This window comes from Chionomys nivalis, chromosome 17 (assembly GCF_950005125.1).
Source record: "Chionomys nivalis chromosome 17, mChiNiv1.1, whole genome shotgun sequence".
Lineage (NCBI taxonomy): Eukaryota > Metazoa > Chordata > Mammalia > Rodentia > Cricetidae > Chionomys > Chionomys nivalis.
Window position 1 is genome coordinate 54,496,918 of NC_080102.1, and position 51,703 is coordinate 54,548,620.

Sequence of the window (51,703 nt, forward strand, 5' to 3'; positions counted from 1 at the left end):
GATGTTTTTGAACTACTAGGCCTTCTCTTTCTACTTCCCAAATGTTAAGGGTTACAGGCATGCACCACCATATGTGGCTATAACAGCAAACGTTTGATATGCATACCTGTTTCATATAGCTATATCACATAGGCATAGGATCTCGGACATAAAGGAGTCCCAAGCAGAGGGAGGAGGGATTGTAAGAATCTCAAAAGGACAAAGCCAACTGGAGTAAACACCGAGCTTCGCGGCGTGGGCGGTTTGCTGTGCCTGGACACCTATTCTCCTTTAGCTGTAACATCAGGTTTTGGGAACTGGGGAGAGACAGTCACCCATCCTGTTCTTGTGATTAAACCCAACAAAATGTCTCTCCTGAGCATTTTCTTTTCCGCTTTCAGGAGAGTGGGCTGAGCTGAACCCAAATTAAAAAGGCAGCCACTGGACTGGAAAAAGAAGCAATCTGCAGCAGCCGCCACCACCGCAGCAGCAGCCGCAGCAGCCGCAGCAGCTGCCACCACCGCAGCAGCAAGAGAGCAGGTAAGCTGCAGAAGTGGTGGGCAGAAGGGAATCATGGGAAATGTGCAGCCCTTGAGACAGGCACTAGCTCCCGGAGGATCGTGATTCCTTTCACTGGACCATTAACACAGGATTACCTTTCCTGTGGAGCCGAAGAGCCATGCATAAGGTATGGGAACTTCTCGCTGCCTAGCCAGCCCTGCCATGTGCTCAGAATTACCAGTCTTAATAAAAAATGACCTCAGTTCTAAGTTAGTTCCCACCCTAAGTCTCATAGAACGTCACCAATAGGGCAACACGGCAGCCTGGCAGTATCCTTGATCCTTGGAACCCCTCCCACTTTCTATTTCCTTTCTCGCTTTTCCTTAATAAATCCACATTAATTTAATTTAATAGGTCCACATTAATTTACGGTGCTGGCTCCTTCTCGGCCTTTCCTTACTCTTCTTACATTTGAAACAATGAACTAAACAAGGAGTCTGTTAAAAAGCGGTTTTTCAAGGTCTGGAGAGATGGCTCAACAGTGAAGAGCAATCGCACTTCCAGGTGGCTCTCAACTGCCATGACTCCAGCTCCAGGGGACCCTTCTTCAGGCCTCCCTAGCTACAAGCACACACACACATGCATGCACACATGTGCACATGCACACAAATAAAAATAAATATTTAAAAATGATTTGTCAAGAAGTATTCCTTTAACTGAGCCTGGTCATAAGGGTCTGTAATCCTAGCTACTTAGCAGACTGAAGTAGGAGGATCACAAGTTCAAGGTCAACTTGTGCTATGTAGTGAGTTCAAAGCTTACCTTGGACACTTCTTATCTCAGAATAAAAAGTAGAAACTGAGCTGAGAATACAATCCAGTGGGTGGGTACCTGCCTTATCTGAGACCTGTGATTCGATTCTAGTACAGAGGGAGAAATGCCTTTAAATCTGTATCAGTAAAGAAACAAATGACCCTTTGGGGATGGGTCATTTGTGGTGGGAATTTCTTTCTGCCAACAGTTTTTGGGTCCCAGCCTCAGTGGCTTCTATGTGTGGACATGATCTCTTATGAGGGAGAGGAAAGATCTCACTCTCTTGTGTGGTGATCAGATATCCGACTGCAGCTCCCAGCTGCCCCTGAGCGCAGGGGACCACAGTGGCTCCAGTGCTCTCTACCTTGTTGTTATTTGTGAATGCCCCCCAATAAATAGTTCATATCCCTTTATTTCGGACTCTCATGGACTCACCCACGCTTACAGGCATGCCTTTGTTTTTTGTTTTGTTTTGTTGCTATGTTGAGACAGGTTCTCATTATGTAGCCCTGGCTGTCCTGGAACTCACTATGTACACCAAGCTGGCCTCCAACTCACAGAGATCCACCTGCCTCTGTCTCCTAGAGTGCTAGGAATAAAAGTGTGCACCACCATGTCCCACATGGGAAGCATAGTCTAAAGCAGTGGTTGCTCGGTTCACTCCCTGGAGAAGAGTGGTCTGTGCCTTGACAGCCACAGAGGCCGAACAGTCTTCCTCATGCCATGTAGGTTGTGAGTGCTGCCTACCACTTAAGCGTGTGCTTTCCAGTGGGACTGATAGTGAACAATATAGTATATACTAAAGTGTTGTTTTATTGCTTAAACTTTCAAGACTCTGTTTTTGGGGGTTTTGTTTATTTGGTTTTTTTAAAAGATTTATTTACTTATTATGTATATGATGTTCTGCCTGCATGTATGCCTGCAGGCCAGAAGAGGGCACTGGATCTCATATAGATGGTTATGAGGCACCATGTGATTACTGGGAATTGAACTCAGGACCTCTGGAAGAGCAGCTGATGCTCAACCTCTGAGTCGTCTCTCCAGCCTCCCCCACCCCAAGATATTGTTAATCCTGATTGTTCCCTCAGATCTTCCAGGTGCCCTACTTTTATTTAGGAACTTCCTAGAAAACCCGAGACTAGTGATGAGCCGACCTCTGACCCTCATCCCTGCCCTCCACACTCTGCTCCTTTCCAGCCTTGCTCTGGACTTCTGGACACTAGCCCAGACTTGCACACAGGCTGATCTGCCATGTGTCTCAGCCCTTCATCCCACACGCTGCCTCACCAGTGCACAGATGTCCATAGTCGTCACAGCAATCATCATGTTGGGGACACTGACGATCACACTGGCAGTCTGCATCCCGGTTAAATTTCTCGTTACAGCGAGACGCACATGACTCCAGGTTTCCTACGACAGTCAAGATCACCAGTTCAGTGCTTCAGGGATCCTATGCTTTCCCTAAATTGTCTCTGCAGGAGGGCTCAGGGAGGAACAAGGAAGGCCATCACTGCCTACAGGACAGGCATGTATACAGCCTCCTAGCTCGGTATAGGACTTTCCCACTCTTTTTTTTTTTTTTTTTTTTTTTGGTTTTTTGAGACAGGGTTTCTCTGTGGTTTTTTTTGGAGTCTGTCCTGGAACTAGCTCTTGTAGACCAGGCTGGTCTCGAACTCACAGAGATCCGCCTGTCTCTGCCTCCCGAGTGCTGGGATTAAAGGCGTGCGCCACCACCGCCCGGCAGGACTTTCCCACTCTTAACTGCCCGGCATGACCTAGGCTCAGAGTACCAAGCAGGGGCTCAGACTCAGGAGCCTGTTGGAGGGACCAGTGACAGAAACAAGCAAAGAAGCAGTGTGTGAGATGTAAGATTGTCACAGACTCAACAGGGAGAGCCTGACTAGAGTCCACAGTCACTTTCCAGCCTCAGGAGACGTAGTCGGAGCCTCCAGATTGCCCAAAGAACGCTTCGTTCAGGAGTGAAAATTTCTCAGATTTTAAACTTCCAGCAGGCTGAAGAGAGAGGTCAGCGGCCAAGACAAGCTCCGTGGGCCTGTCCCGTGGCTGAGGGAGAGTCGCCACTGCTACAGTGGTGCCTCCTGCCACTCCTGAGCCACCCCTCACTCTGCTCCTGCCCTCTTTCTATTCTTTGTTCTTCCCTCCTTCAGCCTCTCTTCTGCACCCTGTTTCCCCATGTCACTTTTTGCTTCTTCCAGCCTCTGGAATGCATTCAGTGCTTGGGTGGGGAATGAGGCCAATGTGGGTGAGAACTGGGCTTTGGGACAGGATTCTGTTATGCAACCACAGACCACATCCCTTGCTCCAGACAAACCGTTTACAGAAGCAAGCTTTTGGTCGCAAGGGGCATATGACCAGAACTTTTGTTTTGTTTTCTGAGGCAGGATTTCTCTGTGTAGCTCTGGCTGTCCTGGAACTTGCTCTGTAGACCAGGCTGATCTTCAAACTCAGAGATCCTGCCTCTGCCTCCCAAGTGCTGGAATTAAAGGAGTGTGCCACCACGCCTGGCAATGACCAGAACTTTTGCAAAGAACAATACAAACACACTGCTACTATAAAAGAGAAACCAGGTCCCACCATGCCCACGACAGCTAAGAGTGCAGGGTAGAGGGTAGGAGAGGCGTCTTCTCACACTTGACTTAGGGGTATTTTTATGGGGGCTTCTAAGGCCTGGGTGTCAGGAACACTAGGTTTCGGAGTCAGGCTGAGGACTACACAGAAGTCAGGGCCAGAGTCAGAAGCCAGGCACGTTTGTAATGCCAAGATTTGTGAGGTAGAAGCAGGAGGATCAGGTGTTCAAGGCCAGCTTTGGTAGAAAAACAAGTTCAAAGTCTAATTTTGTCTCAAACATGCAAAAACAAAACAGCCACAAGAAGCCAGGCAGTGGTGGCACATGCCTGTAATTCCAGCACTGGGGAGGTAGAGACAAGCAGATCTGTGAGTTCGAGGCCAGCTTGGTCTACAGAATGAGTTCCAGGAAAGCTAGGGGTGTTACACAGAGAAACCCTGTCTCGAAAAAACAAACAGCCACAAGAGTCAGAGTTGCCATGAGCATCTGGATAGGGCCAGTGAACTTAGAGCTACATTGAGGAGGAGCTTGCACTAAGTTGATCGATAAACAGTTTTATATTGCTATTGGGTAGGGAATGGAGTAAGATTAAACTTGATTTAGGGCTGAGCATGTACCAGCTCTAGAACAGGAGAAATAATCTGAGTTTTGCCTCAGGTTAGACTTGGGGTTGGGATTACGTCACACCTAATGCGGGGTACATAGCAGAGCGATGCTGGACTTCTGGTACCCAGCCGCCTGAGTTGGAATCTTAGCCATGATGCTTCCCAGCTGTGTGATCTTGGGCAAGTTATTTCACTTTCTATGCCTCTGTTTGCTTATCTATAAAACTAAGAAAAAATCAGAGTCTATCTCATAGAATGTGCATAAGAAGTAAATGAGATGAGCTTGGCAAAGCGCTTCCTGTGGTGTATGACACAGAGTAGAACCACTTCAGTCTTTGTTATATAAATAAACAATGGCCACATTCCATGTCCATACCGGAGACCGCAAATATCCAGACTGGTTTCAGCAATCATCCCTGGTTAGGGAACCTGCCCACAAATGACTTGCCTGACTCCTTCCCCCAGTTCAGCTGGGCCATGCTGTGAGGAGCTGGGCTATTAGCAGGTGTGCGTTCTGGGATGTTTTACCAGCTGATGTCATTGTCACTAGGAGTCTATTTGCAGCAGAGAGGTGTCAGGTCAAGGTTAAACCAGGTCCTGAGGCCATTGCTTATTGTGTGCAGGGCCTCTAACACATCCAAGAAGGCAGGGTATTAGTCCAGTAGATTGTCCTAAAGAAGGCCAAGCCCAAGGCCACTTTTCCATCCGAGCACACAGGGAACCCTTCATGAATCTTAAGTCATCTCACTTGGCACCTAAATGCTAAGGTCTTGAGAAAAAGTGTTTAGCTCAGGAGGAAGCTGCTTGCTCCACCAGCCTGGCAGAACACCCAGAGTCCAGAGGGAGAGAAAGTAAGTGAGTGGGGGCCTTGCTCTTAATGGGGCCACTGAGACAGAGTCCAAGGATGGAAATCACCGTTTAAGGCTGGCAGGAGCTGAGAGAGAGGGTGAATAGTTGGCTGTGGAGCTCAGGAGAGCACTCCCCCTGGCCCCTGCTGTGTGGATTTGTCATCTGCTTCAGAGCTTTGTCCCCAGTAAGAACTCGATGCCACCAGGTCTCACATTCCTCTGTGAGTGTCTTTTGCTTCAGGGTAACCTTGGGACATGGGGGTGGCTGGCATGGAGTTTTTCCTACAGGAACCTCACTGTGCTGTCCTGGGGACACTAGATGACTCCTCGTTCTGACTCCAGGTCCCCACCCTTTGACAAAAAGTCTTTGTATAAGTCTCACTCACCAGGCTAGGGCCCGTATCACTACTCCAGCAGCCTCTGCCCCTTGCTTCTCTGCCCAATCTCTCCTTCTTCTCTGCCTTTTTCATTTTACCTTGTCTCTCAGCCTCAGATTTTCCTACCACTCCTCATTTGGAATTCTGATTCCTTCCCCTGTAAAAAGCTAGGTTTCTCTGCATCTTCAAAGACTGTAAGCCTGATACAACCTTCATACTCTTTCCCCACTGACCATTAAAAAGCTGAGCACCAAGCCTGGATGGATGCAGGATCCCTGTAAATCAGCCCTCATTCCCTTTGACAACTGAAACATCCTCACACATTTTCTCTCAGGGAAGCCCAGATGTTATCTCCATGGAAACCTAGTGAGCCAAAAACCTTCATCTCCAAGACCAGCTTCCTGCCTCTGTTCACTTGAAACAGCCAAGGCCTTGGAAGGCACCTGGCTGATAGGCCATGACCTGTGCCCCCATCATTCCTGGTGTGCCTCATACTTGGGTATGCAAGTCTGAAAATGCTGGATGCTAGGACAGAACTAACAGGAGTGTTGTTTTAAACAAAATTTCAATCATCCGATTTTTATCAATAAAGACTCAGCAGTCAGATGTTGAGGTGAAAGCCTGCTAGCTTGTAGAAACAGATAAAGCACCCAGCTGACCTTCCTCCTCCACCAACATGCCAGAAGCCTTCCCTTTTCTTCTGTTCCATCTCAAACAAGACTTCTTACACTGAACTGGCTCCCAGGTCTTTATTGATAAAAGCAAACGATTGAGATTTTGGTTAGCACGCCTTTAATCCCAGCACTTGGGAGGCAGAGGCAGGCGGATCTCTGTGAGTTCGAGACCAGCCTGGTCTACAAGAGCTAGTTCCAGGACAGGCTCCAAAACCACAGAGAAACCCTGTCTCGAAAAACCAAAAAAAAAAAAAAAAAAAAGAGAGATTTTGGTTAAAACAACACAGGAGCAGAGACTCACTCCTGCTTTCTGGTGTCTCTCTCCCCTTCACCCTCTCTTTCCATCCGTCTACAGCAGAGGCTAACTATTGTTTTCAACCAAGGCAGTCCAGAGCTGCCTGCACCTCTGAAACCGCTAAAGCTGTGCCCTCAGGGACCTCCTGCAAGGACCAGAAGTCTCCTGTGCCATCTTCTCCTGGGGTTGGCGTATCCCAACCCTCTGATCACCCTTCCACACTGGTGAGTCCCACATGCCCTCCTTCATCCCTACAATCATCAGACCTGAGGGAAGGTCCCGTGCCTACCTACCCTTCCCTCTCCTTCTCTCCCTCTCCAGCCCCAGGACCCAGGCAGTGCAGAGTCCTCAAAGAGGAGCCTGCAGTGTCATGGGAACAGCTTTTCTCATCCATGGCCTTTCTGTTTAGGAATCACATTTAAGGTCCCCTTCTACACACCCGGATGGGGTATGACACCAAAAGTCAGCTCCTCCTGGAAATATTCATGCTAAAACCCTGACAAGTTCCAAGGGGCTGAGCCCTTGCTCGCTTGCTCCGTCCTCCTGCTCTGATCCTGTAGATAGTCTGAGGCAGGAACACCCTGGGAGGGTGGAGCTGAGGAACTCTGACTCTCCTGGGGCAGAGGAGGATGCTGCCCACACCCCTCAGCTCAGCCCCCTCCCTTGGCCCTCCTCCCTACCACCCACTAATCACTAATTAACACAGCAGCAACAGCTCTTTGCACAGTTACGAACAGGAAAGCGCTCCTTTCCTTTTCCAGCGCCCACCTCCTTTTCCGCACTACCTGCGCGTGCAGGGCACATCCCTTCTCTTTACTATTTAGCTCTCCTAACTGGGGTGTGGGGGGGGACCCTATTCCTCTGATTTGTGTAGTCCCAAGTGGGACAGGCCCCACCTCTGAGTCAGGGACTTAAGTTTTCACCCATCTTCTAAGGCTCACCTATCACCAGGCAGCAGAGGAGGGAGTGACCCTAGACAACCAGGCAACCCCAACTCAGCAACCTCCTTCCCTTTTACACCATGCAGTGGCCGCAGGAAAATAAAACGTGGGCCAAGTATGGAGTCTGGTTATTCCAGTGATGATAGAGGTGGTCCCCGAAGGCTTCAGCTCTGCAGTTCCTCCACATCACCAGCCGACTTCAGAGACACAGATCCCAGAACCTTAACCAAGGACAGGTCAAAGTGGCCCAACGAGTTAGGACAGCATTTAACCTCTGTCAAGTGCCCAGGTGCTCTATCCATCTGACTCCCATGCCCACCAGAGCATGACTTACCAGCCCAGGCCAAACCACAGAGTATGGCCACTATCAGGGAGACGCAGGCCTTCATGATGCCAGCTGCGGCAGACTGACCGCTGGACTTCCCACTACAATCAAGGTGAATGTCACAGTCCTCAGATGAGCCTTAGTCCCCAGGCAGATCCTTTTAAAGACACCAGGACTTGTGGATCTGGTGTGTCTAGATCCTTCCAGGAAGGAAAAGGGGAGGGAATGGATCACAGATGGACGGGAGGTGGAAAGGAGGTGGGGCCCCACAGCTGTTTGAAGCCAGAGAGAAGGTGACTAAGCAGACTGGTCACGTCAGATGTTAGAACAGGTAATGCTGGCTATCTGTAGCTAGAAAATAGGCCACACTAGCAGACGCAGCAAGATGAACCTAGTTTGGCAGGTTCTTTACTCAAGTTAGGGACACCAATGTGCTCATCTTCAGGTGACCTACACCCACCTACCCGTAGTCACAGACCTGGCCCGCCTGGAACTTCAAGTCTAGACCCAAGTTGGGATTCAAGGGACTACTGCGGCCACATACATGTAGAAAACCTTTCCATGATGCCAAGTGCTTGTTGAACTTACACTTGAATGCCTTCACCACTGGCAAGGTTGGGGCACATCCTCTTTGGACAGCTCACCTCCTCTCACAGATCTCATTCCCAACCCTTAGGACTTTTATAACCTAAGACGTGCTGGTAGAGATAAAATCGATAAGGAATATTGGGGGTGGGATATCAAGTCCCTAAGGAAGCATTCATCAACCCATTCACTACTAGTGGAGGAACTTCGATTTGGTGCTGGCTAGTTTTTATGTCCACTTGACACAAGCTGAGGTCACCTGGGAAGAAGGAATCTTAATTAAGAAAATGTCAATATGTTTTTCTTTGGGTTCACCTTCTTATTTAGCTTCTCTAGGATCACGAATTATAGGCTCAATGTCCTTTATTTATGGCTAGAAACCAAATATGAGTGAGTACATCCCATGTTCTTCTTTTTGGGTCTGGCTTACCTCACTCAGGATAGTATTTTCTATTTCTGTCCATTTGCATGCAAAATCCAAGAAGTCATTGTTTTTTACTGCTGAGTAGTACTCTAAAATGTATATATTCCATACTTTCTTCATCCATTCTTCCATTGAAGGGCATCTAGGTTGTTTCCAGGTTCTGGCTATTACAAACAATGCTGCTATGAACATAGTTGAGCATATAATTTTGTTGTATGATAGGGCATTTCTTGGGTATATTCCCAAGAGTGGTATTGCTGGGTAAATAAGAAGGTGAACCCAAAGAAAAACATATAGACATCCTCCTGGATATTAACCTTCATCAGGGAATGAAAGGAGACAGAGACAGAGTCCCACATTGGAGCACCAGACTACAACCCCAAGGTCCAAACCAGGAGCAGAAGGAGAGAGTCCACGAGCAAGGAACTCAGGGCCATGAGGGGTGCACCCACATACTGAGACAATGGGGATGTTCTTTCGGGAACTCACCAAGGCCAGCTGGACTGGGTCTGAAAAAGCATGGGATAATACCAGACTCACTGAACATAGCAGACATTGAGGTCTGCTGAGAAGTCAAGAACAATGGCACTGGGTTTTGATCCTTCTGCACGTACTGGCTTTGTGGGAGCCTAGGCTGTTTGGATGTTCACCTTAATAGACCTGGAAGGAGGTAGGAGGTCCTTGGACTCCCCACAGGGCAGGGAACCCTTACTGCTCTTAGGGCTGATGAGAGAGGAGGAGTTGATTGGGGGACGGGGAGGGATATGGGAGGCGGTGGCGGGGAAGAGACAGAAATCTTTAATAAATAAATAAATTAATAAATAATAAAAAAAAGAAAATGTCATCCTAGGATTGGCCTGTAGGCAAGTCTGTAGGGCATTTTTCTTGGTTGATGATTGAGGTGGGAGGGTCCTGCCCACTGTGGGCAGTGCCACACTTGGGAAAGTGGTCCTAGGTTGTATAAGAAAGCCGGCTGAAGCTGGGTGGTGGTAGCTCATGCCTTTAATCCAGTACTCAGGAGGCAGAGACAGGTAAATCTCTATAAGTTCAAGGCCAGCCTGGTCTATAGAGCAAGTTCCAGGTCAGGTTCTAAAGCTACAGAGAAATCCTGTCTTGAAAGAAAAAGAAAGAAAGAAATAAAGAAGGAAGGAAGGAAGGAAGGAAGGAAGGAAGGAAGGAAGGAAGGAAGGAAGGAAGGAAGGAAGGAAGGAAAGAAAGAGACTTGAAAAAGTCATGGAGAGCAAGCCAGTGAGCAGTGTTCTTCCATGGCTTCTGCTTCAGTTCCTACCTTCAGGTTCCTACTTGAGTTTCTGTCCTGACTTCCCTCAAAGATGAAACCTGATAATCTTAAATAAAATAAACCCTTCTTCAAGTTGCTTTTGGATGTGGTGCTTTATCATAGCAATGGAAACCCTAACTAATCTTATCCAAGCACACAGAAAAAGTAGAACGTGTCTCCAACAGTTTCTCTCTCTGCTGGCCCATCCAGACACGACCCCCAGTGTTACTCGTCTTTTGGCTCTCCTTCAAATTGATGATAACATAGGCTTCCATCTTGACGAGTTCTTTCCAGGGAGCCCTTATGGAAACTTCAGAAGACTGGGATCCAAGTGGAGAAGGAGCACAGGAAGATGCACGATGAAGGGTGAATGGGAAAAGGGGGCCCACAGAGATGCTGAAGTCAGAGGTGGCGGACTGTGGCCTTTGTGGTTATGTGGAAGAGGAGGAAGAGCTGAGTCTGCTAGGGCCAGTGCCAGGGGCCAACCTGCTGTAGGGATGTGGGAAGTGGGTGTTCTGCCAAGTGATTTTTTATTTTATATTTATTTATTTTTATCTTATATGCATTGGTGGTTTGCTATGAATGTCAGGTCCCCTGGAACTGGAGTTACAAACAGTTGTGAGCTGCCATGTGGGTGCTGGGAATTGACCCTTTGTTCTCTGGAAGAGCGGTCAGTGCTCTTGACCACGGAGCCATCTCTCCAGCCCCATGTATTTATTGAGCTGCCATTTTATGCTAAGAGCTATGCTGTAACTGGGTTTAGGCCTTAGAAAATTTTGTATCATCCATTCACCATCCATCCATCCATCCATCCATCCATCCATCCATCCATCCATCCATCCATCCATGTACCTACCTCTTTCTCTCTCTGACTCTGTTTATCTTTCTGTGCATGTGTGTATGTTTTCATGTATGAATGCTAGCACATGCGTGCCACAGTACACATGAGTAGTCAGAAGACAACTTGGGAGTTGGTTCTTGTCTAAGACAAGATCTCTGTAGTTTCCCACTCCACAGTGTTTGTCAGGATGACCAGCCCATGAGCTTCCAGGCTGCACCACCTCCCAGTATCCTCAGAGGAATTCTGGAACTGCAAACTCAGGTACTATGTTTGCTTGGCCTTTACATGCATTCTGGGGATCCGAACTAAGGTTCTCATGTTTCCACAGCAAGCCATCCCCCCCAGTCCATGGGCTCGGGCCTTCCTGAAACTATTGGTTTCTGCTGGTATAGAGGACACACGATCTCAGAAGTAGTTCCCTTGTCATTGGACTCATTGAGCTACCACTGGGAGCCACAGCCTGCCAGAATCAGAATGTTGAGAGAGACTGGCTCCAGGAATATAAATGAGATGCACCTAGGCCCGCCTACTCCACCATGTTGGTCTTGTGAAACCAAGACCAAATAATGTCAACAGGGAGCAGAGCCTGGAAGAACTTTCAGCTGGCCCAGCTCCAGGAGATCTGGATTACATTTTTAAGGACACTCCAGATTCAGCTTCCAAAGCGATCCAAATACCTAAAGATGCTGGCTTTCTAAGCTGCAGCCCGAGAGTGCCCTGACCTTAGAGGAAGGCCCAGCACAGCCATCCACATCTGGTCTTACCATGGATCACAACTGGGCACATGTGGTTTCTCTTCTACAGCAGTTTGAATATTACACAGCACACTCGGCTTCCCACTTTTCCCTTTGAAGTTTGGGGGCAGCCTGACTTTCCGCAGCAGGCTTATTGCCTGGGCACACACATCTCAGAGTCCTGGGCTGTGCATGCGGTTCAACCAACCACACCCACGACTGGCCTCTGCCTAAAACGCCGTCTGCTCACTGGCTGTCCATCTACCACTCATCCTCCAGTGTCTCCAGAAACCCTCCCGCCACAGACTCTGTCCCAGATACCATCCTGTGCCTTTGACACACCCTAGTCCCCTCTTCCAGGTACCAGTTAACCTCTGCAGTACCACTTAACCCTTTACCCACCCAACTGTTTCTGTAGCTCATCTCTGAAAGTCCTTCAGATGGGAATCCCACATCTCCTTGACTGTTGTATTAAAGAACTGTCAATATGTGCAGGAACTAATATAAGAATGCAGGAGGGGGCTGGGCCACCTTCCACCTTGACCCTTCCTTGTCACTAAGGACTTGAGGGAAGACCCTGGTAAAACAGAGGCAGCAGATGGATTGTCCTGTGCCATGAATTTGACAGAGTTTGTCCTGGAAGGGATTAGGTGGAAGTGGGGTCCAGGGATCCATGCTGAGGTTGTATTTTTATAAAAGAAAGAACTGGGGCAGGCAGATCTCTGTGAGTTCGAGGCCAGTCTGGTCTACAACAGCTAGTTCCAGGACAGGAACCAAAAGCTACGGAAAAACCCTGTCTCGAAAAAAGAAAGAAAGGAAGAAAGAAAGAAAGAAAGAGAAAGGAAAAAAGAAAAAGAAAAGAAAGAAAGAAAGAAAGAACTGAGATTTTTTGCTACTGTGTGTACATTTGTGTCTTTGTTTGTTTTTGACAGAGTCTCTTGTAGCCCAGGCTGACCTTGAACTCACTATGAAGTCAAAGGTGACCTTGAATTCCTGATCTCCCATCTCCCAAGTGCTGGGTTATATAGGCCAGGTGAGGGCCTCCTGGCATATGTATTTATGCCCAATGGAAACTGTGGGTGGGATCTAAACTCTCAAGCACCCCACACACACACTGTCCCCTCCCCCCTCCACAATGGTTGGGTTGTAATGTGTCCCTCGAGGACTTGTGGTTTGGAGGTTTCTTCCAGGTGTGTTGATGGGGATATGGGGGGCCTTTGAGAGGTAGAGCATGGGAGGTCACTGGGATGATGTCAGTTGTCAGCAGAAGGGACTAGGGAGTTCCCAGAGGACCCCCACAATTATTCTCCCTAGGGGGCTGTGATGCAGAAGGCAAGCGCCCGGCCTTCCCTGGCCTTCCCTCTTCGTCTAGAGCACAGGTATCTGGTTCCTACAAGCACTTCCTTATGATGCCATACGCCACCGGGTCCTCCCCAAAGACTGAAACAACAGAACCACTCCATCTTGCACATCTAGCCTCCAGCTTTTTTCCTAAGCCAGACATAGCATGCCTAAAATCCCAGTACTCTGGAGGGTGAGTCAAGAAAATATACGTATCAAGATGAATGCTTGTTAAACGATTCATAGCAAAACCAATAATGACAGCAAAAAAAATTTCCACTTCTTTTCTTTATAAACATATCCATTGTCCAGCGCTTTGTTAGAGCAGCATCAAACCAACACACCACCAGGGCATTAGTTTTGGCACTACGACTTCAAGGAGCAGTCAACATAGGGATAGACAGAACCCAGGATTCTATTGGCTTCTAAATTTATGACATAGCTTCGTATTCTTTTGGGTTCCAGAGTAATGAGTTGCCTACTTAAAACACTTGCAGAATGGTAGGCAACTGTGCCAATGTTTTTTTTCTGCTCCTCAACAATGATGATGAAGTAAAATTACTATTGCAGGCTCCACCCGCTTTGGAAAGCACCTAGGCTCAGCAACACACAAAGACATGGATGGGCCTGGCAGACAGAGATAAGGAGCCTTCAGGAGCCAGCAGGGCTGTGAGCAAAGGTGAGACAAAGAGAGAAACAGATGTGCCCTAGGCTGACCAGGAGCCAGGTGCTGGCAGGAGGCACCTTACCAGCTTCTTGCCCCAGGTGTGTTGGCACAGCAGACCTGCTCTGGCTTCTTAAGGATGGTGACGGTACACAGGACTGGCAGGAGCAGTTCCTGACCCACACATGAAGACTCACTCTGTTAAAATGACCATGATTATTGTGCTAGGGAGTCAGGTTATAAAGAATCTTGCCTCTCTCATGTATTCATTCATTCATTCATGCTCCTAGCAGATGGTAAGAATAAAGTGTCACTGTGCCAGACGCCACAGCATAGCAGCTACAAGGTGAGCTAGCTGGCATCTGAGAGACGGAGGACACTGGGAAATCACATCTGAAGCTCTGGTTTGGGCCACTGGGGCACAGTGCGAGGACACTGGTCCCGAAGCTGAAACACCTCTGCGATCCCAGCTCTGCCGCCTCTCGCCATCAGCTTTCCTGATCTTCCCGTCCTCAGTTTCCCTCACAGATACAAAATAAAGGAAGCAAGAGACCCTGGCAAGGGTGACATAAGGACAGAGGGACTTCAATACTTGAACCTGTAGAACAGTGCCTCGTGTGTAACAAAACTAGGTTAGGTAAAATTTAAAGAATAAAGTAGGGGCCAGAATGTAGGCTCGGTAGGCACATGAGTCCTAGAGCCTGCCCTAAGCACTTCATAAGCTGAGTGCCTGCAAGCCCAGCACTCTGGAGGCAGCCGCAGGAGAATCAGAAGTTCTTAGTGGAACTGAGAGGGGAACAAGACCAGGAAATGGGGGTGATTATGATTTTAAAAAAATTATATGAATGAAAATGCCACAATGAAACCAATTGTGTATAATTAATGTATGCTAAGAAAAATGTTTAAAAAAAGAAAAAAAGAGCGCTTACTGATCTTGCAAAGGACCTTGGCTTGGTTCAGGATCCTCACAACTGCCCAAGACTCACCCCAGTTCCAGGGGATCTGATGACCTCTTCTCATCTCCATGAGTTCCTCTGGGCACAAAACTCACACAAGTGGATGTATATACAAATAATAAACACACAAACAAATCAATCCTTAAAAGAAATTTGAAATCATCCTCAGCTATGTATCAAGTTCAAGGCCAGTCTAGGACATATGAGACCTAGTCTCAAGTGAGAGGAGGCTCAATTTAGACAGGATGACTAGAGAAAACCTCTTTTTGAGAGAGGTAGAGATAGATAGATGATAGATAGATAGATAGATAGATAGATAGATAGATAGATAGATAGACAGACAGAAAGACAGAAGATGGATGGATAGATAGATAGGAGAGGGACTTAAAATAGAGAAATAAAGCATGATATGTATTAAAAAATAAATGTAAATTTTAAATGTAAAACAAGGACCCTACATATTTGGTGTTCGGGTTCAATGGCCCTTCAGTGAGTCGCACTGCCTAACTCTCCTGGTTAGAGCCTCCCTTCTGACTTCTGAGGTGCAGCCCGCAGCGATTGCTTACTCCTTAGAAGTCCAATGTCCCTAACACTGCTGTGGCAGCACTGACTGTTTTCACCTGCAGCTGCTTGGTGTGAAGACAGGACACAAGAGGCCCACCAGGGGCCTTTCCACCCACGGGCTCTCCTTGCAGGATGCTGGGTGCATCTCAGGTCTTCCTGGCAGAGTCAGGTGAGACTGGCTCTGCCTTGCCCCACCCCCACCCCATCCTGTTAGTCCCAGAGCTGCTGAAGCACTCCATCTCTCCAAGTAACACCCTGGGCCTTGCCCCAGGACCCCTCTACTGCTATTGCCTAGGAGCAACTCTGTCCCCAAGTGACCACTGGAAATATTCATTAGAATGTTCCTAGGCTAAATATCTACATAATAAGTCTTTCTCTAGACAACCCGATCAAAGAGTAGAAAAGCAAGCAAGCAGTCATCCATCCCTGCACACAGGCAGACTCGGGGACCTGTCCACTAATGCAGGCTTTGGGGAATGACAATACCTAAGAGGTGGCAAAGGATGAGAGTTCTTTAAACGCTATATCTTGCAGGAGACAAATGACACTTTGCTTATCAACAGCATCACTTTTAAGTTAGCAGATCATGTAAGAATGTGAGGCTGGGGGCTGGAGAGATGGCTCAGAGGTTAAGAGCATTGAAGGCTCTTCCAGAGGACCTGAGTTCAATTCCCAGCAACCACATGGTGGCTCACTGCCATCTATAATGAGATCTAATACCCTCTTCTGGTGTGTAAACAAACATGCAGACAGGACACTGTATACATAATAAATAAATCTTTAAAAAAACTGTCTTGGCTTTTTAAAAAAAAAGAATGTGAAGCTGAGCTCTGGTCTCTCAGAGAAAGGTGCAGGATCCCTTTCTGGGAACAAAAACCCAGCAGGACTCTTACTCAGAGTGCTCACAGCTTGATGTGGGGCTATGCACACTTCTGTGCAAGTATACCGTTTTCTCTTTGCCAAGTACTTTGAATTATGTGGTCACTGTTCTGAGACCCCCCAACCCATTTCTACCAACTGATCCGAGGGCCATTCTGGCCCGTCTCCATCTGTACAGCAACCGAATCCTTAGCACCCGGCACACCAAGCTATCTTCCCGCTTCCAGGGTCCCAAAGCCCCACACTCTGTGTTCCCTCCACCCCTTCTGCCCTATCAAGGCTCTTGCAAGGAAGTCCCCTCAGGCCTGGGAGAGAAAGTGCTCCTAAGCAGCTGAGCCAGTGTGGCTTCCCACCACAGTTCAGTTTCATCACCAGTACGAGGGACACAACCACCGCCCTGGGTTGCAAGCCCTTCAGCCTCAGGTGCCACCAAACTAGGCTAGGGAAGAACTACCATTCATGGGGAGGGTCCAGGATCTGAACGAGGGATCCCTGAATCAACTGGCCTATAGACAGGTCTGGTTGAATAGGCCCACAGTCCCAGCAAACATGAGACCAACTCTTTGTCTATGGGGCAGAGCTTTAAAATACATATGTGCTTTCAGGTCTGTGGACATGTGGAAGATGGGACTTATGAACAAGAGCAGAGCTGGCACCAGCCACCAACAGCCACACCTGTCTGAAATTCAGGCAGATCCCACTAGTGGTGAACTGGGAGCATCTTCGACAAGAGGCAGGGCTCTGCAGGCTGATTGGAGTGGGGAGGGTTTCCATGCAAGAACAATTCTGGGCCTCAAGTCTTCTGGTGGGCGAGAGGTAAACTAGGCAGTATAGGGCTTTTATTACCCTCTAAGTTCCTCTTCTGATAGATTTGGGGAAGTGATCTGCGAAGGTAAGGGCAACTGACCCCACTCACAGGCCCCCACTGCAGCCTTGAAAACCACATCCTAGCAACAGAGACAGGAGAAAGGGCTCTACATCTGGGCTACTCCTACAGAAAACAATGGGATCCAGGAAGGTAACACTGGACATGCCGGGGACATGGCTGATACTTATGCAGTTACTTGCCACAGCCACCCTGTCATTAAGCCGTTAGGTGACCTTAGGCAAATCTCTCCATGCCTCAGTTCCTCCGACTATGAAACAAGGTAAAAAAAAAATAATAATAACCTGTAGTTCCTATTCTGTCATCAGGATAAAAATAAGACCGTAGATGTGAAAGTGTGATGGAGAGAGGCCAGAGGCACTATTCAAATCTCAAACTATTATTACCCTGACAAATCTTACCGACAGCAGCAGCAACATCAAAATGTCTAATTTTTGCTACCTGGGAAGCAGAGTGAGTGTTCTTCAGTTCAGGACTGCTGGGGACACAGAGCCAACAACCCTGTGGAAGCAGGCCTGTTCCCACCCAGCTGAATTCTGCGCTGGCTCACAGGTTTGTGCCAATCCTTCTGTGATGGGCACTAAGGCTTGAAGAACAGGGGAGGGCTGGCTCCAACCCCTCTGTCCTCTCACCAGGCACTGCGCACAGCTAGAGAAGCACAGCCTCCCCTGGTGAAGTCCAAGCCTGGCCCAGCCCATGGCTGTAGCCCTTACAGGGAACCATACAGGAGAGGGGAGGGCCGCAGGCATGCTCAATGACCACCCATGCTGCTTTCCCTCACAAGAAACACAGGCACACAGACACGCGCACCTCAGTTCTACCTCTTTAGGTAACAAGATTTTTAAAGGCTACATCTCCGGCTCCCTCCCTGTTCAGTCTCTCTTAAGCAGCCTGTGATCTTCCCCTCCTATTTTGGCCTCAGGTGCCTCCACCACCCACATATACACACAGTCTGGGAAGCCAGGGAGCAGGAGCAGCTTCCCACCCTCTGCCTGAACATCAGGAGATGGCCACCAGGAGCCTGGACTCTTCCTCAGTCCCCTGTGCCCTAGGCAGTGACCTGGCTCATACATCCACTCCCAAGTCTGTGTCCCCTGTGTGTCCAGGGCATTGTTCTCCTGCCAGAATCTTTCCCAGCAGGGTCAAAGAGGTACAGACTGGGGTAGATTGGCTGGAAGCTGCAGCTTGTCTCAGTTGGAAGGCTCATACGGAGCCCAGGATGTTAGAGCCCCAAAGGTAAGTGTGGCCAGGGAGGAGAAGTGAAAGCAGGTGAAGGAGGCTGGGTTGGTTTCATCTGCGGAGATGGCAAAGGGCCGAGACTGACTGGCACGGCCTCCACCAAAAACACTGACAATTGGGCTTAGGAGACAAGAAAGCTTCAGGGACTCCTGACTCACGGAGGCTTGGGCTCGGATCACGACTGCTCAGCTCAGGATGCTTCCCTCGGATTCTCCCTCCCTGCCCACGGGCAAACAGAACTGGTTTGGTCATCCCATCAGTTGGTTCTAACCCGAGAGCTGTCTTGGATTCCACTCCCGGAGATGCAGCTTGTCCCCGAGGTCACAGACACAGAACTGTGACAGTCACTCTGAAGGAGGCGAGAGCTGCTGCCTTGTTTGTCACTGATGACTCTATCATGCCCACCTTCCAGCTGGGCAAATTGAAGGCAAAGAATGCACACTGGTGTGCTCAGGCTCATTAGACCTGGGGGTGATGTCCCTTCGCTGTCTGTCTCCCTGCCAACAGCTTGGACCTCTCCTGGGATCAGCTGACATAGCCTCTGTGGCCTCCGGCTGAAGAGTCTGGCAGTGTATGGAGACCAGGGGGAGGCGGAGTATGTCAAGTCTGAGCTGGCTGCTACACCGCAGGAGGAGGAGCTCGGGGTTGCCCTAGCTGCCTCTGGTCCTTCTTCTGTAAGCACATACCTCCTCCAGATGCCTGAGAGTCCTGGCTGCCCCGGAGTTTACTCAGGGTCATGGTGGAGGCTGTGGGGTTTCTTTCAGGTCGGCCTAGCGCTTCCAGGCTCCCAACAAGGAGAGCAGAGAGGGCAGCATCCTGGAATGGAGTTTCCAGCATGAAACTTTGCCTAGACAGGTGCAGTTATGCCTTCATGTCTTTTGCCTGTGTCTCTTCCCTCACCCCTGTGAGGCCTCTGCTCAGCATACACAGCACCCAACAGGATCAAGGGCAGATGAGGGAGCAGAGCCGGGAAGAAGGAGGTAGAGGATGCTAGCTGCATCTGGATTTTATAGTCTTTTTTGGCAAAGAGCTGATGATCCCCAGAGTGCACAGGACAGCACCGTAGCCCATCTGGGTAACAGTCGGCTTTCCTGGAGCCCAGCCCAAGGCGGTGGGGCTGCTTTCTGTACCCAGGGAACAAATTCCTCCTCCACCAGCTTTCCCTGTCACACGCCCAGGCCATAGAACACACGTTATCTTTGTTAATTTATGGGAACAAGGCTGCTCCACAGGGACCACCCCTCTAGGCCACAGCCCTGCCTAGACCCAGCTGTTTATCTCAGATGTGTGGAGAGAAAAGCCAAACTCCCCCACCCTCTCCTAGGCAAGACCCCACCCAGTGCACACACATGCTGCAGATGTGAGCTCTCTGACCCCTGTGAAACACAAGCGCGGGGCCTGGCGACCACTGGGCGGCACAGCTGTATGTACAGATGGCGTAAAAAGCCTGGTGGGAGAGCTTTCTATTGTACCTCGGAGTCCTTGCACCTTCCAGCTCCCCTGCCCACTCCAGGGCCTCCATGTCCCCTTTTCCTTGGCCTTATGGCCAGCTCAGTTCCACATCAAAGATCTCCTTAGCTGACAGTCCTTACAGGGGCCAGCTGCCTCTAGACTGCCCACTCCAGGGCCTTCAGTCCGCTCCACGGAGAGCCCTGCCCAGCTGTGGCTGGCCTCTGGACCTCTCGGGGGCCCCACAGGCTCTGGCTTTCTCTGAGAGAAGTGCCTGCTCCGTCCTATCCCTCCTTATGGCTCCAGCTCCCGGGAGAGGCGGGACAGTTCCCGCTGGTTGTCAATGACCTTCAGTTGCTGGACGTAAGCCCAGGTGCTGGCTGGACTCCGGGTGCTCAGGGACTGCTCAGAGCCTGCGGGAAAGGAGAACCATCAGGGGGGCACCATTGCCACCTCACCAAACCCACGGCTGCCCTCTCCAGGGAGCAGCCTCAGCTCTCGGGCTTCCATTCCCAACCCTGCATCCTCTTAACACTAGTCCCCACCACTATAGTACCCGTACTCTAGTTCAAAGGGAACTAAAACAGGTTGAATGTGGTGGTACATGTTTATAATCCCGAGTTTCAGAAGCTGAGGCAGGAGGATGGACAGTTCCAGGCCCTGTTTCAAAAAGAAAAAAAAATGACCACGAATAGTGGTGTGTGCCTTTACTCCAGAACCAAGGAGGTAGAGGCAAGGGGATCTTTATGAGTTTGGAGCCAACCTGCTCTACATAGCAAGTTCTAGGCCAGCAAAGGCTTTGGCTCATAAAGGTCAAGAAAACAAAAACAAAGCAACCAAAGGCTGGATGGCTAGCTCAAGGTGTGAACTGTTTGTCTTACAAGCATGAAGACCTGAGCCCAAACCTCAGAACTAACTGGCAAGAGTCTTTGATCCCCATGCTGGTGAGGTAGAAGGAAGCAGATCTCTGCGGCCAGTTAGCCAGCCGAGACTACTTAGTAAATCCCAGGCCAGTAAGACAGATTGTCTCACTAAAAAGGAGAGGGTGGGTACCTGAGGAACAACCCCCAAGGCTGTCCTCTGACCACTGCACACGTATGTACACATATACATGTGCATATGTGCATACATGAACAAATAAAATAAAACCTGAACAAAGTTTATTGTAATATGTATGAAGCATGTGGGTGTGAGATAAGGCTAATTAAAAAAAACAAAAGCACAGGTTATGGCACAAACTTGGAATCCTAGCCTGGGCTACGGGGTAAGACTGTCTCAAATATCAATCGATTGATCAACAAACAAAATATAAAATACAAGACAGAGAGAGTAACTCCAAATTCACCAGAGTGGCAGCTGTGGGGGAGAGGGAGTGGACAGTGGGGAATCAAGCTGTCATCTGTGTTCTACCTGGACTGAGCCACAGGCTCAATTTATTATCAGCAGAAGTATCTGTGAACACGGGATGGGCATCGTGATATGAACCATATGCTATGACTATTCTTTAACCACATACAATGCATATCAGATAAATACACAGGCCGGAGGTAGCACCTGTCCCATACAGTGCCAATGGACTATACAAAAGCACTCGGCTCCATCCCTGGCTATGCCAACTACTGCCAGTACCCCTGTCCCATCACTTACATGTGGAAATCCTTGATGCCTGGCTGTCCTCGTGGATGTGGGAAACTCGGCTTCTGAGTGGTGACAGAGGCACTGGGTAGGGTGAAAGGGGCGAGTCAGGGAGAGAGCCATGCTGAGCCTGAGCCTCCCTGGGCACCGAGGGACCACTTCTTACCCGTGCTGTGGCTCCGGCAGTGGTGGAGCATCCGCATGGCTCTGGCCATCATCCGCTGTGGGTGACAAAAGACATGAGATCGGCCTGTGAGCCCAGAGCGTGGCCTCCATATGGGAAGCTGGGAGTCAAGCCCCCTTTAAACCGTGTTCCTAGGGACGAGGGGGTCTATAAAAAACAGGGTGAAGGCTGCTTCAGCCCAGAACACCAGATGCTCAAAAGCAACAAGGCAGCAGCTGGAAGACAGGGAAGCAGCTGGAGATTAGGGAAGGCTAAGAGATAAGGGTTAGAAGGGACTCTTATTGAACAGTGTGATGTTTGGGACTGTCATCCCAATAGTTCCAATAGGAAGGCAGGCCCTCCCTCCCATGTGCAGTAGAATAAGGGAGGAGTGATTTAATAATAAATATTCTGTTCTAAGAAAACTAGTCTACAATTCACAATCCCAGAGAACCTAGACAATAATGAGGACCCTAAGAGAGACATACATGGATCTAATCTACATGGGAAGTAGAAAAAGACAAGATCTACTGAGTAAATTAGCAGCATGGGGACCATGGGAGAGGGTAGAAGGAGAGGGGAGCAGAGAAATATGTATAGCTCAATAAAATCAATTTTTAAAAGTTAAAAAATAAATATTCTGTTCTAATTTATTTTTTTTGAGACAGGATTTCTCTGTGTAACAATCTTGGCTGTCCTGGAACTCTCTTGGTAGACCAGGCTGGTCTCGAACTCATGGAGATCTGCCTGCCTCTGCCTCCCAAATGCTGGGATTAAAGGTGTGCACCACCACCGCCTGGCAAAGATTTATTTATTATGTATACAGTGTTCTGTCTGCATGTATGCCTACACACCAAAAGAAGGCACCAAATCACATTATAAATAGTTGTGAGCCACCATGTGGTTGCTGAGAATTGAACTCAGGACCTCTGGAAGAGCAGCCAGTGCTCTTAACCGCTGAGCCATCTCTCTGGCCCCTTTAATTTTTCTTGAAACAAGGTCTCTCTATAGCCCAGGCTATTCTTAAACACAGAATCCCCCTGCCTCAGCCTCTTGTGTACTCGGATCACTTGCATGCACACCGGGGTTCAGACTCTATCAGCTGACCCCTAACCCGACCCTTCTTGGGCAACTGTCATACTGCCAACCTGCACCGGAAGTGGAAGCCCACTTTCTCGCACTCACCATCTTCTCAAAGTTGATGAGGTTCTCTACGAGCGTGTGGTTTCCCTCGTGGATGAAGGTCATGTCTGCAAAGGGATGACTTCACTTACAGGTTTCCCCCCAGGAAAGGTGAGGGGCCAACCACAGGGATCACAGGGATCATAGGGCCTGTCCCACCCACATCCTCGGCCTCCAGCAACCTCCACGTCATCCCAATGTGCTGGCATCTCTTGGGATTTCAACCACAGCTCTCGGTGCAGCCCTACTATGCTCCTGTCCTACCTCCTAACTTAGCTCGGTGCTCCTCATATACCAGCCCCTCAGCTGTCATCACCAGACAGTGCTGAGGGAACATGAATGTTCCCGGGATGGAAGCAGAGAAGAGAGCACGGGTCCTACCTTTGAGTAGCAGGGGCATGAAGGGGATGACAGGAGGGGAGAGCTTGGTGAGTGCCAACCGATATACTCGGTGGTTCCACGATGGGTCCTGTGAGGAGAAAAAGCTTCCCTGAGGGAGACCTGCACACGAGGGCCTACCACAGACCCATCCTTTCCTGGGTCCCAGGCCACATAGGAGAGGCTCCAAGCCAGCTTCCCCCTCCTACAGGGTCTCGCTGAGGCAGGGTCTGTGGTAGGACAAAGGGGGACAAGGACTGGCTTCCTAAGTTCCCAATGCTCCCAGGGAATCTTCACAGTGATTAGTCAGAGGCCTGGAGGTTTCTGGGAAACCTCTCCCAGCCTCTCTGTCTCTCTGGTGGCTGTATTCTTCTGAACCCCTTGGATTTCATGAGGTGACCAGTTTTGTAGAGGACTCGTAAGACTGAAAACACCTTGGCGCTCTTCTCTCTAGACTCTACAAAACCTTCAAAGGTTCCAGGAAGCTCACTGCCATCATTCCTCACTTTTGTCTTAAAGGTTCGGCCCGCAAGCCCTTCAAGAGTCTTCAAGGGGATAGCGACCCTCCTACCTGACATACAGTGGGTCTCCTGCTCACAGCCTCAAGGAACAGAAGACCACAGTTCTGTCTTTGCTGCCATGCTTGGCCATCAGCCTGAACCCTTGGACAGAGGAGCTAGTCTGGCATCCTCTGACCCCCTCCCACACCCCACAACTGAATCTTAGGACAGGACATCCCTGGGCCTGCCATGGTCTCATATCCAGGCAAATATCCCTTACGTGAATACCAAGGGGTACAGTATACCACAAGGCCCCCCATCACTATGCCACACGCCCTCCGCCAGCTTCCACAACCACAGGCCAGAGGGATCCAGGCCCTCGGTGGGCACTGAAAGCTATGGAAGGCCAAGACTCAGTGTTCAGAGATGGCAGAAATGGGCCCAGCACTTACCAGCAGCCTCTCCAGGGCAGAGTACAGCTTCCGTACTTTATGGGGTAGACGCTGTAAAGGTAAGACAGATGAGGGGCCATGACTGGGAAGAGAGAGCCACCCTAGACATCCCCCAGGAGGTCAGAGGCCTGGCCTTGCCATCGGATCCTCCTGGGCACCTACCTCCCAGGTGTGGGCCAGGCGGCTGATGGCAGAGTTGCTGAGGCCAAACATGACCGCAAAGAAAGAGTTGAGATTCTTCTGCTCCTTGAGGCTGTGAGCACAAGACCCAGGCACCCTCAGAGGAAGCAGCCATGTCCCCAGCGCTGCCTTCCACAGGGTGGGTGGCTTAGGAAGCAAAAGCTCTTGGGGACCCGGGAACAAAGAGAAGGCAGATTGGGTAATACAGTGGGCAGGGAAGGGGGTTAAGAAAGGGCGGCCACAGGGCTGGCAACACAGGGCCACTGTTTCCACACATCCCATTATCCCTCTCTACCCCATCATCTCTCCACACAACACACTGTCCCAGCAGGCACTCACTGGGCCGCCAGCTTGATGAACTTCCGGAGCAGCTGAGCCCGGGGCCCAGGAACGGAGCAGAGACAGAGCTCAGTGGCCACCCAGTACTGTAGCTCATTGAAGCGGCGCATAAAGCGCTCCAGGTTTGCGGTGGTGACATCCCGCAGATGCTGGGGCCCCAGCACATAGTGGATCAGCTCCACCTGGATGGGACAGAGGCCTGGTCAGCCTGCTAGGCCTGGCTTCCTGGCCACGCCTCCTCCTGGTCTCCACCTCCTGCACCTGGTGGATCCTGTTGAAGAGGCTCCAGTCAAGCTCCGTCAGCTGGCCTGCCAGGTCCTTGGCACTCACTAGGTCCAGCATCTCAGAAGAACCCAGAGTGGGCCCCAGCTGCTCCGGGTGTGGGGTCTGCCGGGGAAAGAGTGCTCAGATACGGGGAGGACCTGGGACAAAGGCTCTACCTGTGGTCAGAGGGGTAGTGGACAGAGGGCACTTGACGTGGAGGGGCTTCTTGGGTCTGGAAAATGGGCTCTCCTGAGGGGTCACTGTACTGACGACTCCCTCATGCTGGAACTCCAGCTTGAGCCCCTATGGTTCTGGAGTTAGGGTAGCTAGCCCCTCTTCTCCTCGGACTCTCCACAGATGCTGAGGCCTTCCTTCTCTCTTCCCCGCGATGACACAGGAGCAGGCAGAGCCAAACACCCCCCTCTCTCCTCTGTGGCCCTTCCCCCAGAACTCACCCTGCCTCCCACAGCTCCCCAGGCTCTGGCAACCTGCCCGTCCCTACCAGCTCATGAACTTCCTGTGGGTCCACAACAAAGAGCCGCTCGTTGAGCCCCAGGGATGTGGCCACACCGCGGGCATCTGGCTGCAGGCCAACGACATCTGCCAAGGCAAGAGGCAGTATTGAGGAGAGGCGGTTGGGAGGGAAGCCAGGGGCCAGCTGGAGGCCTCTGCCTATCTGAGTTTTCTTCTGGCAGTGGCTGAGTAGAGACTCCAGATGTACAGGTAGGTGCACAGGCCTACACCTCGACACAGCCTGCAGCCCCAGAGACTGGTCAGTCTTAGGGGAGGCTTCAACTTCCCTGACCTTCAGCTTCTTCTTTCCTTCATCAAAGATGGTAGGAGGTAGGACTCACTCCAGCTACGTCCTAGGTCACTTTTTTTAAAATATTATTTTTATTTTATTTGCATTGGTGTTTTGCCTGCATGTATGTCTGTGTAAGAGTGTTAGATCTTGGAGTTACAGACAGTTGTTAGTGTGGGTGCTGGGAATCGAACCTGGGTCCTCTGTAGAGCAGTTAGTGCTCTTAGCCCCTGAGCCATCTCTCCAGCCCCCTGGGTCACTTTTAGAAGCATGGCCTACTGCAAGAAAATGATGTGTATTAAAAGGCCCTCTGACAGGAGACGCCCTAGACACCTCTTGGTGTTGCTGTCATTGACTGTGCTGGACAAGGTGTTGAGTCTTCGAGTGTCTAGGCTCTTGGCTAGTGGCTCCCAAAGTCCAGCATACAAGACTACCCATGTGTCCAGAGAAGAAGCAGCTCCTCGATTTAATTAATCCATTTTCTCACCTGTTCTGTATTTCTAGTTTGTGTATAGTTTTATAATCGCCGGTGATAATGTGGTTTTTATATGTAACTTATAAGCGAATGTACACTTAGGGAGATTTGTAACAGCATTGATTACTGATCTGAAAATGACAACCACACAGTAGGGTCTCAATAAACTAGTCTTTGGCCAGCGGTAATTCACCAGGTAACCACGAGGGGGCAGTGCTTCCTAGAGCTGAGCACACAGGTGTGCTACAGTGTTGCTGACTGGGAGAGGGCTTTTATCCTCGCCTTGCCATAGTTTCCTGAGGACCCCAGTTCCTGACTGCTGGGCTCTGGCCATCAGGCCCAGGCTACACTTTTCAAGGGTAACAGTGGCTTTTTAATATACCGAATTCTCCAAAAGCAGGTCCTGATAACCTAGATGACCGTCTAGGCAGAGATGCACTAGGTTCTGGGTGACATGCCTTATGGGTTATCTGGAGTCTAACAGCTACTGCTGTCTCTCATAACATTACAGGGATAATGCCCACTGCACAGGCAAGGAAATGGAGACACAGAGAGGCCAGGGTCCCCCAGATGGTTAGAGGTTAAATTGGAATTCTCACATAGCTCTGGGAGTCCAGTCTGTTGCCACCATCCGGCTGATCAGTTGTAGTTTCTGTAGGAATCCAAGCACCTAACACATTGTGGCTACATAGCTGATCCTCAGAAATGTTTGTTGTGGGGGCTGAAGAGGAGGCTCAGTGGTTAAACACACTGGTTACTCTTCCAGAGGACCTGGGTTCGATTCCCAGCACCCACCTGGTGTCTCAAAACTGTTCTAGACATTCATCTTCAGGAGATCCAACCCCCTCTTCTTACTATCATGGGACTCAAACACATGTATGGTAGTACACCGACCATACATTTAGGCAAAACACCCATACACATAAAATAAAAATTATAAAAAAGAAACTAATTTTTAAAGTGTTTGCTCTGCTAGTTGGTTTGTCAACTTGACACAAGCTAGGTTCATCTTGGAAGAGGGAACCTCATTTGGGAAAATGCCTGTGTCAGAGTGGCCTGCAGCAAATCTGGGGGACATTTTCTTGATTAATGATTGATCTGGGAGGACCCAGCCTGCTGTGGGCAGTGCTACCCTGGACAGGTGGTTCTGGGCGGTGTAAGAAAGGCTGAGCAAGCCAGGGGGAGCAAGCCAATAAGCATCACTCCTCCATGGCCTCTGCTTGGGTTCCTGCCTTGAGTCTCTTCATTTCCCTTCACGATGGGCTGTAAAATGAAGTGTGCGTTTGCCTCCCCACATTTATTTTGATCATTCTCTTCATTAAAAAAAAAAAACAGAAAGCAAACCAGGAAATCTGCTGGTCACTGACTTAATGAATGAGGACTATATAAAAACCAAAGACTAGCCACATGCTTGCTAATGCTATTAGCTCGGGGAATACACCGGATTCTCTGAACTCTGGTTTCCATGGTTAAAAAAAATGGGATGAAATTTCCCCTTGAGAGACGGTGATTAGGAATAAATGAGTGTCTGAGAGTGACACATATCAGACACCGTCCTAAACACGTTCCTCATTCAAGCCTCACAGATGCTCTGAGGGGCACAGCATCTCATTATCTGTGCTTTATAGGTGATGAGATCAAACAGAGAGCTCACACTCCCTGAGCAGGGAGTCACAGCCAGAGGAGATGTGATAATCCTTACCACAAGTGCAGGGCATGAATTTAACAGTCTGAATTCAAGGGCGTCGGTGTGGATCTGGAGAGTGGATCCAAAGACACAACTTACCGCCTGCGGAATTGACCTTGACCAGAACCTGCCCCTTGGTCCAGTGGTCCTCATGGGCCAGAGCTGCCATCACCTCTCTCACGGAGGCCGTCACAGGCAGCTGCAGAGTCAGCACCGAGTGGTCGGGTCTGCAGATATCGTAGGGGACTGGAGAAGAGGAAGGGCTGAGATGGGTCAGCAGGTCCTGGTCCCTCCACCCCATGAGGTGCAGGGCCACATAGTTCAGTAGCAGGACTCCCATAAGCCAGAAAAGAGAATTTAAGGAGAAGTCCACCAGGTCGGTGGGAGGGCCCAGCGGGGAGCCCCGGGCCTAGGGAAGGAGCAGAGGTCCCCACCCGCTTGGCAGCTATAGCAAAGGCCCTGAGGAAGACCACACTCCTCACCACCCCTCATGCTGGGTAAGGGAGGCAGAGACAGCAATGCTGACGTCAGTCAGTCCACGCCTGGCTTGCTCAGTCACCCACCTTTGTCCCCAACTCGAATGGCACCACCAGTGCTGCTTGGGAGGGGTTCCTCCTGGCCAGGGAGCCAAACAGGTGCATTCCGGGCCTGAGACAAAAAAAAAAAAAAAAAAGGACAAGGCTCCAGCATTCAGAAACAATGTGCAGGGAGAGACAGGGAGGGCCTTTGTCACCACCTGCAGCGACCCCAAAGCGTCCTAAGGCCAAGGGGCTCTGCAGGTCGGTCATCTGAATCCAAGCTGAGGGAGGGCAGGGAGCCAGCCAGGAGGAAACACAGAGGTCAAATGCAGGCCAGTCATCCATGGGGCGGGACAGGGGAGGGGGACAGTTCAGCCACCTCCACAAACAGGGCTAGAGCTGTTCTGGGATAAAAATGCCTGGACCCAGTTTCTTCTCTCCTTTCCCCGATTAGCATCTGCTACAAAGTGGGCATTGTTCTGGGCACTGAAATAGTCACAGTAGCCCTTGGAGAAAAGTATTTTTAATCCTCATTTTATGGATGTGATAAATGAGACTCAGAGAAGTCAAGTAATATGTCAAAGGCCACACAGCAACTGTTACGGGGCTAGAAACTTGCAACGCTCCCTCTGTGCCCGTGTCCTCCAGGAGCTGCCCTGACAGAGTGGGCTGCCAAGACCAGATACCCTTTCTGATGGGCCGGCCTATGGTGAGTTCATCTGGCCTTGATACTCTCTCCAAATCCGGTACTTCCTCTCGGCCTCTAAATGGAGCTGGTCCTCTGCTCCCCGCCCCTTCCTAGACAGCAGAGTCCCCACAGAGAGTGCCACAGACAATGTTCAAAATGCTACCACCTGTGGGTTCACCAGGGCTCTGGCCTTAAAGTTATATTCCCTTTCCTGACTCGTTGCCCCAAACTTCTTGCACCCAGGGTTCCCACATCCTGCCTTTACTACTTTCTGCAATTCTGGGTTCAGGCTCCTCCCTGCTCCCCAGACCTTGTCACTTCCTTCTGGGTTCTTCATTTAAATGAGTCCCCAGTGCCCTCTCTCCCACCCAGTATTTATTTAATGTATGTGAGTGCTCCATCTGCATGCATGCCTGCACACCAAAAGAGGGCATCAGATCTCACTACAGATAGCTGAGCTGCTATGGTTGCTGGGAATTGAACTCTAGACCTCTGGAAGAGCAGTCAGAGTTCTTAATCACTGAGCCATCTCTCCAGCTCCCAGGATGATCTCTTAACTACCACAATAGTTCACTAAACTCCCCCCAGCCCTCAGGTCCAGCCACTCACTTCCTCTGACCCCCCTGAGCAGAGAGAGGTACACTGAGCCAGGGACAGAAGTTATCACTGTCTCCTCCAGCCTCTCATCAGTTCACAGCTGGGACCCTGGGAGGAGACAATCTGGCCCCTGCCCACCATCCTGGCCTCCTCTCGACCTCCAGTGCTGCCCTGGGGCCCTATCTGCCCTCAGCTCAGCTCCCGAGCTGCTTCTCTAAGCCCTCAAGGTAAGTCAGTAAGTCGGCTTTCTCTTCTTGCCTTCTCAGGCTCCATTGACTTCACACATCGGGAGACTATTTCACAGCTCTGGCCCACAAGTGACTGTGAACCCATGGCCACACCACCCAGCATCCAGCATAGAGTCTGACATGCTGGCTGACTGACATTGATTCCCAGGTGTCAGTGACATGCCGTATGTAAAACAAGTAGAGATCCTGACAGGATGTGACAGACAGGAACATACCACACACCGCGAGTTCTGCAGTGTGGGAGGAGCCTGGAGACTAGTAAAGGGTTGGATGAGGGGACCCCTGGGTATAAGAAGTTTGAGGTAACAGTCACATCCGCAGGTAAGAATACTTGGAAGGAACCAGAGAGGACACACGGGGATGCTCCGGATGGGGAATGGAAGGACCTCTCAGGAACTCACGTTCTGACTCTGTTCAGAACAAAGAGCGAGAAAGCAAAGGAGCAACCAAAGAAAGGTTCGTGCAAAGGCTAAACGCTAAGGTCCTGAGGTGGGGCCAGCTTTGACTAGAGCAGACAGGAGCCAGGGAGAGCCTCCAGCTGACGGGGCTGGCTGAAGCCAAGGTACTGACTTTGTTCTTCTCCAATGCATCCTACCTTCTTCCTAGTCCTTTCTCCCACTAGTCTTCAACCAGATCTTAGCACCAGCCACAACTTCTCATCTGGGAGTGGGCTGGCCACCTGGACCCTCAGAACGGGCCATCATACTATCTAAGCTCCTGTAATACCACCCACCAGAAACCCTTGTGTCCCAGGAGTGAAAGCAACCACCTGTCTCATCTCCCAACTATAAATGCAGGCATGAACCGTCTCCCAAAGGAATAAGAGCCCCTTAGGGAAGGGATGAAAGTGTCCCTTAAGCTTGTAGCTCTCGAACAGGACCTCCCCTGATACACCCATCACAGGTCAAGGACCCTCTGGGCATGGAGGCAGGAGGGGCAGAGGGAAGAAGCTGGACCAGGCAGAGGGAAGAACAAGAGGCAGGGCAGGCACCTTGATCTGAGGAGATGCATTCCCACAGCCATTCTCCAACCTGCAGAGAGGAGAGAGGAGGTGAGAGGGTCACTAAGAACCCCTTAGGCAGGACGCCTCTCAGGGTCAGCGGCCACAGTGGTCTGGGTCCCATCTCACCCTCCCCGGAAGCTCAGAGGGATGCAGAGGGGAGGGTACACAGGGCAGGGGGCAAGATGACTTAAGACCTGGACTGGCTTTTGTGATTTCCAGGAGAGAGGGGGAGGCAGGAGGGAGACACAGGCTCCAGGAATCTGAATGAGCTCTTGCCCTTGAACCCCAGTTGTCCCCATAGATGTCTGGGGAGGCAAGGTAATGCAAAGGCGTCGATGGGCAGGATGGGTGGAAATAGGTGCCGTTGCCCATAGCAACTGGACAGATGGAAGACGTGAACATGTGGTACATTCAACGTATAGATGAGCCTATGAAAGACTGTAGCGTGTGTGGGAATGGAATGAGGCTGACATAAGCCAGGTGGCCTAGACCGGAGGCCTGGATGATCCAGTGCCAGCTGCCCAGCCCGTGCTGCACAAGAGGACAGACGAACGTCAGTCAGAGGGTCACCTGTGATGCCGCCTCCTCTCTGGCCACTGTTCCCTCAGCAAGTTGCTAAGTCGGGCATCCCTGCTCACCAGGTCTGAGAGTTTCTGTGAAAGGCTGAGTGTTAGCCCCTGGGATGGCTGCTGCTGTAGCTTCACGGGTACCCCAGCCAGCCCAGCTGCACTCCCAGGTACCTGGAGGAAGCTGGTGGCCACGGGGTCTGAGTGGAGCATGGGGCCGTACAGGGCCACCCACCGGCTGACTAGCCGCAGAATCTGCTGCCTTTTGTTGCAGACGTAGGTGCTTCGTTCCTGTTCGCTGCCTCCAGCAGACTCTGCCGGCTCCACATGGAAGGTGGGTACCAGTCAAGGGAACCACACCGTGCCACTAAGGCCACCCACCACCCCTGAGCAGAGGAGGGGCAGAACCAGACTGGGACAGGTGTGTGCAGGGCACCGGGGAGGGGTTACAACAGTCACTTGGATGGGGATTCCTTCCCTCACCGCCACACACCATCCCATCCCCTTCCCACATCACCCCGGGGCTGGAAGGATATTGATGCAGGAGGGCAGTGAAGAGCTGGGTGCTGGGCATGAAGACACTGTGGGTCAGCAGGAAGTCACTGAGGAATGTCTCTGTCGGGCAGGGTTAGGAATGGGAAGGAACTTCAGAAGCCAAGTCATAACACAGCTATATGAGCAGTGGGAGCACACATCCCCAAGTACGGCACAAGCAAGGGAATCAATGCCCAGCCCCTATTACAGTGTTCTCCACCCCGACCAAGAGCACTTCCTGCCAACTGCCTACATGGACCAATCCAGCCCCTGATGAGGTCAGGCCACAGTGACCTCCTGATGACTCAGAGAAAGGAAGTGTCTTCTGACTCTACCTGTTGGGTCATGAGCACTGGAATCTGGTCGCATAGCTTCCAAAAGGAGTTCTAGGATCTTCTCTGGGGTGCCAGACATTACTGTATACCTAGAGGAAAACTAGTCCGACTATGGCACATGCCCTTCCGCCATCAATCCATCCACATAGACATCATACACTGATCCCATCCTGCCTCCCGATTGGCCAGCTCTCTTCCATCTTGGAGAGGGGGCATTGATACACCCCCCCAATACTTCAGTGCCTCCTACCCCCAGAACACGGCATGAGAAAGAAGCAAAAGGCTAAAGGTAGGGGAGGTGTGTAAGTGGGGAGCAGTGGGGAGCGGTGTAGGGAGAGATGCGGCGGGCTTGTTACCTATTCCTGCCTGGGGTTGGGGGGCGGGAAGGGCCAGTGCCCTGAGAGCTTCTCTCCAGAACCAGTACCACTTTGCCATGCTCTTCCAGCCTCATGGTTTTTGCTTCCACATCCTGGAGAAGGAGCCACACAGGTGTCCAATGCTCTAGGCTCCTTTTCCGACCTCCTGTACCACCTCCCTTCCGAACCCCAAGCCTGCAGGCTCCTGAGGCCCCTCAGCTCTTCTCAAGACTCCCCTTTATCAGACTTCCCAACCTCAACCCCTCCACAGACCAAATCCCAGCCTCTGCCACCCACCAGTCCCTGGTCTCTCACACCAAACTGAGGGGGTCCACTCCCAGCCAGATACCAAGTCCACTTACAAGCTCTCGTGGACATCAGTGACCCTGGGCCACACCACACCATGTCCTCACCCCCCGCCCCCACGGCACCTTGATGATGCGGTTGAAGTCCTGCTTGTCCACACGCAGAAAATGACAGTTATTTTCCCGAAGGATGATGGTGGCTGCCCGAGGTGCGTCGTTCACCAGAGCCAGCTGTCCAAAGTCATCTCCCTCATGCAATGTGGTCACCAGCCCCTGAAGCCAGGACTCAGTCACAGCCCACCCTAGCACCAGCCCCTGTTGGGACAGACTCAGACATCCGTGGGAGCAGCAGCCTTGGGACTATCAAGAGGAGTGTCCGTGAGGACATGAAGCAAAGAGCATTGACACTCCAGCAGACTGTGCTGGGCTAGAGGGAGAGCTTACCTTCCCGTGGGTCACCACATTGACGGATCCCTTCCAGATGATGTACCACGAGGTGCCCTTGTCCCCCTGGCTAAACACTGACAGAAACACAGATCACATCAGTCCTCTTCTGTCACCCACCACTGCCCCATGGCCCCTGACCCTGTGGCCAGCCTGACTTACACACAGTTCCTGCCTTGCTGTGTGGTTCAAAGAGCAGAACGGCAGCTAATTCCCGCTTCACCTAGGGTGGGAGAAGGAAGGACCAATAGTGTCAACCTGGGGAGAAGAGAGACAGGCTGAGAGAGGGCGAGTCCGGAGACACGGCTGCTTGTCTTTGGGATGTTCCAGAGACAACGTAAAGAAAAAAAATGGCCAAAGAAGTGGGGAAAGATTCAAACTGAAGGCTAACAGTAAGAAATTTGGTAGAGAGACTGGAGAGATGGCTCAATGGCTAAGAGCACTGGATGCTCTTCCAGAGGCTCTTTGTTTGATTCCCAGCATCCAGATGGCAGCTCACAACCATCTGTAACCAGCCAGTTCCAGGGGATCCAATGCTCTTTTCTAGACTGCATAGGCACCAGGCATGCATGGTTTATACAGACATATATGTGAGCAAAATATCCATACACATAAAATAATAAAATAATTTTAAAATTGTAATAAAAAGGAGGGGAAAAAAGAAGCCAAGGTGTGTGGCGCATGCCTGTTACCCACACACTCTGAGTTGGAGGCCAGGCTGATCTACAAAACGAGTTCCAGGACGGCCAGAGCTGTTACACAGAGAAACTCTGACTCAAAAAACAAACAAACAAAACAAAACAAAACAAAAACAAAAGGTGGGGTAAATTTAAAAAAAGAAAAAAAAAGAAGCCAGGCAGGTGGTGGTGCACACCTTTAATCCCAGCACTTAGGAGGCAGAGGCAGGAGGATCTCTGTGAGTTGGAGGCCAGCCTGGTCTACAGAGCGAGTTCCAGGACAGGCTCCAAAGCTACAGAGAAACCCTGTCTCAAAAAAACCAAAACCAACCAAACAAACAAATAAAATTAGAGAGAGAGAGAGAAAGAGAGAGAAGAAATCTTCAAGCCACAGGCTTGAAAAGGTGGGAACTGTTACACACACACGCACACACACACACACACACACACACACACACACACGCCCCATCCAGCAGTAGGCAGTAGGAGCCCGGGGGCTCCCAGAGGAAGAGGTCTAGCTAAGGACAAGCCCGTGTGTGTACTGACGGAGTTGGAGAGGTGGGCCACTGCCTTGATGTGCAGTAGTTCTTCGAAGATGAGGTCCAGCTCTTCATCTGTCCGCTGACCTGGGCTGAAGGAGCAGAGAAAGTCTGAGAACTGGGGCCAGAGCCAGAGAGGAGCTACCTCACCTGCCTGTTGGGGCCCGGGACCTGGAGCCAGATGGCAACTCCATGACTATCAGTCAATCCACTGTTATCAATAACAGGCATTGTGGGTGAGGCCCAGGTCCCGGGCACTGTGCTAAGCACCTTTCACGCACTATTTCATTCCATGCTCAGACTATGATGGGGGCACTGTTATCCTCAGTTGACAGAAGAGGAAGCTGGCTGAAGCGGCCCAAGGTCACCTGGTGAGTAGCTGATTGGGCTAGAAGCTGAACCCTGACTCAGTCAAAAGTCCACACCCTCTGTCAGTGGGGAGGGAGTCTTTAGACCCTCTGGCCAACACCCGCAGGAATAGAAAGAGAAACAGCCTGGGATGTGGGGGCTGAAGTCACATGGCAAGTCCAAGGCAGAATGAGAGCTGAGTTCAGGCTTCTACTCCTGCCCAGGTTCTCTCCCCCAGGTGAAAGTGAGAGCCTTTGGGGTATAACCGAAGGCCACGTGAAAGTGGGGTGGGGACAGAGGGCAGGGCTCTTCACTCACGGCTTCCGCAGGGCCACGGTGAGTAAGGCATCAGGCCCCCGCTGCGAGAGTAGAGCCATTGCCTCAACAAGCTCCTCTTCCACGTCATGAGTTCCCGCAGGTTCTGGCTCTGGTCCAGGGAACCTATAGAATTGGGCATCTCGGTCCTGGAAGGTCCAGTCATGTTTCACTAGGAAGCCAAGGCCCAGGCAAGGCAGAGAAGAGAAAATGAGGCCAGGTATTGGACTTCATACGAAAACCCTCACCATGCCTTATAGCCCCTCCAGAGTTCCCAAAAGAGTCCAGTCCTCAGGTCAGCCCTCCCTACCCCCACCCAGTCCTAGTGCCCAATCTGAGCTCAGCTCACCATGGTAAAGGGCACCCTCATCCAGCAACACCTGGCAGACACCCACAGCTTGGCTCCGTGAATGGACGCCAAGCCCCAGAGACAAGATCACATCCACCAGCTCCCGGCCAGAGCAGCATTGCCTGTGGGAAATGGAAGGGGGCCAGACAATCAAAGTGGGAGTGAGCAGGATCTCTATCCAAAGTCACCGTCCGGGCCCAAGCCCAGTTCTTCCCCTGCAAAGCAGGGCTGAGCCCCAATGCCTGGAGGAGGAACAGGGATAGAAACTGCCAGGGTAACCATCAAGGGCAGGCAGGAACCACACTTGCCGCTTACCGGTATAGTCGGAGATGGTATTTTCTGTCTCGGATGAGGGAAGGGTAGGTGGCCAGGAGATGACGGTGGAGGAGCTTCCCTGCCTTGAGCACGCGCTCTGTGGTGGCCTGTAATGAAGTGGGGGGAGGGGATGACAAACTTAGGCCTGAACCCCACAGCCTGTTGCCCCCTCCCAGTTCTGCTTTCCTCTGCTCATACCTGCTCCAGGCTCACACTGAAGTCCAGGGACTCCTCACTGTTGGTGAGTGGTGTCTGAGGGCAGCAGGGAGAATTTGCAGATCAGAGAGAGGGAAGTGGGACCTGTCCCTGCCTTTCTCCCTTCTTCCCTTGCCTGAGTCTCGGCCTCAGTATATCCAAGAGCCTTTACACCACAAATACACAGGTGTTGCTTGCCCAGTGCACAAGACACTGCCTGTTCCCCATGCTGCTGCCCCTCTCAGACGACAGTTTTATCCCACACTGGTGTGCTGCGGGTGATAGCCCCCAAGACCCCCTACGCTGCTCACCCAGGGTCCACCCATGCTCAGGCTACCAAGGCAAACAGGCCTTGTGTGTGGTTGGTGGGATGGTGGGAGTGGCGCTGGAGGAAGTTGGAACACACAACACAAGATTCATGAGAGGCCAGGGCACAAACATCTTGGGAGGCCTGGGAACACCAGCTCCCAGCTGGGACTATAGGCTTGACCCCAAGTTCAGCTCCGTGCCCAAACTCCAGCACTCTGGAGGGCTGTGGCTCACTTAATAAACACATAAACCCTGGAGCCAGACTCTGCACTGATGGTGCGATCTTGAACAATAGTTCTATGTATGAAGTCTCTAAAGAGCAAGTTGCAGAAACCCGCGAGCTTTCGGCAGGCCCCATCGGTTGTCACAGATTGCTTGTTTAACCATTGCTGTGCCTATGGCTGTGCGTATGGTAGCTCCCATTATTCAGTGAGGCACAGGTGAGGCTGTGGCTGGAAGACTTGTTTCTTTCTAGGAGATACTGCAAACCACAGCCCTCTACGGGTGGACAAAGCCTTGGCAGCCCATAAGACTTACTTACCATGGAAACATTGGTTAACAAGGGTCTTTGTAGCAATGTTGCCACCAGGGACTCCAGGGCACCCGTGCCCTGGCATATCACCACGAAGACCCCTCACAACCCTCTTTTCCAACCATCTGAAAACGGAGAGTTTATGAACAGCTCTGTGCAGGCTGCCCTGCTCTCTATGAACCCTCAAAAGCACCCCTTTCAGCTCACAAAGCACATCTACCTCCCTGATAGCACTGCATCCTAGGCGTGGTAGGCAGAGTAGGGACTGTCTGCTCCCTGTGAATTACGGGTCAACAAGTCTTGAGGTGAATTCGAGTACCCCACATAAGGCAGCCATGCATGCACAGGACTGCTAGTCGGTAATGGGTAGGCTGGAGCTCCTACCCAAATGGTTTCCTTACCAGTCCCATTCCAGCCATCTTACCTGCCAGCACCCAAGGACCTGGAAAAGCACTGGCCAGGGAGCTGGAATCCAAGTCCTCTCCTGGAGACTAGCAGGCCTTAGGCACAGACATTTTGTCACTAGACCCAGGCAAAGGCCTGGAGGTCTGGCATGGGTGCCTAGCCCAGCATGGAGCGGAAGTCACTAGGTGTCCCAAGGGTAGCCCTGCCCGGGTCATGGGGGCCCAGACCAGTGCCAGACACACAACCCTAGAGACTTAAGGACAGGAAATGCGGAGGAGGAGCCAGGAAGGGAGGAAGGGCAGGAATGCTATCCAGCCAGGCCCTGTGTTGGAACAAACAGTGCCCGAGTGCTAATGACTTCTTGTTATTCATGTCAAAATGCCCAAGTCACCCTAGTTCCTGCCCCAGCTCCCTTTGGTGCCTACAGTCCAGGCTCTAGCGTGAGCTCCGTTACTATTGCTAGATTTATTTGTGTGTGTTTGTGTGTGCGCGTGTGTGTGTGTTGTGTATGTGTACGCATGTGCTCATAGAAGGTAGAAGAGGGTATTAGAGTCCCTGGAACTAACTGGAATTACAGGTCATTGTGAGACACTTGACAGGGTTGCTCGGGATCAAACTCAGGGTCTCTGCATGATCAGCAGATGCTCTTATCCACAGAGCCATCTCTTCAGTCTCCGGTGGTGGTTGTTGTATCTCTTCACTCTCTGGTTGTTGTTGTTGCTGTTTTGAGGCAAGGTAGCTTGCAGCCCTGGCTGAAGTCACTAAGTAGCTGCGGATAACCTTGAACTTCTGATCTCCTCGCCTCACTTCCTCAGTGCTAGGATATCAAGAATTGCCACTATGCAGGCTCCCGGCATGCTAAGCCCGCACTCTACCCACTAAGCTCCATCCCTTAGCCAACCCTTCCTGGAATTATCCTGACCTAGAAGGCCACATGACCAAGCTGGTCACTTCCTGCCCTACCCCAAGGGACGGGCATGGGAGTCTGAGGGCAGTAGCCTGAGAGTGCAACCGTAAGGCATGTGATCTTACTTAAGAAGCTGAAGCCCTCAGAGCCAAAGTCACCAGAGCCCTCAGAGCCTAGGGTCACACAGTTGCTCAGAAAGGGGTGATTCAGGTGTCGTCTCCATGTGAAGCAGGTGTTTGCACTCTATTTCACAGCCAGAAAAAAGGTTGCATAACCCACGCTAACAGGTAGCAAACAGCATTCACACCAGAGCCTGTCTGAGTCCCCAGCCCCCGCATACCGTAATCTCTCGTGAGTTCAACCCCTGGACATCCTCGGGGCAGGTCACAGGCACAGAAATGGCAGAGGCATTCTGCCTTCAGGAGCAAGGGACACTCTTGTTAACATAGCCCTTCTGTGCTCTTGCGATTGGGGACCTTGGTGACTTGGGAGAGGACTATGAATGAGCAGTAGTGGGCACCTGTGTGGCCACTGGAGCCAGATGCCTGGGTTCAAATGCTGCTTTCTGCATGGCAGCCAGGGTGCATGTGACCTTATGCTGACTTAAGTTCTCTGTGGACCAACTTCTTGTCCGTGAAGGAGAAACCTATCCCAGAGAGTTATTATTGTGTTATTGAAATAAGCTAATAATCTCAAGGCCATGGAATGGTCCCTGCCTTGCAGCCACTGCTCAGCAAGAGTTAATGCAGTAATCCAGCATTCTACTTCTTCTGTGTACTTTCCTACTAACATGGGATTTCCCGCTGTATGCTGTAAATATGTTTTATTACCATTGGTTAATAAAGAAGCACTTTGGGCCTGTGGCATGGTAGACTAGAGCAAGGCAGAGAAAACTAAACTGAATACTGAGAGAAAGAAGGCGGAGTCAGAGAGATGTCATGTAGCAGCCAAAGGAGACAGATACCAGACAGAACTTTATCTGGTAAGCCACAACCTTGTGGCGATACACAAAGTAATAGAAATGGCTTAATTTAAGATGTAAGAGTTAGCTAGAAGTATGCATAAGCTATTGGCCAAGCAGTGTTGTAATTAATATAGTTTCTGCATAATTATTTCGGGTCTGGGTGGCTGGGAAACAAACAAGCAGCCTCTGCCAACATCCTACTGCCTTGACATATGGGCTATGGCTGGCCCTGGTCTTGATCTCATGACCCTTGAGTATCATTTTGAGGTTCTCAGTTGGAAAATAATGACTGGTGTGGGTTAAGTGATGACCCTCAGCCCTTGACTATTAACGCTTCTCAGCTGAGGGCAGGAAGGATTTGAGGTGGCAGAGAGGTGCTGGCACTAATCTGATGGCCGGCCCCACCCTCCATCTCTATCACTAAGAATCAGAGCTTGGCTGGAAGGACAGTCAGGGAACCAGACAGCGTGGAAATCCACCAGGCCAGTTCCTTTGGACATGTCTAAAGTCCTAGGCCAGGTGGTGCATGGGGCAGGGACAGAGAGCGGGTCAGAGCTATTCTGTAGGTAGATCTTGGGTACGAAGCCCAGTTCAGCCACTTAGCAGCTATGCAGCCCTTCTCCTGCTGCTTGACCTCTTGGTGCCTCCCTTTTCACATCTGTAAGACGAGAAACCATTAGCATTGACCCCACCAGGCTGCTGTGAGCATATTGAATGCAGCAATAATGAGCTGTTAAAGGGCATGGGGCATAAGTATTGTGATCTTACACTATATTTGGATGGATTTGTTTTGGGAACAGAGACACTTACCCCCAAACTATCATATGAATGGAAGAAACATTCCAGGCTTGCTTGAGTCTGTGGGGCCCACCCAAGGTCACCCCGATCTTTCTCCTGTTCCCACATATAGTACAAGACCTCATCTTGCCCTCGTATTTTTCAAAAGTGCTCTTTACCCCTGGCTGTACTGACTTAGCCATAGTTGGTAAATACTTTCTGCGTTAACCGTGGTCTGGTCTCCGATGAACTCTTCTTCAGGCTAACCCACTTTCCCCAGGGCTTTTTGAAGAGGTGGGTGTAGCTTGAACAACCCAGCCCTGTCTCTTGGGCTCTGGGCTCACCTTCTTCACCCCGTACATGCACACACCCTGCTGGGACTTGTTCCCTCACAGGAACACTTCATGAGTCAAAGGAGCCTTAAGAGTGTCAAGAGGTGCCGCCACAAAGACAGCCAAGGAGCTCCCGAACACACACGGTAGACTGGACCTACCTCACTGCACCCCTCAAGGGCGAGCACAGTAGAGAGCTGGGGGACAGCGGTCTCTAGTCCTAAACACTTTAGTCACCAGTCCTCTCCCACTTGTCCCGTGAATGGCAGAGGTGGGCCTGCTTCTGAACCTTTGACACCGTTTACAGTCCAGCAACCCTTATTTTTACGTTTCCAGCCTCCCGTGCAAGCTGGTCCTTCCTTTCTGAGGTCTTAGGGGAGCTAGGAAACTGACCGGCGACTTCCTCCACCCTCTCACTGACTTTGGATCCCAAGAGAGTCCCCAGTGACCTCATTGTCCTGGTAACTGACCTTCTCCTACCTCCTACCTAGCTTCTCCAAGCTGGGAAGGGGACAGGAAATGCACAAGTAATTATAGCCTGAAGGGGAAGGCCGGAGGGAGGTTCCAGAGGCTAGATCCCAGCAGGAACTACCGCCCTGCAGTGACCCAGAGCCTGAGCAGGGACTTGGGGTAGAACCAGTGCCCCTCCCACCCTATTAGAAAAATCCAGGGAGAGAAGGGCAAGTAGGGACTGGGCTACAGTGCAGGGAGTCTTCTCCTCTAGACACACCTGGGGCTTTCTCAACCTAGCCCCCTTATTAGAAGTGACAGTAGTGTTCGGACAAGGTAGGGAAAGGGGGCAGTGGTGATGATTTTACTCAAAGGGATTTGTTGGTGAGAAATGATCCTTTCCAAGTTTGTTGCCCACTTCTGCTTTCTCTCCACCCTCAACTCTGTACCCCTTGTCCCAACAAACACAAACACACACGCATGCACACACACACACCACCTTCCACTTAGTACCTCTGCCCCTACACACACACACACACCACCCTCCACTCAGTACCCTCTGCCCCTACACACACATACCACACCCTCCACTCAGTACCCTTTGCCCCTACACACACACAACACACCCTCTACTCAGTACCCTTGCCCCTACACACACACACACACACACACACACACACACCACTCTCCACCCAGTACCCTCTGCCCCTACACACACACTCGCCCAACCTCCACTCAGTACCCTCTGCCCCTACACACACACACAACCCTCCACTCAGTACCCTCTGCCCCTACACACACACACCACACCCTCTACTCAGTACCCTTGCCCCTACACACACACACACATGCCCAACCTCCACTCAGTACCCTCTGCCCCTATACACACACACACACACACACACACACCCAACCTCCACTCAGTACTCTCTGCCCCAACACACACACATGCCACTCTCCACTCAGTACCCTCTGCCCCTATCTACCCCCCACCCCCACAGCTATACACCGGTTACAGACAGGACTGTCAAGCCTGGTGGTTGGGAAAAGAGAAGAGTATGCTGGGGACTGGATTCTCTACCGTGCCCCCCCCCCAGCCCCCATCCTTCCCACTCCCTTCCTTCAGCAGACATTCTCCACTCCGAAACCTCTTCAGTCCCCTATGGTCAGGTGCCAAGCTTTAGCTACACAAATGCCTCACCCCAGGAGCAAAAAACAGAATCAGCCCAGTTCAATTGTTCACCAAAGGAGACCGTTGCCACAGTGATGTGTCTAGAACAGTAACCAAGCTAATTTCACCCCCACTTGACCTGGCCCCACATCTCCCACTGCCACACAGAAAGAAATCACAACACATAAGTCCATGCCTGGTACAAGGAGGTGATGGATAAAGGATAAAGCCCTAACAGGGGGCGCAGATCAGCACACCACACACAAGGCTCTGATTATGTGGTCTGCCACACATACCAACTCTAAGCTGCCCTGGCTTCTCTCTATCCAAATGTTTTACTCCGCACCCCTAGAGCAAGCTGCCTGGCCCACCAGCACTGCAGTCCGAACTCTTCCAGCCCTAATCCAGACTGGTAGATGGAGGGTACTCACCCAGCGAAGTCCCTGGATGCAGCTGGGCCGCCTGTGCTCGAACACCAGCTGGTAAGAGCAGCACCGGGGACGGTGCATTCTTTTCAGCACCATATTGAGCAGCGTGCCCTCTGGAACCACGTCAGGGAGACTTCCCACCTGCGGTGCCCCCACAGCTGGACTCTCCACCACAGCTGGGCCCACCTGCCAGTGGTTCTCACCTGGCCAGCTGACCTGTAATGTAAGGAAAAAAGTGGACAGCCATCGGCTGGAGGAGCTGGATCTCCACACTACACCACGTTTAGCGTGCTCTGCACTTAGACTGGTCAGGCGGAGGTGCAGCAAGCCTGCCACTAGCCGGGGGAGGGACAGGAAGACCTGCCCCGGTCCTGACGGCTTGGCGCACCTAGGGGTCTCCAGCTGGCTCACAAAGATGGGGCCCTTCTCAGTCCTCCCTGGAATTGTGCCTCGCCTCACTGCCCATGTCCTGCAGGCATGTCCACCTCTCCCGGCTTGAGGCTGTACACACACTAGATCCCCAGAAGCAGCTTAGCCTCAAACTCTCCTCCCCACCACCTTCTCCCACCCAAACTCCCCACGTGTCGGCTTCCTCTCCCGCCCTTTCCAGCAGCTTTCTTTGGCCCTGACCCGGGCTCCACCTTACCCACCTTCATGTTTCTTCTCCAGCTCACACAGCGGTGCACGCTCTAGCAAGAGGCGCGCTTCAGGGCAGCTCCAACCTGGAATCCTGGAGGGGTGTGGGTGCGAGCGACACCCGGGCGGCAGCGAAGGGCCAGTTCCCAGCAGGACAGGTTGTCTGGAGGAGCAAGATGCAGGGCTAGGCAAAGGGGCTCGACCTGGGTGAGTAGAGGTCTGTGGGGAGTGGGGAACCCCACCCCTCCCCAAAGACTAAGAACTCCGAGCCTTCTCCTCGGTTCCAGATGTAAACGCCAGCTGGCACAGGGCGCTCAAGCGAAGCTGCAGCTGGCACTGATCCGGGCGGGAGCTGTCACACCCCCTGCGCTGCCCGCCCCTTCCCCTCCCCTGGACAGGCCGAGGGGGCGGGGAAGAGGCACAGGTTTTACGGTAGGGGTGCTCACAGGGGAAGGGGCCGGACCCACAGTCGATGGAGTCTCTACCCGGGACTACGTCAGTGAGTTCAGGCTCCGGACCCGAAGCCCCAGCGGGTAGGAAGTGCCTTGGGGTGAATGCCACAGTCTCAGCCCGGGCGCCGGGTAAGGGGCAGTAAAGGCTGCACCCGCCGCCACGTGGCCAGGAGGAGAAATGCAAACAAGGAAACTAGGGAAGGGGGAGAGAGTGAGTCATGGCCGCCCCACCCGAGAGGGAAATCCGGGCTGGGGCTGCTTCCTGACCAGGGGCATCCGGCCTCCCGTTTGGGTTCAGGGTCTCCAGCAATCTTCTTGTGGGGAATCCCGCTGTCTGGCTTCCCACCTTTGCTCTCCCAATCGCGCGGGTTGGGAAGTTGAGGCTGGAGGGGAGGGACCATATTCCAGATGGAGAGACGAGCAGATGCATAGACTGTGCCAGGGTTTAGATTTATGGTAGAGTTTCAAAGACAGTCTGGACTTTAGAGGGTCACGCCTCTCACCCCCTACCCTCCCCGGGCTCCCCTAAGCCGGGCTAGATAAAAGCAGAGGCCCCACACATCCCTGGGCCTCATTTCCAGTGCCACACAGATGGCGGGCACTTCGTCTCACTCATGCCTGCTTCCGAGTGGACAGAGACTGTGACCTGGGACGGCGATTTCCGTGGCGCCCGATAATTGCTCAGGAAATTAATGAGGGTTTAGAAGGCACAGGCCCCGCCCCCAGCGTTCAAGGACTCTTCCCTTAGCCCATTCTCTTCTCCTTTCCCACTGCTTGGGGGATGGGGGTTGCTAAATCCAGCACAGTTAAGTCCATTTCCACCCAGAACTGATTTCTTGATGCGAGAATTTTAATCATCATTAAAAAACCCGAATTTTAATGCGTGTGTGTCTCAACAGTTTTTCTCTCCCAGGGGCGTTTTAGCACGAACGTTTTAACTCCTCCAATTCTGATACCATCTGACTGGCACGAAATGGAAAATCCGTACTTTGAACAAACACTCCAGGTCATCCGTGGCTCCCACCCTTTGAGACACTCTAGTGAGGGTTTCACTGCTCCTCCGAGGAAAGAAGGGAACCTGGGAAGGAGTCCTGCCCACCACTCAAGTTCTTAGAACTTGGAATAATGACTTGGAAACTTGGCCTAAGAGGATAAGAAATAGATAGTCTCAGGAATGTTGGCGGGCAGGAATTGTGGTTGGGGGTGCGGTGGTGGCACTCAGGATACCGGATCCAGAAGAGTTCCCTGGAACTGGCTGTGGAGTAGGAAAGTCCCTGTTTCCTACTCTTGTTGCCTCACTTAGGGCAGGAGGGAACGATGCCGAGAGAGACGAGGCAGGACACCTGCTTACCTGTTGATCTAACCATGTGCCTGACCCTGCTTCCTATCTAGTGACGATCCCATCCAGGCTGTCTGGCTCTGCTTTACCTAAGGGGGAAAGCTCTGAATACCTTTGGAGGTATTTTAGAGACAAGATGCACCTTGAATGAGGACACCATGATCCCCACAGACCACTGCCCCTCAGTGAATGAAAAGACAAAGTGGCCCAAGAGTCACATTCGCCCTTCCTGACTGGCATACAATGTGACAGCTAATGCCCCTGTCACTGTGCCTTCTCCTTGAGGGCCTGGACCTTCAAACTGGGACTCCCACCCTTTCCTACGCTGCTTTTGTTTGTCATGGCAGTGAGGAAAGTAGTTAATACACAGGAAGCACCTGAGAAAGCCGTCCAAACGGCAGCAATGACTGTCCCAAACGCACTGGTCCCATCTTGCTTTCATTCCCTCTGTCCTAGGAAGCCACAATGCTGGGTTTTGTGCTTACCTAGTCAGCAGCGACCTGAGCCACCAAAAATAATTAGACAGCCCTTCTTGGCAGGAGTCAGGTTTCCTGTCGCCTGCCCATGCAGTGGGTCTTCCTGGGATTGACAGACGGGACCTAGCCAGTGCAGTTACTGCTCCTTAGATGTTTCACTGAGCTGAGGGCCAAGGGACAGGGAAGGATGTCTGAAGAAGACATCCAGGCAGATGGGCCATCTTGGAGGTGAGCATGCCATGCCTGTTGCAGCATCCACCCTCCCCAACTGTCATTACATGCCTGGTAGGTGCCTTAGACAGAGAAATAATAATTAAAGTTAACAGGCACTACGTCCTGTTTTTAATACTTCATTTATATTCTCTTAATTGTCACAACAACCCTGTGAAATGACATTACCATCATCCCATTTTTCAGATGAGGAAGCTGTCCCTTCAAGTGAGCTTCTGTCAGAATGCAGGTCCCCTAGGACCCGCTGTCTCTCAGGTATATGGCGGTTCTCCCGGTGACTAGGCATAGAGGTAGGAAAGCTGAGGGGGTGCTGAGAACCAGGCTTTGACTCTGGAGTGTGTCTCTTCCAGCTAGGCCTCTTGGCTGACTTTGCACACACCGAGCCCACAGCTTCCTGGATTTCTGCTGGAACCTTAAACGTGCCCAACACTCTCCTTCTGCCCCAGGGGGCTCCTCCTCCAGCCAGCTTTGCCTCCCAGCTCCGGGAGTCCTGCCAGCGCCTAAGCAAGAAACCTGTAAGGTAGTGCCCTTCTCCTACAGCCAATCAGGCACCTAGGCGGCTGGTTCAGCCAATAGCAGGCCTCTCCTTTCCCCACCGCTGCTGCTACCACCCAGCGGTTGCAGCCCACTCATTTTAGTGTTCGCTCTCTCGGAAAAACCACTTTTCTTTCCTTACACCTTTGATTTGCAGCTGAGGGAACTGGAGCACAGAAAGGTGAAGTAATCTACCCAAGGTCGCACTGACAGCAAACTGTAGGGCCGTACTTGGGCGCATAATGACAGCCCGTGTTCCTATCTACTGTCAACCACCTCTCCCATCCCTGATTGTTGCCTCTGCCGCACCTCCCATCATCCTCTCAGTGCGGTGCATCAGCATCATTAATAACAATCTTGAATTCGTTTGACATTTACCGGAGTTGTCAGGAACTGTGCTGTAGAACCGGGTAGCTGATGCCACCCCCAAACTCTGGGCACAGGCTGGTGGGGTAGCCCAGCTGATAGAGTGCTGGCCTAGCATGCACAAAGCTCCAGAATCCATCACCAGCAGCAAATAAATGAGTGTTGGTACATGCCTGTAATCCAGCCCTGGAGACGTGGGGGCAAGAGAATAAGGGGTCATCAGTTATAAAGCAAGCTCAACGTCAGCCTGGACTACAAGAGACTGCCAGAGAGAGGGTGGGGGGAGGGAGGAGAGAGAGAGAGAGAGTTAGATAAAACCCAACCAACAAAGACGTTGGGAACATAACGTCCAGTGGGGTTATCTTTCTGTCTCCCTTGCCAGCACAGTATGTGGCATAAATAGTTGCTGGCGTCGTGATTCTGGATGGAGATGAAGTCAAGGGGAACTCTGGAAATCAGATGCCGCCTGCTGCGGACCTGTGCTGTGCAGATGTGGGTCAGGAGAAGCGTTGATCCTGTCGGTTTATTTTCAAGGTGTTGCCTTCCTCCACGTTCCTTATTCCTTCACAAGCTCTCGTCACAGCATTGGAGATGGAAGAAGCTGTTAACACGTGGCCTTCAGTGGAACTGCAGAAAAGAGGCAGCTTGGACAAGAGTGACCCTAAATAAGCAGCAGCGGAGTTAAGGTCCAAAGCCAGCCCTCTCCCAGAATCCCTGGACTTCTACCTTGGCTAGAACTAAGCAGTCGTGGGGAAAGATTAAGACAAGCACCCAGCTCCCTCCCCCGCCTTGTCTGGACTCTGCCTCTGGGCTCCGGAAAGTCCTTTAAATCTTTTCCTAGGCTCCTTCCCCAAGTACTGGTTCCAGTTCAGTTACTCCTCTCCTCTCCTGCCCATTCCTGGGGTGGGGGCAGAGGCAGGGAGCTGGAATGTTGATGGGCACGAAGCCAAACCTTCCTAGGACTAACAGGTCAGAACCGGTCACTCATGGGCCACTTTGGACAGGGATGTGAGCAGAAGAAGGCTGGTCCCTGCCTTCCCTAAGTTGGGGAAATGAGCAAGCAGGGTTTACAGGCAGGTCTGAGGACTAGCAGGGAGCTTGCTGGAACATGAATAGGGACATGCTTCCTGCTGGTGCTCAAGATCCCCGTGGGTGGCAGAGGGGCAAGGAAACACTTGCTGGAAAGACCTGAGGTGTTGACCAAAGGGTGGAGAACAGGCTCACAGAAGGCATAAGGCTAAGTCTAGAGGGGCCTGTGGTGGAGAGCAGGCCAGTTACTCAGAAAATGTGTGTTTCACCAAAACAAATCAGATAGCCTGGCTTCTGCTTCTCTGGGAGGAGGGGAGACAGACAAAGGGACGGACACACCCACACACCCACACACACCCACGCACGCACATGAGTGTGAGAGAGTGTCAAATGTCCTGGAGACATCCCATTTGACCTTGGTCAGTACTCAGAAATGGCTACTCCAGTTGGGACTCGCTTTCCCCTCCTTCCAGTACCTTCTGCCTTCCTCAGCTAACATCTCCCCACAGAAGACCACCTGGCCGTCTGTAGACCACCACTCCTCCCAGGGACGCTCTTCAAGTGTTCCCAGACTTTATTAACCTGTTCCCATCCTCACCTATGCTGAGCCTTTGGACTCTGTCCAGCCCTCCCTGATACCTGCTTTTGGATACTGGCAAGGTGGTGGCCGCAGGAGCCCGGGAGAGAAGTCCTGCCGGGTAGGCCTTCTGCATCCCAGGCCTGACTGCTGGCTTGCCCCAGCTGTCCTGAGTACTGGCTAGGGTGGAGGAGGGAGGAATAGGGGAAGGAGCGCAGCTTTGCATTTAGGCCAGGAATAGAATCTCTCTCCAGCATCAGACCTGCCCCAATCCTGCCCCCAAATCCTGCTCAGGAAATGCTGGGGCCAGAGAGGAAGCTGCACAGTCCAAGACTTCCTGGCACCAGATCCACTGCCCATTTCCTCCCTTCAGAGAGGCCCTAATCAGAGACCAGGGGAGGTGCAAAGATGGAAACCAGAGAAGAAAGCAGAGAGCCAAAGGGATGTCTATAAATCCAACCGAGAGACCGCCTCAGACGACTTTGCCTAGGATGGAGAGCGGCCTCAGTTATTCCGACTTCCCACGTTAGGACGACAGGGACTGCTTCCTGCTCCCCAGCCTCTCCCTCTTCCTCCTTCTCTTCCTCAGGGTTTGTTACCTTCAGGGGAAGGGGTGAGCCAGTCAGATGCTCCACATAGACACATTGCAGGAGTGGCCAGAATTCTGGCCTGACCCCTCAACTACCCAGACTCTTCAAGCCTCCATGGAAGCGCCCTCCCCAATGGGCCTGGGAGTCATCACAAACTGCAGCCACTGCCCAGTTGCTTTTCCTGCAGGTGTCCTACCTGCATCAGTTTTGGTACTGACTGGCTTTCCTGTGTCAACTTGACACAAGTTAGAGTCATCAGAGAGGAGGGAGCCTCAGCTGAGGAAATGTCTCCATGAGATCTAGCCATAAGGCATTTTCTCAATTAGTGATCAATGGGGGAGGGTGTAGCCCATGGTGGGTGGTGCCATCCCTGGGCTGGTGGTCCTGGGTTCTGTAAACATTCAGGTTGAGGAAGGCATGGGGAGCAAGCCAATAAGCAGCACCCCTCCATGGCCTTTGCATTAGCTCCTTCCCTCAAGATTCCTGCCCTGTTTGAGTTCCTGTCCTGACTTCTTCCAGTGATGAACAGCAATTTAGAAGTGTAAGCTGAATAAACCCTTTCCTCCCCAACTTGCTTTTCGGCCATGGTGTTTCGTCACGGCAATAATTAAGACAGACTTCCCTTGGAGGTCCATATTCCCTGCCTCATTCCTGACACTCACCATGCTCACTATTCCAAGAGCCCTCTGTGGGAGAAATCCGTGGCCACTGAGCGGGAAATGGTTTGGGATCCCTGCAAACCTCTCACCCACTACACTGGCTCTGCTTCAATCAGGTTGTGTACCTCATACTCAGAGCAGCGTGTGGGGGGGATGCCCTGAGGTGAGAGGGGTCAGTGAGGTTCCCCTTTCCTTCCACTGGTCTTTCTCCCTCCCTTTGGCTCCTGCAGAGATCTATCTTTGTGCCTTTCCACCCTGCCCATGGCTTAGCTGCGCTTCTACTGCCTCCCCCCATCGCTGATACAACCCTTCCTCCTCCAGAAGGGGTCATCAAGCATGGCCACTTAAACCTCCCTCGGGTACCATGCTTGGGTCCCTACTCTGGAAGAAGTCAGAGATCAACCAGTTTTTAGGTTTTACTCACCACTGCCCTCATGACCAGGATCTGCCTGCTTTGGAGGAAGCCTGGGGGGGGAGGGGGGAGTTCCTCGTGTAATGAACCCATCCCAAATTCCAGTCTCAGCGTGAGTCTTCATCATTCCTTGTGCCAGGCTTTAATGGCTGCCCTTCCACCTCATAGCTGCAGCCTGACGCAGCCTGACTCTTCCTCCACCCGCTTCAGTGAGCAACTCACCCAGGTGAATCAGCACTGTAGGCCCCAGGCTGCAGTCCTGCTGAGGTAAACACAGGATTTACCTGCCCTCTGTTTCCTTTACACCAACACTCCCCACTCCAGAGGAGAGGGGAAGCAGAGATTCAAATAGGTCCTAGGACTGGGGCCTCACCCTGCTCTTCCTGGGCTGTAATATCATCCCCTTCCTTCTAATGCCCTTTTACCTTTTGTCCAAATAACCATGGCTTCTGCCTGACATCTCACTCATCGTCCTGGGCTCTGAAAGAACCTCTAAGCCAGTGGTTCTCAACCTGTGGGTTGTGACCCTTTTGGGGGGTGTCAAATGACCCTTTCATAGGGGTCGCCTAAAGAGCATCAGAAAACTGATATTTACATTAGGATTCACAACAGTAGCAAAATTGCAGTTCTGAAGAAACAATAAAAATAATTTTATGGTGGGGGTCACCACAACATGAGGAACTGTATTAAAAGATCGTAGCATTAGGAAGGTTGAGAACCACTGCTCTAGGCTCTTAGGTAAGCAGAGAAATGGGCCCTAACTGTGAAGGGAGACTTCAAGTAATTCTATTCCAGCCCTAAGACCCTATTCTAGGGGCAGAAGGTCACCCCAGACTTGGGGATCAGATTTCTAGGGCCGAAATACTCCCTGTGATATGGGATTTCCCTCTGTATGCCATGAATATGTTTTTATTACCATTGGTTAATAAAGAAGCTGCTTTGGCCTATAGCAGGGCAGAGTTTAGCCAGACTGGAAGAGATATATAGAGAGAGTAGGTAGAGTCAGAGAGAGACGCCATGTAGCTGCTGAAGGAGAAAGACGCCAGAATTGAAACACCCTGTAAGCTACAGCCTCGTGACGATACACAGCTTAATAGAAATGGGTTAATTAAAGATGTAAGAGTTAGTTAAATAAGAAGCCTGAGCTAATAGGTCAAACAGTGATGCAATTAATACAGTTTCTGTGTGATTATTGGGTCTGGGCAGCTGGGAAATGAAGGAGCAATCTCCTTCAACACCTTGAATATAGAGCCTCAAAACCTCCGTGATTGGGGCCCTCCTTGCAGCCAGCTACCTGAAGCTCGCCTTCTACATCAGTTCTTTCTGAAGTTTTCTAGTCCATAGACCTGACCTCAGGATAAAAATGGGGATGCAAAGTGGAGAGAGATAGCTGGGCAGTGGTGTCCCACACCTTTAATCCCAGAATTTGGGAGGCAGAGACAGGCAGATCTCTGTGGGTTTGAGACTAGCCTGGTCTACAGAGGAGTTCCAGGACAGCCATGGCTACACAGAGAAACTCTGTCTCAAACAAATAAAAACAGAAGAAGAGAGAGAAATTTAGGTCCTCTCCCCTGTGTTAGATACAGCCTTGAGCTGCCATTACCAAGGTCTTCAGTTTTGAACACCTTGGGGATGGGGAAGGACAGGGTGATGAGGTAAGATTTGGGCAGAAGAATCTAAGAAAACTCACAAGCTAAATTTAGGTCTCCAGGTTTTAGTGGACCTGCATAGCTGAATGCGAGGGTTCAAGTCTGGGGAAGGTTGCCCCCTAGAGCCAGGATGGAATAATTCTGTATGGAGAGCTAGCTTTTCTTTCCCTTAATTATTGCTGAGTTCCTCCTCCCTGAGCCCTTGGGAAACAGGAGGACTAATCATATGACCTGCTCTAGACCAGTGCTTTGTAACCTTCCTAATGGGGCAACACTTTAATACAGTTCCTCATGCTGTGGTGA

The 51,703-nt window shown here is 51.4% G+C and overlaps 2 protein-coding genes across 4 annotated transcripts in view; both read right to left on the bottom strand.

Annotated features, from left to right (window-relative positions):
* Positions 1-8,009, bottom strand: part of Endou (endonuclease, poly(U) specific) — an 18,483-nt gene extending 10,474 nt beyond the window's left edge. The window contains exons 1-2 of the mRNA XM_057792200.1: positions 7,955-8,009; positions 2,581-2,703 (exon numbers count right to left, since the gene is read on the bottom strand). Coding sequence (XP_057648183.1) covers positions 2,581-2,703; positions 7,955-8,009 — 178 coding nt within the window. The remainder of the gene's footprint in view (positions 1-2,580; positions 2,704-7,954) is intronic.
* Positions 8,010-13,487: 5,478 nt separating this feature from the next.
* Rapgef3 (Rap guanine nucleotide exchange factor 3) lies at positions 13,488-44,209 on the bottom strand. 3 transcript variants are annotated; one of them, XM_057792675.1, is made up of 29 exons: positions 43,533-44,209; positions 43,101-43,249; positions 42,454-42,666; positions 36,179-36,232; positions 35,981-36,087; positions 35,666-35,787; positions 35,320-35,488; positions 34,661-34,745; positions 33,600-33,660; positions 33,438-33,514; positions 33,120-33,266; positions 32,689-32,801; positions 32,333-32,421; positions 32,000-32,078; positions 31,638-31,797; positions 31,468-31,550; positions 30,886-30,925; positions 28,407-28,491; positions 27,943-28,089; positions 25,382-25,479; positions 24,877-25,002; positions 24,616-24,797; positions 24,259-24,349; positions 24,097-24,147; positions 23,148-23,235; positions 22,770-22,834; positions 21,588-21,642; positions 21,434-21,505; positions 13,488-20,199 (listed from the first exon to the last, which is right to left on the bottom strand). In XM_057792675.1, the coding sequence occupies exons 2-29, from the start codon at positions 43,104-43,106 to the stop codon at positions 20,081-20,083; spliced, it is 2,784 nt and encodes a 927-aa protein (XP_057648658.1). In that variant the 5' UTR covers positions 43,107-43,249; positions 43,533-44,209; the 3' UTR covers positions 13,488-20,080. The 3 variants fall into 3 exon arrangements, with proteins under 3 accessions (XP_057648658.1, XP_057648657.1, XP_057648659.1); XM_057792674.1 differs by lacking the exon at positions 43,533-44,209 and having other exon boundaries at positions 43,101-43,417; XM_057792676.1 differs by lacking the exons at positions 43,101-43,249; positions 43,533-44,209 and adding an exon at positions 42,839-42,986.
* Positions 44,210-51,703: the final 7,494 nt, after the last annotated feature.

Excerpts from the sequence above, each read along its gene's own strand:
- Rapgef3 (XM_057792675.1), bottom strand. Across the intron at positions 35,788-35,980 it reads TACCATCTCCGACTATACCG|GCAATGCTGCTCTGGCCGGG; the intron begins GTAAGCGGCAAG and ends CATTTCCCACAG. Across the intron at positions 34,746-35,319 it reads ACCGTGGCCCTGCGGAAGCC|CCCAGGTCAGCGGACAGATG; the intron begins GTGAGTGAAGAG and ends CTGCTCCTTCAG.